The sequence below is a fragment of the Sturnira hondurensis genome, unplaced genomic scaffold, assembly GCF_014824575.4.
Source record: "Sturnira hondurensis isolate 20B ecotype Veracruz unplaced genomic scaffold, ASM1482457v3 Scaffold0011378, whole genome shotgun sequence".
In the NCBI taxonomy this organism is placed as follows: Eukaryota; Metazoa; Chordata; class Mammalia; order Chiroptera; family Phyllostomidae; genus Sturnira; species Sturnira hondurensis.
The window spans coordinates 5869883-5939884 of NW_028084009.1; the positions used below are offsets into that span (position 1 = coordinate 5869883).

General features: G+C 57.9%; 1 protein-coding gene across 1 annotated transcript; it reads right to left on the reverse strand.

Annotated features, from left to right (window-relative positions):
• Window positions 1-11384: 11384 nt before the first annotated feature.
• PMEPA1 (prostate transmembrane protein, androgen induced 1) lies at window positions 11385-57941 on the reverse strand. Its single transcript, XM_037059969.1, has 4 exons — window positions 57391-57941; window positions 17819-17973; window positions 13289-13342; window positions 11385-12879 (listed from the first exon to the last, which is right to left on the reverse strand). The coding sequence occupies exons 1-4, from the start codon at window positions 57497-57499 to the stop codon at window positions 12331-12333; spliced, it is 867 nt and encodes a 288-aa protein (XP_036915864.1). The 5' UTR covers window positions 57500-57941; the 3' UTR covers window positions 11385-12330.
• Window positions 57942-70002: the final 12061 nt, after the last annotated feature.

Here is a 70002-nt window from a genome sequence, read left to right on the forward strand (position 1 = left end):
GTCCAAGGCCCGAGCTCTTACTCAGCCCCTCCCCCCACATTTACTGGCTCTGCGACCTTGGCCAAGTTATTTAACTTCCCTGCTTATGCATCTGCTCGTGAAAACAGAGTCCTCAGTGGGCCCGTGGTGGCGAGGACCTAGGAGATGATCCAGCTGAGCGCGCAGAGCTTCCAGCGTCATCAACAGTCATGAGCACAATTGGGGACCCACGCGTTTCAGGGGGGATAAGCCCAGTCACTTTCACAAGTGACTCCCAAGCAGTTCAGGGCCACTGCTCTCTTTCAGGCAACAGAGGGGAAACTGAGGCCTACAGGAATGAATGGTTTTGTGTGAGGCGGGGAAGAGAATCCAGACCTCGGCCCAGGACGTCCTGGAGGCCCCAGCTGCAGGGAGCATTTCTGCAAAGGTGGGGGCGAAGAACAGCGATAGCAGCGAGGAAAGAGGGTCCTGGCGGCGGCAGCCTGTGAGCAGCTGCCTTTGCAGAGCGAGCAGGAAAAGTCCAGTCTGCACCTGGGCCCAGGAAACCGGAATCTCTGGGGCGGGGCCCAGCGTCCAACTCACCTACAAGGCGGGGCCCAGAGGTGATATCCTCTGCAGGGTGCGACGGTGGGGAGTTGGCCCATTCATTAAAACAAGGAAACCACAGCGGTGCGTGTGTTTCTCTTTTATGTGAAACCGAAGAAACATGTATCTCTATATGAACAGATGAATCGATTTTTAATGCGGGGTTGTCGCCCGTGTTAAGGAAGATTGTGGAAGGGGGTCCCGCTGAGCCAGGACTGGCCACCAGGTGGCGCCTGCTCACCAACCTGGGCACCGGCCCACCTCTGCCTGGTCCCCCTGATGGAGTGGGGACTGGCCTCTCCCCAGGAGAGGAGAGTCCATCTGTCCTGACCCCAGGTCCCCCGTGACCTCGCTGGCCTCTCCTCCTCAGGCTCCATGCATGGCTCCTTCTCAGAATGCCGCTTGCCGGCTGACCCAGATGCTTGGCCTGGTTCACTCGCAGGTGGGGCTGAGGGACTCAGGCTTCACCTGGAGGGTCAGCCCGACTTTTGGAAGGACCACGTGTGTTTCAGTGGTGAGGGCTGGCACCCTCCTGGCCATCCAGGCAGTGTTTGGATGGCCCCTTCCTGTCCCCGGGGTCCCATCCTGTAGCTACGTGTGGGCTCCCCCCCAGCTCTCTGGGAGGTGCCCAGGGGCCTGTGGCAGGAACACCTGCTGGGAAGCTGGAGGACCCTGAGAGGCGCCACCTTCTTTCCCCAGGCAGGCCCTGCTCTTCCCTAGCTGAGGGTCATGACCTCTGGGAGCTTCAGCCTCTTTAAGTACAAAACAGATAATAAAGAAGAAACTGCGTATCTGTACGCTCCTTAGGTGCTCACAAGTTAGAAAACGCGCCACAACTCATCTCTACAAGACAACCTTAGGCCCTAGGCGGAAGAAGAGAAGGCGAAAGGGAAAGAGAGAGAAAAAAGGATTCGATCTGGGTGGGTCCCACCTTCCCACGCCTGTAATTCTCAGAAGCCCCGAACCTGTGCGAACACCTCACTGTGCTGAGTGGGGTGCTCGCTTTTGAAGATCTGGGTTGTGTTTTAGTTCTCTTCTCAGTTTAATAAGATTTTCAAGGTCATTGTGACTTTAAGGATTGCTTTTCCCCCAAACGTCAATGGCTGAACCAATCCAGACACCTCTCTCTTCCTCCTCTAACAGTCTGTGTGCCACACCCTGGTGTTGACACCCGGCCCCGTTCTATCTTGTTTCTCTGCCACTTGTGGCCTCCATTCCGAGGTTGGCCCTGTGTTCTAGGATGGCTGCTTAAGTTCCAGCCATCACATCTGCATTCCTTCCAGCAGGAAGGAGGTCGAGGGAAGAAGGGCTCGTACCTCCCTTTTCAGAACATTACCAACTTGCTCACACATTCCACTGACCTTCCATTTGCCTCATGTCCGGGCAAAGGTGTGGGGGGAGGGGAAAATAGTCTTTGTTCTGAGCCGAAATGCATCCAGCTAAAACTGAGGGTTCTACTACATAAAATATGGGACAAGAGCTATTGGAGGACACTTGGCTGTTCCTTCTATCCCGAGGTTCTGTTGTTCCTCTGAGGAAGGAGCGAGGCTACTTCCTACATATGCCTTTAGGTCTGGCCACTCATAGGCCCATTTACTGATCAGGCCCAAGGCTGAGGTCAAGGTGGTTTCCATACACTCAGAGCCTGCTGCCCAGCATGGAAGGCAAAAGGGGAGAGGAAGGGAGGCAGGGATGCTGGCGCCCCCTTAAATTTCTTTTTGCTTCGAAAAGCACACTCTTTGTTTCATGGCTTGTGTTTTTCTGGAAACTATTAGAACTCTCCGCCCAAACCAGATGATAATGACATGTTACTGATCTAGAGTCTTTAAATTTCTCCCTCGCTCTCTTTTAAAAACAAGATATTTTTAATGCACATGGTGTTGGCAAAACCCAGTCTCCTTCCTCCCAGGCAGCCTGGTTGTCATTGTCACATTTGCTCTGTCACCCATGGGGGGGGTGAGAGGGGAAAGGTCAGTGGGGCACCCAATGGGGAGAATAACACACCTTTGGTCAAGGATGAAGGTCAGAGAACCAGAGGTGGCCAGAGGGACAGGGATTACACAAGGTCTCAGGAGCTACTGGAGGAGGGAAGGAAACAGACCAATCTGGGAGGCTGCTTCCCAGGCTCTGTCTGCTGCCCATCATGGCCAAGTTCATATGTCTGTTTCCACAAGAGCCACACAAGCCCGGGGCTCTGGTCTCCGTCCCCCACCTGTTAACTCTGTGCCTAGAGTGAGCCCCCATTTTTCCTGGGCCCCCGTTGTGAGTTTGTTGCGAAGGCTGAATGAGGTCATGCCCCCGAGGGTGCCAGCAGAGAGCCCTGGCACGTGGCCTGTGCCCCATGAACAGGAGCTGGTCAGAACGTCATTGCAGGATCTCCAGCTGTCCCTCTCTGAGGTGGCAGAGCAGTCCCACTTAGTCAGCCGCTCGTTCCCTCAGTAACTTCTTGGGCCTTCTTAATCCCAGGCCACATGCTGGGGTCCGCTCGGGGAAGGGGGAGCAGGAGAAAGGACCCCTCGTCGTTCCTGGATCCGCTTCCCACTCTGACTGCGGAGGAGGCCGCGTTGCCCAGTCTGGGATCCATGGGTGCTTCAGGCCCAGTCCTGGGTCCCCCCAATTCTCAGCCTGACTGGCCCGCAAAGGGGACCTGGGCAGCAGGTGGGACTGAGTTAGGCAGCTGGGCGGGTCCAGGGACTCGGCTTGCAACTTGAGATTATTCCCAGGGGCAAAGGAAGGGCCACTGCAGGATTTTCACCCAAGGGGAGGCGGGGATTGGAAAGGTGGCCTTGGGTGCCTGAGAACAGTGGCAAGGGAGAGGGGGCGTGGCCAGCACCCAGCTGTGCTCACACCCTTCCTCCCCCACCAACTCATTGCGGAAAGCCCTCCCCACCTCCGAACAGATGTATTGGAGTGAATGCACATCTCATTTTTATTGTTATAATCCAATGACTTTTAAAAATTATTTTGCTTCCAAAATTATTTGCCTTCAAGAAATTCATTCAATTAGAATTGGCCACACATTCTTCACCGAGTGTCCAGGAGTCTTGGGGATTCTCTCAAAGCGAGACTATTTCACCTGCAAATGTGTTTCAAGTATAATTAAGTGCCACGAAATTCTTATGATGACTAAATAGAACAATTAATGAACTTGACACGTTAGGCTTCATAGACCTTTAATTAAACCTATTGATTCCGATTATACGATTTTTTTCTCCCTGTGTTTCAGAGCTCAAATATTTTCAAAGGCATCGGCAAGGCTGAGGGGCTAGGACTTTGGGCCCAGGAAGTAAAATGAGTGAAAGGGGGAGACAGCACCCTAAGAGTCAGGGGTCCCTCCAGTTTAGCCTGTGGTGAGTGGGGGAGGAGGGTGAGGATTTGAATGTGGGTCAAATAACCGCAGCCCAGCCCTGGACCCCAGGCTTGGTGGTTTCCTCTGCCCATGCCTGTGAAGAACAGGCCAGAGGAGTCTAACTCCAAGAGTTAAAAAAAAAAAATCTGCTTTTCAAGTCGCCCACTCAATCAAGTTAGATGCTTTTAAAGACAAATGTAATTGTTTCGAGCTCAGTGAAAGCCTTTTAATAAGCCGAACATCATGATTTCGGCCCTCTCTCTTAGGCCTACCAGTCAAGGCAGGGAGAGGGCACAGAGGGAGGGAAGAGTGATGGGGGAGGGCCTGTTAGGCGGGGGGGGGGGGTCAGGGGAGGGAGCAAAGAGTCTCAAGGGACAGACATACACACGCACACGAGTGCATGCATGGGTGGATATTTATTTTAACATTTTACTTGCACACTTAAGCCTATCACTTGTTTCCACATCGCCTGATTGTGAGGCTTTTACAATATTTTGTTTTATTTTTAGAAACAGTTCTTTCTCTTCGGGACAACTGTACAGAGTGTTAGAGAAAACGCGACTCGGGCTTGGCAGACGCCCGCGTGTTCCGGCTCCCTCGCTGGCTCGCACGTCCTCCCTGCTCCGAACGTGCCGTCTACGCCTGCGACAGGAAGCCAGACACACGCGCTGAAGCCATTTCAACAAACATCAACTCAGAACCAGCTGGAAGCGCCGCTTCAGGCACGTCTGCCTTCCCCGCTCGGTGCCAAGGAGAAGGCAGGAGGGTCTGCGCAGGGCCAGAGGGTCGGCGCATTTACAGTTTTCTGTTTCAGTGTTAATGCATTGACTTGCCCAGTGTAATGGCATCTGCTGTTTTTAGCTGCCTAGCACCCGACCCCCTTCTTCTGGAAAAATCACCCCAGTTTTCCTTTGGGGAATCAACTCTCTCCCTCCTCAATCCCTTTGCATGGGAAGGAGCTGACCCCACCCCCAGGTCCAGGGCAGGACATGTGACCGAAATGTGGCCAATCAGAGTTCCCTCTTCTTGTGGCTGCAGTGATTGGTTCAGGGGTGGGAGCAGGACCTAAACCAGGCCAATGGGATTTAATTCTGGGACTTTTGGTGGAAGAACTGGGAAATAATTTGTTCTCGTTGGATTTAGAGCTGTCAGAAATGAGTCCGGTGAGAAGACGGGACCAGGAGAGGGTGATCAGTAAACAGGGGGGCAGGTTGGTGGTGGGGACAGACACCTTCCTAATGTCACGTGTGCACACGGGGATGGGGTGGCCCGTGATCTAGCCCAGCTCTGGCCTGTTGCTTTTCAGTTACAAAACCTAGTGAACAAGTTTAGCAGGATTGTAGGAGAAGATACTATTCTATACAAAGCAACTGCCTTCTTACAGACTAGCCATGAAAAAATCAGGGGTAAAATTTTGGGGAAAAAAATTCAATTTGCAAAAGAATCCAAAAGAATCAATTACTTAGAAATAAATTTAGCAAAACAATGTGTAAGACTTGTACACTGAAAACCACAGAACGTCACTAACTTAAGGAAGGTAAGTAATTCCTGCATAAATAAAATGGCCCCCTGCGCTCATGGATTGGAAGATTTAATACCGTTAAGAGGGTGATGGTCCCTAAATTGATCTACAGATTCAATGTAACACTTCCTGATTTCCCAGCTGGCTGTGTTGCAGAAGTTGAAAAGCCGACCCTCAAATTCATACGGGTCCCAGAATATCCAAAGCGATCTTGGAACACAGAATCGGAGGGTGGTTACTACAAAGTTACGGTAACACGGGCTGGGTAGAACTAGTATACAGGGAGAAACAGGTCGGTAAAATAGAATCAAGAGTCCAGAAATAAAGTCATAGAGTTACCGTAGATTGATTTTTGACAAGCGTGCCAAGATAATTTAGTAGCGGATAGAAGAGTCTTTCATCAAATGATGCAAAAATTAAAAAAAAAAAAACAAAACCCCAAACCTGAACATTCACATGCCAGAGAAAGGATTTGGACCCGTACCTCATGCTGAATACAAACATGAATTCAATATAGACGGAAGACCTGAAAAGAGTTAAACCCATAAACCTCTTAGAGGAAACAGGTGTCAATCTGCATAACCTTGGATTGGGCAACGGTTTTTGGATATGACATAAAAACCCAAGAAACCAACAAATAATACATAAATAAGCTGGAATTCCACTTTTGTGCTTCCGAGAATGCTGTTGGTCGAGAAAGCGGACGGACAGTGCCCACGGTGGGAGGGGCTTGCTGCACACTGTTCACGTAGTGGGGTCTGGTGTCCAGAATCCACAACGTTGCCACTGAACAATAAAAAGACAAATCGCCTGAATAAAAAATGGGCAAAAGGTTTGAATAGACATTTCCCTGAAGAAGAGATGCAAACACTCCATAGAGTATCATTAGGGAAATGCAAATCAAGACCACAAGGAGACATCATTGGCCTCAGGAGTCATCATTTTTTAAAAGGGAAATACCAGAGGGGGGTGAGGGGAAATGGGGCCCCTCACGCCGTGTTGGTAGAATGTAACGGGGTGCTGCAGCTGAGGACTGCAGTTTGGCAGGTCGACGGCCATGTGACCCAGCCAGTGCAACGCGATCCTCTCTGAGGTCCGCATCCAGGAGAAATGAGTGCACTGCTCCTACCAGATGTGGAAACCCCATGACGTCCACCAACTGAATGGAAAACAAGGGCCAGAATGGATCCGAGCGACGGAATGTGACTCAACGGGAAAGAACATACCGACGCCTGCTGCCGCGTGAACGAGCCTCGGAAAACATTACGCTACATAAAAGAAACCAGATACATCCCATAAGAAGAAGAGTGCATATTGCGTGGTTCCTTATACGAAATGTGTGAAGGGGCAAATCCATGGAAACAGAAAGCAGATCAGTGGGTGGTTGTCAGGGGCTGGGGCGAGGGGGCAGGGAGCCAGCAAATGAATGCGGGGTGGGGGGGTGGGCGGGGGCGAAGTTTCACCGGAGATGATGCACACGTTCTGGAGCGACACAGTGGGATGGCTGCACGACTTTGTGCCCGTACTAAGACCCACTGAATTATACACTTAAAAAGGGGGGCTTGCCCTGGCTGGTGTAGCTCAGTGGATTGAGCGCGGGCCTGCAAACCAGACGATCGCGGTTCGATTCCCAGTCAGGGCACATGCTTGGGTTGCAGGCCAGTTTCCGGCAGGGGCCAGTTCCCTGCAGGGGATGCAGGAGAAGCAACCATTCATTGATGTTTCCTTCCTCTCTCCTTCCCTTCCCCTCTAAAAAGATAAATAAATAAAATATTTTTTTTAAAAAAGGGGGCTTATGTTGTGTGAATTTTATCTTAACTTTTAAACATTAAAGAGGAGAAAGAGACTCGGGGAATTGCTGTTTTCTGTCCTATCTTGTGAACAACCGGGAAGCTGTCACGCTTACCCTCACAAGAAGAACAGGCGGGCAGGTGAAAGATCACCGACTTTTCTCCACCTACTAGCCACCTGAGGCCACAGGACGAACCCCTCCCCACCTCCCCCCAGCAAAACCCGCAGACAGTTGAACCCTGAGAGTCGCAGCTGAGCCGTGTACCTGGCGCTGGCCAAGAGTGGGTGTAGGGTACCTGCTTATGGGGTCGGCTCCACTCCAGGCTCACTCCTAACAGCCCACTCTTGCCCTCACCATGCATGCTGTGGTCCCAGGTGAGTTCTCTGAGGTCTGGAGTTGGGTCTGATGCACCGGTACCTCCAGTGGTCTCCTCCTCGCCCAAGCGGGCAGCCATCTCCTGTCAGTCACTTTGCATCATGTTTGTACCCCAACAGATGCTCGACACACACCAGCTGCGGTGAGTTCAGTCATTATTCCGGACGGATAGGGCTCTACTGCTTGGGCTGTACTTGAAGTGGGGAGGGTCTCCGTTTGGAGAAGGCTCTGTTCCCTCCTAACTACCTAGGGGAGGTGGGGCCATGTGTGTGCTCTGCCCAGGACCTGCAAGCTGACCCAGAAGCCCCCAGGTACATTCGATGACAGGAAAACCTTTCCTGGGAGCCCATTACTGACAAAAGTGGCTTGCATTTGCATACGGCAGGCACCCTTTTGGGACTTACAGGCATTACCTTATCGGAAACCAGGTGCAACCAGCTCACAGGTACCTCCATCAACCCATTCTGCAGCTGAGGCGGCTGAGGGCCAGCGGGGGAGTGACCACCAGTGAGAGGCACTCGGGCTCCGGGTTCAGCACTGTGCTGCCCACCCTGTTTTCGGCATTGAACGCTAATGAGCTCCTCTGGCTTCTGCCCGAGCCTTCCTAACCGCTGAGGGTTTTGTGCCCCAGAGGGAGGGCAAGAAGGGCCGATGTGTGCCAAGTGCTGCCCCCACGCTCCAGGAGGGGCTTACACACCTGCGGTCCAGCAGCTGTGGGACCGAGGCCGAGCTGGCCACACCCGCAGATTACACAGTCTGTTTAGGCTGATTTTAAAAAAACAAAACACATTTCAGACAATAAAGACATTAAAGAGAAATCAATAGGAGTTTCTGTTGTGCGCATTGTGGGTGCCTCACTCAGACCCCCTGGGACCCCTTTTTTGGGGGTCCTATGGTCCACTTCTGCTTGTCCTCTTCCCAACTCCCCCAACTGTGTCCCCTGGGAGACAGCTATGATCCGTCCCTTTGGGCAGGGGCACGTCTCCGAGTTTACTTCTAGAAAAATCTTGCCTAAGGAAGTCTCTTCTCGCAGACCTCATCGGGGCTCTCTGGTCAAGTCCTCGAGATCAAGGATTCCCCCAGGAGGAGGAAAAGTAGGCGGTGTTTTGGGAACCCTTATACCTCAAGTCCTATTCCTGCACAAGTGTGGGCAGTGGGCTCCCTGCCCCGAAACAGAGAGAGGAGGGGCCCCCGGCGATGCTGGGGTTGTTGCTGAGGGCGGTGGGGGCAGAAGGACCAAAGAAACCAAACAGCCTCCTTCCAAAGGATTGCAAAATTTATTAAGTATTGCAGCTTTCAGAATGTCGTCATTGCCACGGGTGACTGTTGATACACAACAAGCGATTTCGTCAGGCCTGGGGATTGGCATCCGAATACAGAGCAGTCTCACGCAGCAGCGGCGTGTGCCCTGCCCTCCACGTGCCAGAGGGCTTACAGTTTAACAGGACTCGGGAAACCGGGCGGCAAAGGCCACGCCAAGCACACCACCCGTGACAGCGTCGCCGTCGGCACAGCAGCCGCAGAGTCAGGCAGGCAAACGGCGGCGCAGCTGCCCTCTCTCTCCGCTCTGTACCACAGCAACGTCTGACGTGCGGATCCCGGGGAAACACAGTTCTTTCCTTATCGCGGGGATGATTTTGAGGCTCTGGAAGCTGTATGTTGCACGTAGAAAAAAAAGAAATCTCTGGACAGTACAATTCACAGTGGAGACAGACAAGGACCGGGAGCGGATTCAGTGCTCACTGGTCGGGGAAGTTATGTTCTGCTCTTTGCGCAAACAGGGCGTTTGGGGGGAACATGGGTGGCTCTTAGTGGACTCGCTAAGTCCGTCTGCGTGGACCTGGGCTTTGCGGGATGGGGATGGGAGTGGGAGGGCATGTGATGATTGACAGGCAGGAAAACAATGAGCATTAAGAAAGCTGGGCTCTGCCACCTTTTCAGAGCCCAACCTGGTCCCCCTCCAACCAGCCATTTCTGGAGACTCCCCAACTCTTCACTGGAAACAGGGGGCCTCCTGAAGTGTGTTTCAAGGCTTTTCAAAGATAATGGCATGAGAGCCAACACCTAAAGATTGTACCTTCCCCCTACCCCAGCCCCCCCCTCCCGGAAGCTCTGGGGTCCACAGAGAAACCAAGGGCTTATCCAGCAGTCACTGCCACAAACACACACACCACTGGTTTTCTTGAGATGCACCGCGCTTTAACAAGCCACTCCACCAGTTGGCTTTGCAATGGTCCTCTCCTAGCACGAGGCCCAGGGACACCGCAGCATGGTGGCCCAGACTGCAATGCTGGGGCGTGCTCTGCCCTCAAGCACCCCGAGGTCAGCCACCCACTCCAGCTTCCAACTCTGCAAACACAGCAGATGCGGCTGCTGCCCCCCACCCCCCAGCACCAAGGCTCAGAGTTGGGTTCAAGAGGACCTCGGGGTGCTTGGGACTGGCTTTGGCCGACGCCTTCACATCAGTGAGGTCCACTTCCAGGTTCTTGACCCAGGTGGGCATAAAGCATAGTACCTGACGAGGGAGGCTGGGGGCAGGGGGCCAGAGGGATGGGACACGAGAGAGTGACAGGACGCTCGAAAAGCAGCCGCAGCCCTTTGTGGTCCAGGAGCGGGACAGCCAGTCCCTGTCCAGCGTTGCCTGGCCAGGTGAGGAGAGTCAAGCGCCTCCTCAGTAAGGCACTAGGGGAGATGTTCCAAGGAAAAATACGTCTTTAAAAAGTGTTATCTGTAAACGCGTCCCCGTACCTTTCAGGACAAACTAGACAGATTTCTCTGCACCACCTTTCAAAAGAATCCCGTCTGAGGGAAGCAGATTTCAGGCCGAAGCCCCCCCTCCCCCGGAAGAGGTGGGCTTTATCATTAAAGGTAGAACCCCCACCCCCCGGGGATGGTCAGTGGGCACTCAGCTGGCCCTTCATTTGTTGGCCTCTAGGTTCCTGCGATGTGTATATACACAGAGTTCAAATGGTCAGAACTCCAAGACTGTTCTAGGGTTTTTGTTTCTCAAGTAATACAAAAGTTGCTTATAAACAATAGTTATTGCCTCTTACACTTTTCTCTTACGTTTGTGGGCTCGTTAGTATTCTGCCAGAGATGAAGACACCTCTGTGGGGTGGGGGTTTGGGGGGCTGCTCTTCCGGCTGGGGTGCCACCCACCCCATGGAATCTTAGCAACTCCTCGGGGGATGGAAGGATCTCCTGCTCCAGCCACTGTCCCCGGTAGACGCCAAGGGACCCCCCCTCCACTTCCTGTCATTCACCTCTACTCAAACGCACGTGTGCCCATGCACGCTTCTTCGCCTGCACACCACCAAGGGAGGGGCCTCCGCACACCCAAATCTACTCAGGGAAATCCTGGAAAACAAGAGTGTGTCTGAGAAAGACACTCAGGAACACGCACACAAACACGCACACCGAGCAGGACCGCCTCAAGAGGAGGGGATGGAGATGGGGGGCAGAGAATTCAGCTTCTCAAGCTTCACGCAGAGAAGGTTGGGCTGTCTTTCTCGTTTCAACCCTTCGGCCTGTCCTGGGAGTGGTTTTCATCTCTGGTCTTCTGTCCACTGGCCTGTCAGGTGTGAGTCGATACGGAGAAAGACAGGGACAGGGGCGCATTCCCGACACCTCGGGCCCTTCCTATGTGCTCGTGGACGGCATGTTCTGGAGCCGCCAGCGCATTCTGCACAAAGAAGCCGTCTGCACCCCTCTGGCGTGCCGTTGGGAACATGGCAACGGGAGCATCGTGGTTTTTAAACCAAAAAATAGGAGGAAAACTTAAATTCCTTCAGTAACAGTTTATTTTCATTTGGGGGAAAAGCCAAAGCCACCACCTGGAACTTGGTGCCTCGAATAACTTTCCTATTTCATGCGAGCCAAAGGCTGTTCTGACCCAGAGGGGGAAAACGTGTGTCCCCTTCGGGAGGGAATGTGTCACCAGGTGAAAAACCTGTCACTTGACAAAGCGTCTAAGGAAAGCGGCCTGTCTGGATGCCCCCGTCCAAATTCTGCGGGGAGCCCACCCTCTGCCTGACGTCGGGGTTCGACGTGTCTCCCTAAGAGTCTCGACAGACATGATAGAAGTTTCCATCAAACAAGCACGGACATATTTATATTAAAAAATAGTGCAAAAGCTCAACATTTATATAAATAACTCTAAACCCCTGCTTTGTCGTTGTTTTCTTTACAAGGTAATGCACACTTTCTGAGTTGGCACGTAAAAATGGCCATTTTCTCTTCTAGTTCAGAAAACAACTTCTTTTTTTTTTAATAGGACTCTTCTAATACAAAAATACTCCTGCCCTCGCACATACAGTTTCTCTTACTTTATATATATTTATATATATATAATATTGCAGATCTTTAAACAAAGGTTTTGTGCAAATGTCTTTAAAGTTAAGTCATCATAAACAGAAGGTAAGCGTTCACGCAGTTCAGTCAGGAACAGAAAAGACTAGGGTAGGATTTGTTTTCTCTTTTGCCTTCAAGACACAGCTCAACAAAGAAACATGGTGTTTTTTTTTTTTTTGTGAGGTTTTTTTTTTCAAGCTTTCTTAGCTTGTGCATTCAGACCAGACGGAACATGTAAATATTTATACACAGAGAGGTGGGGGAGGGGATGGTGATGCCCGCGGTTTCTGAGTGTCCTCCCCCCGCCTCTCTCTTTTTAGAAGTGCGGAGTGTTTCGCTTCTTTCCCCACCGCTGCCCTGGCCCGGCCGGGAGCCCCCCTAGAGGGGGTGTCCTTTCTGTTTGTCTTTCTCTTGGCTCCAGGCGGCCGTGCTCTCTGGGGGCGCAATGTGTGCGTGGTGGAGCCGGGTCCCCTCCAGCAAGGCGGGCGGCGCGCTGCTCTGCTGATGCTGGAAGGTGGCGGACCCGGGGTAGTGCCCAATGACCTCGCTGTAGGTGGGGGGCGGCCCCTCCATGCGCCCGCCACCGCCGTAGCACGTGGCGCTGATGCCCGAGTTACTGCTGGGGGGACAGGGCCCGCCCAACACGGCGCTGCCAAGCAGGTCGCTGTCGAAGATGGTTCTGTTCGGGGGCGCGCGCACGGACTCGCGGTTCAGCTCCAACTGCTGCTCAGGGTCCCGAAGCTGGAGGGTGCAGGGGCCCTGGTAGGGGGGCGGTTCCTCCCCATCTGACAGCGAGATGGTGGGCGGCAGGTCGATCTCGTGCTGCAGGTAGGGGTAGGTGGGCTGGAAGCGGTGGAAGCGGTCCCGCTGGGTGAAGGGGGGCACGGCCAGGCGGTCGGTGGGCCTCGGTGGGGCGTAGACCTGGGGCTGGAGGGGGCAGAGCGCAGTGAGTGTCCCCAGAAGCAGGGCTGGGGCAGGGACGGCTGCATGTGACTCTGCTCCCCAGCGGGGAGGGAGACAGGGAAGCAGGGAGAATAGGAAGGAGCTGAGCTCGGAGCCTGGCCTCCAGCTGAGCCCCAGGGGAGTCCTGGCGGGCCACACCATCACAGAGCAGAAAAAGGGGCGGCCTTTGGCCTACCCTGGCAGACTCTAGGCTGCCTCCTGGAGGCGGGGGAAGAGGGGGGTGGATCCCAGCCACCATAAACGTTTCTTGAGAGAAGCACTGAGGTGTGAGCCCAGAGGTGGGAAAGGAACCCGCTGGCCAGGGGGCCTCTGGATCCATGGAGGCAGACTTGGGGGCCAGGGGCAGGGACTTGGGGGCAGCGCTGGGGCTCACCTCTGGGATTCCGCTGCCTGACACGGTGCTCTCTGAGGGCCAGAGGCATCCTTCCTGTGTGGGGAGGAGAGAGACAGGTCAGCAGGGCAGACGGAGTTGAAAGGGTCCAGGGTCCCCCGGGCTCTGACCCTGAGATCCTCCACTTGGAATGAGGTCTCGCACGATCTCCTTCTCGCCATCCCCACCCACTCCCCTGGCCTGGGCACTGGGCTCCCCTCTGAGATGTGGTCACCTGGCCTCGTCGCTGATCTCTGGGCTCCCACTCTGTCCCTCAAACACCCCTCCACACTTTGCAAAACACACAGCTGATTCGCGGGCCCCTTCTCAGAGCCCTCCAGGGCGCCCCATGGGCCCAGAGTAAATCCAAAGTCAGCCACCAACGGGCTCCAGAGAAAGCCAGGCCCGACCTAGCTCCCCTGGCCTTGGCCGTCCCTTCCCTGCTGTGTCACCCTGGGCCAGGCCCTCACTTAGTTCCTGGACTGCAGGCATGGAATATGCAAACCACTTGGGCGTGTGGGTGGCCCTCAGTGAGCCTGTGAAGATGTCGAGGGCCCTCACCCCTCTCTCTCTCGCCAGTCTGACCACCGTCCGGCTCACGGAAGTGCAAAGTGCCCTTTAGGGCACCCCTTGCTCATTCATTCCAGGGTCCCCTGCGGGCCTTCTTTGACACCATCATCTCAAGGGCCCTCGCCCATGAAAAAACCTGTCATCTAGTTATTCAAAAGAATCACCTTGTCTGCCTGTTTATGTAGCTCCTGACCCGTCTTGGCTTCCCTATTGTGAGCCTCGGTTACAGGTGAAGAAATGGGAATTAACAAGCCAAGGGCCCCGTCTGGCTGCTCCACCGTCCAATGACTCAGTGAGTCCACAGACGTGGATTCTGTGCCAAGCTCCGGGCCAGGGGCAGGGCCCGCAGCTGCCACCTCCTGAGGCTTGTGCCCTCCGCCTTGACATTCTGGGCGGGGCCTATAGTTCCACGCACCTCCAGCCCAGAATCTAGGGGGCTGGCTTTGGACCCCAGCCTGCCCAGGGGCAGCCAGCTACATGGGGGAACAACCCAGTGTGAGTTCTCGCCATGCTCCTGGCTCCCCCACCCCTACTACCACCCACTGGCACCGTCTGCCCCGCTCAGGCCACCCTGACCTTGGCCTTGGATGTAGATAGAGCTCAGAGACAGTGAGCTCACCCACAGAGGGGCCAAGGGGTCAAGGAACAGCCTACTCTGCCCACACTGGGGACCCGAGATCCCATTGAGGTAGAAACCCTGCCTGAGGCTCCAGGGGCCTCTGTCAACCAAGGACACCAGACCCCTCCCTGTCTACTGGGATTCCCACGTCACGGGGAGAGACCTGAAGGTCAAAAAAGTGGGACCCCATGCCAGAATCTGCTTGTGTGGAGAAAAACCCCGGACACTGGGCGGGATGTCTTCTTTTAAAAATTAAAATCAGCTTTATTGAGGTTTACCTGACATATAACAAACTGCACACACTCAGAGTATACAGTGTGGTTAAGTTTTGTGCCAGGAACTCATCACCACAATCAAAATAACAAACACATCCATCATCCCATTAATTTCCGCGGGAGTTCCCAGTTGAGGATTCCCACCTGCAGTCTAGGGAGGAACTGCCCGGAGGGCTGCAATTCCCGACATGGCCACTAGGGGGTCCTGTGCTTCTCCAATCGGTCCCAGCAGGGACGAGCTGAAGCACACAGGCACTGGGGTCTAGCCATGTTCCAGGCGTGGGGATGCAGAGAGCAGACGTACACTGTTCCTGTTACTACGGTCCGCAGTGACCATTTTGTCACTAATACTAATAACGACGTGTCAACTGCTGCCCTGGTGTCTGGCTGTGATAGGCTCTCTTAAGCCCCATCTCCATTCTCCCAATAAACCACCGCCCCCCCTCCCAGGTGGATTCGGGAGGCCAGGGCAGGGGTGGCTCTCCCGCAGGAGAGCCAAGGTGGCTTGGATGAAATGGGACCCAGACAAGCCTCTGCCTCAAACCCTGCATCTGAGGTCCTGCGAGACTTGGCCCCTGCCACCTTCTCCCACCGCCCCCATCCCCACCCCCGCGCCCCAGCTCAAGGTTCTCCACTTGGATACAAAGTAGCACCAACCAAGGAGGTTAAGAAAACACCCATCAGGCCCTGGCCAGGGTGGCTCACTGGGTTGGAGCATCACCCCGTAAACTGAAAGGTGGAGGGTTTGATTCCAAGTCAGGGTACATGAGGGAGGCAACTGATTGATGTTTCTCTCCCTCCCTCCCTCCGTCCCTCTCTGGATATATAGCCTCAGGTGAGAAAGAAGAAAATAAATAATTAATTTAAAAAAGAAACCAATCAGTGCCTAGGGGGGGGCCTCACCATACACCCCAGAACCTGCCACCTCCACCCTGAGCACCTGGAGGTCACCTCCTCCAGGGAGACTTCCAGGAACCACCCACCAGGAACCAGCCACTGGGCCAGACACTCCTCCGGAGGCTCCTGCAGCATCTCCGCTCCTCCATCAGCCGGGCTGGGCCCTGCTCTGGGAAACTCACTGTCCGGCTGACTGCGCTGCACTAGGTTAGAACTCGCCTGCCCAGAAGCCAGGTCTTACGACACTTTGGTTCCCGGCTCAGCAAGTGGCCGTGACATCCTCCCTGGTGCAAATGCCAGACCCCCAGGGTTGCTCCTGACAGCTCCTTCTTGCCCCCTGGCCTCTCCCTGACACTTCAGGCTCCACCTGGTTCTGTTTCTTTCTAAGAGCTTTGTTGTACCGAGCTCCTCCATCCAGCCACAGCTTCCCCGTCTAGGCCAGCGGTCTGAAAACCGTTTCCTTAAAGGGCCAGAGAGTAAAACAGTGACTCCGTGGGAGAGACGGCAGGTTGCATCGTGACCAACGCTGCTGCTGAAGGTGAATGCAGCCACCACAGAGGAGACCACGACCACAGTAATGGCTTGGCTGCGTGCCAGTGAGGAAACACACACCCAGGGAGTCACCCTGATAAGGGCCCACGGCAGGACAGCCAGGCCAGGGGTGAGCCCAGCCCCTGGCCAACAGCGGCCAGGTTGGGGAGGTCTCAGGGCTCTGAGACTCCTCAGATGCACCATCTGGCAGGGGGTCCCCAGGGGAGCTGCCACACTTACAAGGCTCTGTGCTTACCCAGTCAGGCATCCCTGGGGGCCTGCGCAGGTGTCTGGGTGGCTTTCTTTTAGCCCCAAGTATCCTGGAACCAGGGCCTGAACTCTAGCCCCCATCTGGGCACAAAGTCCCAGGTGCTGTGCACCAAGCTCTCCAGCTCCCTGGAAGCAGGGTCATGGCCCGTGGGAGCCTCCGCTGAGCCTCCCCCACCCCCCCACTGACTTCACCCTCCCAGTGCCATACAATGGGCAGCGGGGGGTGGGGGGGGTGGGGGGGTGGCAGGAGACGAGCCAGCTCCACCCACTCTCCAGACGCTCCCAGGAGGCTCAGAGAGGAAGGGGGCCCACCCTGGAGCCCACGCTATCTTCCCCTTTGGGCAAAGTGCCCTCACTGGCCCCAGCACCAAGGGAGGGCAAAACGGGGGTGTGGGCTCTCCAAACTGTCACTTAAAAGCTGGGTGCCCTCAGGCAACTGTTCCCACCTCTCTGAGCCCGTTTCTCCTCTGTAAAACGGGGTCCCCACGCTGCCGCAGAGCGGGGCGGTGGGGATGAGCGCAGGTGCAGCAGACGTGTGCATTGCCGCTGGCCGCACTGTTGTGGGGGTAACAGCAGGGGCAACTGAACCCAAGGGGGGACCCCGGCCGTGGAAGCGCAGGTTCCTCCAGAGCAGCTATGTCCGTAGGACACGCGCCGGGTCTCAGGTGGGGTACCCAGTGCTCCCGCCGGAGCCACCACAGCGGCCACTCCAGGCCCCGGCAACCTGATGACATGCAGAGGCCACAGCCTGACGCCAGCGGAGATCCCGAACCTGCCGAGACAGGCCTGCCAGCTGACTTGGCTCAGCCCCAGGGACCGAGCACTGCCGTCAACCACGTGTCCCCAGGAACAGGGAGGCCACACCTGGCACTGCCTCCCGGCCTGTCACTGTCCTCCCACAGGTGGGATGTGCGCGGGCCCATGGCCCCGGGCTGCCCACCTGCCACCGTCTCCCCGACCCCAGCCCACCCGTGGGACCTGAGCTTCTGTCCCAGGCTTTTACACACTGGGTGGGGACTGACGCCCCACATCATGGGGTCAGGGACTGGTCTGAGAGGGCACAGAGCCAGGACTGGTGGAGCTGGGATTAAACTCGGTCCCAGGAAGGGCCTTCCCCCCCCCTGNCCCCCCCCCCCCCCCCCCCCCCCGTGACCTGCTGCCTCCAAGGCCTGAATCCCTGGCCCAGAGCATGTAGGGTGTTGTCTCAAGGGAAAGACCCCCGCCCCCACGCCGAGTCTGGGTCACCTCTGCAGGACTAGGCACCTCTCCCACGACCCGGTCCCGTCGGGCCTCTGTCTGGACCTAGCGCGGCATCCCCCCAGGTCCTGGGAACACCCAGGGAGCGTCCCAAGGTAAGGGCGGGGCACTCACTGAGGACAGGGCGTCTTCTCTCCTCCGCCCCTGGCTGTGCCGGCCGATGAAGGAGCGTGCGGACAGCTTGTAGTGGCTCAGCAGGCACGTGATCACCACCACCATCACCATCACCACCACCACGATGATGGTGATCTCAACGAACTCCAGCTCCGCTGCAAGGCCAAGGGCACGCGTGAGACCTCGGGGAGCTGGGACCCGGGGCTCAGGGGTCTCCCAGCCCATATACACCTGACCCCCCGCTTCGTGCCCCAACACACACGCAGCTATCACAGGCACAGTCACACCACACACACGCCCCCTCTGGTGCGGAGGCTCAGAAAAGTCCCAGTCCCGGGGACTGCTGGTGCTGGGATTCTCATTCCTCGTTTCTGGTTTGGTTGGGTTTTTCTCTTCAAAAGTGGAAAAACTCTCAAGAGAAAGAGGATTTTGATCCTGCTGGAGCAGGGGACGTTTCTGCTGACTTGGCCCGCCACCCACACCCCCACCCCCGCCCTGCAGCTGGTGCCAGCCCCTCCCAGCCCAAAGACGGCCGACAGCCCGAGGGGCAGAGCTCCCTCCCCAGCAAGCAGGGGAATGAGCCTCCCAGATGCAGACGGGGAAGGGGGCAGGGGGACACCCCGGTGCTACTGGGGGTGAGCTACTAGCTGAGGGCCCCCAGGGCTCAGGCTCGAGGTCAAACCCTTCAACTCAGGTTCCCCCGGAGAAAAATGGAGCCGGAGGGTGGAGGACCAGCTGCAGGGCTGGCCTCTCCCACCTCTGGCCTCAGTTTCCCCAGGGCTTCCAGCAGGAAAGCAGCGCCTCCTGGGCGACCACCGTTCTGGCGGTACAGCCATGGAAGCTTCTCCACACAGGACCCACGTGCTCTGGGGGCCCTGATCCTTCCGTCCGTCCCTCCCTGGCTCTCCAGGACACCTCCCTTCTCACGACACATTATACGTCTGCTCCACGGTGCCAAGTTTACTTGGCACCATTAGTAGGTCAGGCAAGTCTGCCCCTCAGGGGACATGTGGCAATATCTGGGGACATGAGTGGCTGTCCCAACAAGGGGCACTCCTGGCATCTCGTGGGCAGGGGCCTCCTATGTACACAGGATGTCCCAGCACGAAGAATGGTCTGGTCAACAGTGGCACAGCTGAGTGTCCCTGGAGTGGGCTGAGCGTATGTCTGGGGTACACTTGTCATCCCATCTCAGAGGGCAAGTGACCGACTCAGGGATGGAGCCCAAGGGCCCGAAGCTCATGGCCTCTCCCACCTGGCCATCTGCTGGTCCCAGGAACTTGTTCTGGACCCTGGGCCTTGGGTCTGGCCCACGGGTGGGACCGTGTCTCCATTTTGCTCTGGAGAGTCTGGGAGGGAAGAGGAACTGGCCGGGGACTCTGGTGACACACTGAGCTCCGAGAAGGTGGGGCCCCGCCCGGCAGGAACCTGGCGAGTCTCCACGGCCCACAAGACTCCGTCACTTTACTGCTGGGAGGGCGGCCTGGGTTAGGCAAAGCCCAGGCCTCTGGCCTCACCCCAGTAATGCTGGCCACACCTCCTGCCTCCCCAGGCAGACTGGTCCAGGGCCTGGCAGCCTGGAGTGATGCCACAGGGTCCAGGTCCTGCTCGTGAGGACCCGGGATAAAGCCACCCAGTCAGGAGGCGCACAGGCCTGCTTTGTGCAAAGCCCACGGCCTCCCACCACAGAGGGGACGGCAACTCCCCTCCCCCCGCCCGGCGCACTCTTCACCCCAGCCAGACCCGGTGGTGGGCACCCCGAGGCCCCTCCCCTGCTGCCTCTGTGGCCCTGCCGGTGCTGGACCTGGGGGGGAGGGAGGGCTGTGGGGCGCCTCTGTCCCTGTCCCAGTGGCCTGCAGGGCGCATGCCAGGCCGTGCTCTTTTCTTGGTGCCGTCTGAGTCCAGATGGTGGCTATGGCTGAAGCCGTGAGGCTGTGGGGGCCGTCAGGGGCCACGGAAGGGGTGCCAGCCAACCGAGTGGCTGTGAAGGAACCTCCCACAGCTCCACGGACCAGCTGACGGGGGCCCAGAGGGCAGGAGGGTCTGGTTTCTGGGGTCCAGTGTCCAGAGCGAGGGAATCACCCCCAGAAATGAGCACAGGGCTCCTGGTAGCGCTGCTGTGCCCACCCGGGTCCCCGGTCCACACTCTGCTCCACGCAGGTCCTGCTGGTTGAAAGCCCAGCGGGCCAACAGGGCGGCGCCGCAGGCAGGCTGACCCAAAGGGCCACGCCTCCCCGCCTCTCTGGGACCTAGAGGCTGGCTGTGAAGCTGCCTGACTCTTAACGCCGGCAACACGTTCGACAGTTTTAAAGCACTGGGTGGGAGGCTTCGGGACTTCTGGCCAAGAGAGAAGTCCCAGGTCACTCAGCTGCTGATGGCAGAGGTGGACCCTGCCTCAGTTTCCCCAATCTAACAGGCCTCCCCTGCACCCGGACATGAAGCCAAGTGCCCTGTATTGTACAAGCAGAGGTGGTTCCTGCCACCAGCCCCTTCCCCCAGCCTTAGTCCCCAGATCGCCGATGGCCACCGGACTCACAACCAAAGCACTGGCCCGGCTTTGCATTCTCTTCACCAGAGCCATGATGTAGATGCCATCACCCGCCCCCCAATTTGCAGACCAGCAAACTGAGGCTTGGGAAGCAGCTGCCTTAGGTCACACCCAGAAAAGCAGGGCCGGGCCCACGAGCCTCCCCGAAGCAGCTACAATGGGAAAGGGCCCTGCCTCCCCCAGTATGAGTTGGTTTCTCTCCCCTACACCCCCAGCACCTCTGAGGACTTCTGGGCCCCTTGCACCTGCCAGCAAGGAGGTGCGTGGCCCCGGGCATCCGCACCTCTGTGAGCGCCCGGCACAACCCGTAAAGAGCTTGGGACAGGACAGGAAGCAGCGGGCGCTCCATTGTCACTGTTGTCACAGTTCCCGATGTCCCTGTGGGGACGAATGACACCCCTCATCCTGCCTGATGCCCTGGACATGCTGGGCATGCCCTGCTGCCTCTGCCCCTGGGCTGGGGGCTTGGGGCACGGTCATCCAAAAGGGTCACCGGGGTGGCAGCTGAATCTGAGGCCACCAGGGACTTACGGCCACAGGTCTCTGGGGACGCAGCTACGGGAACGGAGCCTTTGGGGAAGAAAATCCCTTTTCCCTCATTTTGTTCTGGGGTCAAGTTTGCTTGCCGTGGGGAGGGCTTAGGAGACCAGCTCTGTCACTGTCCTTGGTAATCGTCCCCCTCGGGGTGGGTGACAGATGCAGCAGGCTCTGGGAGACGAAGCTCATCTTCCACGTGCAAAGCAAGTCATTCTAATGTAACTTAGCATCCTCTTCCTCTGTGAATAATTTCAAGCAAACAGGTGGCTCCCCCTCATCAGAGCGGCCTACCTCTTGCTGACACAGCCACGGTCACTTGGAGACGTGCACGCACACACCCCTGATCCCCCGTGCACTGGGCACAGCCTGAATCGTACAAACACCAAATCCAAACTGTCATTCCGTGACGCAGACACGAGTGTAACCTCTCAGACCCTTTACAGATGAGGAAACTTAAGGCTGAGAGAGGCGAGGGGATTGGCTGAAGGCCACGGAGCCCAGGGGGTGCCGCCCCACACCCTGCGGTCCTTTGTGCCACGGCTCCAGAAGGTCCGAAACAGCATGGGCCCCAGCAAAGGGCTGATGTTCAGGGGACTGGTCACCAGGTGGGAGCATCACCCACACAGCCCCCCCCGCACTGTGAAACCAGTACCCTAGGCCAGTGGTTCTCATCTCTCTGGCCGACGCAGAGGAAAATCACTGGACAGAGAGAAAGGAACCTCAGGCCAGACCCTCGGGGGAGCTGCGAGCACCACCCACGGCGCAAACTCACTCCCAGCTGGACGCTCCCCTGCCACCACCTGTGGCCAAGCACCTCTTCAGGGCAGGAGGTCCCCTGCTGGTTCCCACGCCCACCCTGGGGTGCAGCATGGGCCCCCACATGGCCAGGAGCCAAGTCAGAGAGTGGTCCCGAGCCCACGGGAAGCCAGGATTCGCTCTCAGAATACGGTCTTGAAAATTAAAATTGTGGCTGAAAAAGGAACCAATTACTTCGAGAGTTACGAAACGCCCCACCAGATTTGTGATACGGGAAGGGCACACAGGATTACATTCGCGACACGGGGATCCGACCGCATTAAATACGACCTGGCAGGCTTCCACGGGGCGTGAGGCCTGCGGTTTCCACCGTCAACCACAGCGCAGGTGCTGCTGATGCCGCTGCCACCGGAGCCCCGGCTCTCGGTCAGGATCAGGTCAGCGATGGGAGGGATGGGGTTCTTCTGAGCCCAGGATCATGCCACCCCCAACCCCACCCTTGGAGACAGAGCCGCCACCCGAACCAAGTTCAGGAGCCGCAGCTGCGAATGCAGAGGCGCAGAGGCAGCCGATGGAGAGTTTGCAAATGTGCCCAAAGCCCCGGCCCGGGGGCAGCGGGGACCTGGGTCAAAGTTCACCTAGCTCCTGCCAGCCCACAAGAGGTTTCTAGACCAGACGACCCCACCCCCCTCATCCCGCTGTGTCTGCTCCCGGCTGCGGGGCAGCCAGCAATGCCTCCCGGTTAACAAGCAGCCGGCACAGGCTGCCCTGTCTGGCCTCCCGGCCGCACACCGAGGAATTGGGAATCGGCACTGTCTGAAATTTATGAAAATCTGATCTCGTTAGGCCTGCGTGGATGCACCCCAGCAGGGCGGGCCTCATTGTCATTCCGCGGAGCCCCCGCCTGGCTGGGGTTCCAGCTACTGCGTTTACTCCCCCTCCTCCCTCCCCCCTCCCACTGCATTTGAATGAGAACCCAGCTCCCCCACCCCCGCCCCCAGAGTTTCAAATCAAATGGACCCACACAACTTCCTGATCGCTCCCGGTGCCATCTCATCACCCGCCCGGGCGCGCTCATTTCTTTGGGTAAGATCGGTTATGGGTTAAAAAACATGGGGGTCTTCCCCTGGGGGTGCGGAGGTGGGTGGCAAGCCGGGGCCAGTTTCCTCCGCTTTTGAAAGCAGATTGTGCTGCGTATTGAGTGTTCACTCTGCACCAAACATGCAGCTGAGTGCCCAGCGCCCGTCCGGTAACATGTAACCCTGAGGTGCCATCTGGTGTCGTCTGGTGTCCAGGAGGAAACACGTCACGCGCCGCCTTGACTGTGCCTGGTGCCAGAGCCTGAGGCCCCCTGCATGGCAGCTCACAGCAGAACTGAGGGTGCAGGTTAGGGACCTGAGGTTTGCCTCCAGCGCTCCTGAGGCTGACCCCGGCTCTGCCACTTACAGTGGCCTCAGGCCAACCATCAGTGTTGGGGGGTGGGGGAAAGAAACGGAGGGTGACTCCGTCCCCGCTTCACACCGCTGTGGAGAGAAACACGCGAACGAGTTCCTCTGGAGCCCGCATTTCCCGGAAGGGTCCCTGGACGTCTGATTCCACGTTCGCTGGAGAAGGCCGAGCAGCGTGGGTGCCCCTGCCGGGGCTGGGGCGAATGGACAGTACGAAACAGGACTCTGTACCTCTGCAGAGCGAAATAACCCCTCGAACCTTGCAAGTGTGAACCTTTTCCCTCCCATGTTTTCTGTGAAAGGACCAAGCTTGGCCCAACCCCAGGGCCTTTGCATGTGCCCTGAGAACCTCCTGGAATGATCTTTCCTCATATCCAAGTGCTTGCTACCTCCTTACCTTCCAGGCTCTGCTCCAAGGTCATTTCCCCAGGACATGTCCCTGAGCACCCTGTCTGAAACAGTGCTCTGTCCCCAACCCAGGCCCCACGTCCCATGCCTGCTCGGTTTTTCTCTGTGGCATGACATCCAGAAGGCTGTTTGTGACCTGCCTAACCGTTTATTTCCTGCCGCCTAGAACACCCATTGTCACCTGAAGCGACTCTTTGCTTAGTCTCAGTGTCCCCAGTATGGAGGACAGTGCCTGGCCCGGAGTAGGGACACAGTCAATGTGTTGGAGAAATGGTCACCGGGAGGCCCCCAGCAGGACGGCCCCTCCACAGGACAGGCACGCTGCACACACCTGTGATTACACTCAGTCAGAGGGAAGAAGACGGAAGCGGCATCCAAAACAGACAGCGGTTCCCACTGGGAACTTCCCAGGAGGTCCCCTGCGTCTGGGACTGGTGTCTGACAGCACTTCCAGGGTGGGATGTCATGGCCCTGGTCCTGAGGCCAAGGGTGGTGGAGCCCAGAGGTCATGTGGCCTCTGACCAGCCCTGGGAGTGCCCTCGTGGGGCAAGGAGGATGCCTGACCAGCCCACCAGGTGTCCCTGGCTCCAGGTGCCAGATGGTCCCCTGGGCCGGCCCTCCCCTCACCTGGGAGGGGGAAGCCCACATGACCAGATGCACAGCTGGGCCTGTGATACAGTGACCTGCTGTCTCCTCAACACTGGACGGGACTGACGGCCACTCCAGGGAGGCAGGTGTCCTCTTGGCTGGTCTCCACGTGTGACAACAGAAGATGGTCGAGGCTCACACCGGTTCCTCTGCCCAAAGGCCGTGTCCAGACTTTCCTTCCCTCTCTGGTCTCTCTCTCTCTCTCTCTCTCTCTCTCTCTCTCACACACACACACACACACACACACACACACACACACGTAATGTACTTCTCTGCTGGGCTTAGCCCGCCCCTTTCTGGGCTCCTGAGCACACACGGCCTCAGTTTCCTCCCACTGAATTCTGACTCACCTCCCCCTCTGTTGTGGGCGCCTGGGGAAGGGCACGCAGGACACGCTCTCTACTCCCCCAGCCAGAGCCTACAGAGAAGGCCCCATGCTAGGCTGTCCCAGCACAGGTGGAAGCATCCAGAAGCCCAGGGGACCATACACAGTCAAGGCACACGTATTAGACAACACAGGACTGAGCCGAAAGGATTTTTCAGATAAATCACGAACTCCACCCATTCTGTGGCGTGCGCCTCTCCTTCCTGCGGGAAGGCACCTTGCCTCCGCTGGTGCAGGGCCACCCAGCCCTGACTTCTGAGGTCCAAGCTCTGGGGCTTCACCCCCACATGCCCCGGGGTCCCGTTTGGGAGGTGGCTTTGGAGGGGGTGGCGGCGGCAGTGGCCAAGAGTCTGAAAGTGTGAGCAGGGACCAGACGGTGGGCTGAGGACTCGAGGGGGAGCAAAGGGCCTGTGCCATCATCTCAGGGCCTCGTGATGAAGCACTCCCTCAATAAGGAAAGACAAAGTGCTGCCTTTTATCTTTCCTGCTATTATCCAAATGGAAAGAGCTAATGGGGTTTTTATTCCACTGTCACCGGCTTCGAACGTCTTTAAACACCCACTGTCAGCGAGGGATCAATCACCGTGTTCGAGAGCTATTGGCAGAATGGAGTGAACTCGGCGGAGGGGGGGGGGAGGGGGGCGCGGGGCAGCGAGGCCGGCCGGTCAGCGGCCTGTCGGAGGGGCAATGGGAAGGTATTTAAAATGTATCCCGTCCATTTGGTTAACTCAGAAGAGTAGGAGACCCTCGGGGAGGGGCGTCGCCTGCCGGTGGTGGTGCAGATGGCCACAACCACCTTCTTGGGGGAACATTTTGGCTGTGCCTGTCAAAATTAAAAATGCACGCTACCTCTCAACCCAGCGGTTTTAACTTTTACGATTGGTATCTAACAGGAAATTCGCAGAAAGGCTGGAAGGCAGAGATACATAAAGATAGTGCAGCTGGGCTTAAAAAAATTCTTTTAAGTGAACAACCAGAGACCACCTACATCCCACTCCACAAACTCTAGTCTGTCCCATCATGGATGATAATGGGGCCACTAAAAAGATACCCAAGTCAGGGCTTCTCACCCTGGACCCTTCCCTCCTGGGGAGCCATCCTGGGCATCGTAGGCTGTTCGGCAACACCCCCGGTCTCTCCCTTCCACACGTCGAGAGTGCCATCACCCCGCACGTCGCCCCACATCCCCTGGGGGTCAGAGTCGCGCTGGCTGAGAGGCACTGGCGTCAGCGATTACTGCTGGGCCAAAATAGTGAGCCTGGAACAGTATTGGTGCTGCAAGCCCGTTTTTTGAGCGAACATGAGGATAAATACCAAACTGTTGATGAGGGCCACTTCTGGAAGAGGGCAGCTACACTTCCTACTTTCTGTATTTCTGTGCTGCTCACATTCTGCAGTCACTTTAATTTAAACTTGATCTTCATTAGCATGCCCAAAAGACTCAAGCCTCTGTGTGTGTGTGTGTGAGTGTGTGTGTGTGTGTGTGAGTGTGTGTGTGTGTGTGAGGTCCTGTGTGTGGCTGACAATGTGGGGCACGCTTGCTCCCGCCGCTTGGGAGGCCCCGTGTGCTCCTTGCAAACCAGCAGATGTTTCTTTCTCTCAATCACCGAATTTCAAGGGCCTGGTGTTTCCCAACACGAGCGGGGACGGCAGCGCCAGGAGACGAGAGGTGAGCCGGTGGCTCCCTTTCCAGGCCTCTCAGACACAAAGCGAGCTCTGAATTGGGCGGCACAATGCGGCCGCTACTTAGCCGCTTCTCAATGGCGCCTCAATCGACCGGCCACGTGCTGGAGTGGCCCTGAGGCCAACGGGGCAGCCGCTGTCTGGAGGGCTCCCCCGCTGACCCAGGGTGCCTTTCCTTCCCTTTCAGGACCCGGAGGGCCCCAGCTCTTTGGGTCTGAGCCAGGGGAGGTGGACTGATGGCCAAGGTCAGCTGTCAGGAAGGGTGGGAGGAGGCAGGGAGGGCCAGACAGGCTCCCCAGGCCCCAGGAACGGACCTGAATTCTGTAAGCGCAGGGCAGGGCTGTGGTCCAGTGGTTAGCAGCGCCCTGGAGCTGGCCTGGCGGGATCCAACCCCGGCTCTGCCAGTGGCCAGACCTGTGACACGAGGAAGTTTTTTTCACTCTCTGTGCCTCAGTTTCCTCATCTGGAGAAGCAGGGGTGCGAACCTACCTGTCTAGCTCGTCTCCCACCTTTATTCAAACCCCATGGCCAAACTCTCGGATTTGAGGTGAGAATCTGAGGAAAACGGAGTCTGGGTGCCGAGGTCACTGGAAACCCCACAGAGCTGGCCATTCCCGCCCGTCCGCCCAGGTCCTCCGTCTGGTCAGAAGGAAAGGGGACCTGTGTTATGGACTGAATGCTGTGTCACCCCAAATTCACTGGTGGAAGCCTAAACCCCCGGTGTGGCCGTATTTGAAGGTGGGGGGATTCTGAGGGAGTAATTGGGTTAAATGCAGCTGGGACAGGGAGGCCCTGATCCCTCAGGGTGACTGTCCCCAGAAGAAGAGACAGCAGCACACACACATCGAGGAAAAGCCACGTGACTGTCTGCCAGCCAGCAAGAGAGGTCTCGCCAGAAACTCAGTGTGCCAGGCCCTCGAACTTTAACTTCCAGCCTCCAGAAGAGTAAGAAAATGACTCTCTGTGGTTGCAGCCCCGAGCCTGCTTTGAGGACAGGCAGTCGGTTGGGGGCACCTATCCTGGGGACTCGTCAGTCCCACCATTGTTCAAGCAGAACACCACGGCTGCGCACCTACTCTGTGCCGGGCGCCGGGGGAGCGGAGCTCTTCCAGTCCTCCGGGGACTTGTCCTCTGTGAGATGACAAGAGTCGCCTCTGCCTCTGCCTGGGCCTGTTTCTGGGCAGACGATCGGTGACCTGGCCTCTGCCAGCGCCCTTCTGACAGGCCAGCATCTGCCACATCCCCTCCCGGGTCAGAGGTCTCACTCCTGTCACCGACCCTTCCCCGCACCTCTCCAGGGGGTCCTGGTCCTACTGTCCCCCTACTTGAGGGACACAGAATCTGGGGCTGGGAGAGGGAGACATAGGCCTGTGCTCACATAGGTCACGTGGCCGGGCCAGGGACGCCTAACCTCCGTTGTCCCGTGACAGAGCAGACAAGAACTCCATACAGGGCCCAACCACAACCCGCCCCTCCTGGTGGGGCCTTGCTCCAGACCTTGTCACCTCTTAGAGCAGCAGGTGGCAAAGGCCTGAGTACCCCAGACGCCAGACGGGGCCAGAGGGTCACCTAACGGTGACACAGTCCTCAGGGTCCCCGGGAACAGCCCTGGCCCAGATGGGGCATCCTTGCTGCCAGTTTGTCAACACCTTCGTGAGGAAGGTTCCAGGGAGCAACACTGGACACGTGGACATCGGGCCCCTGCACGGATCACCTGGCCGGGCCGGCCCCTCTGACTGCCTCTGCGTGTCTTCTCTCCCGTCCATCTGCGGACGTGTCTCCTGCTGTCTCGGGGGGCTTGTCATTCTGGTGTCTCTGCGTGTGTGTCACCGCCTGGAGTCCAAACTGTCTAGGGTCCTCCTGACGCCCTGTTCGAGTTTCTTCCTCTTTCCTTTTCAGGTGACAGGTGAAAAACGAGTACCAGAGGGCAGTGACAAGCCGTCAGACACGCCAGTGCCTCTCCTGGTTGCACCCCAGGGGCCCCACCCCACGGCGAGGCTAGTCCAGCCCTGTCACTTCCTTTTGACACAGCATTTTCCAGAAACGGAAAATGCCGGACGCTGGAAAGGCCCAGGTTCTGACCAGCGCTTCTTGGAGAGAAGCAGAAGCTCCCAGAGGCGCCTCTTCCAAGCTCCCAGAAGCAGACATGGCAAAGCTGCAGGAGCCGAGTGTGGCCCGGCTCTGAATTCGAATCCTGAAAGTGTAACTTTGGCCCCCTGCCTCAGTTTCTCCACCATAAAGCAGCATCGACTAACAGGGCAGCCTCCCAGGACTGCCGAGCAGTTGCACACACACTCTCCCCAAATGGGCTGGGACCCAGCAAGGGCGTAACGAGCAATAGCCACCCTCGGGTTCAAGGCAGGAGGCCCCACCTGACTGGGCAAGGCATGGGGGTCACAGTTACAACAGCACGCCTTATTAACAAGCTGGGGTGGCTGGTCCTGAGCAGGTAAAGCTGATCTACATGGTAACAGCTGGTGTGGGCAGAGGGAGAGGAGAGAAACAGCAAGAAAAATCGAGAAGCCAGGAAAATCCATCTGGAGACGGGTGAACACGGGAAAACAAGGTCTGGGTGTAGACGTTCAAGGGGGTAGGGGTGGGGGTGCTTTCTCCCGCTAGGGCAGGCCGGAGCCAGGGGACAGCGGCTGGCCCCCGACTGTACTCCCAAGGGTGCTGGCCACCCACACCGGTGCCCCTGGGGTGTCCTCAGTCTGAGGCTGGCACAGACTTAGGACCTGTCAGCCTTCAAGGGCAGAAGCTGCGCCCACTGGGCCCTCCCTCACCTTCCTGTTCCTTCCCTTGCGTCCTGACTCCCTTCCCCATCTACTCCGCAGGTAGCAGCTACAGCAATTTTTTAAAAAAACATCAACTGAGTCACTGACTCATGTTCTGATTAAAACTCTCCAAGGCCCACTGAACCCCATTTCCATACCTACCGCTTCCTCCCCTTGCTCACCACTCTCCAGCCACACTGGCCTTTTTCCTGTTCCTACCCCAGGACCTTTGCACATGCAGATTTGTCCTGGGATCTTTGCATGGCCCACCTCAGGGTGACCCCCCGGTCACCCCATCCCCATTGCGCTCACCGCTCACCTCACGCTACATCTCCTGATGGCCCATCCTGGCCACACGGGCAGTGCAGTGTTCAGGGAAGGAGCCTGGACCGTCCAGCTCTGCCCCATTCTGGTGTTCTACACCTCTTTCTATGCCTGCTTTCTTTGTTTGCACCATGGAGGAAATGTTAGCCCCACCTCAGTGGCCTGATGGAAGATTTTAAACTACCTAGAAAGCCCCTGGCATGTAGCAAACCACAGCGTCTGTGTTTGCTATTATCTTCTCGCCCTGTCTGGTGTGGCCCAGGGGACTGAGCACCGGTCTGTGTAACCGAAGGGTCGCTGGTTCGATTCCCAGTTGGGGCACATACCTGGGTTGCCGACCAGGTCCCCAGTACAGGTTGTGCGAGAGGCAACCACACATTAATGTTTCTCACCCTCTCTTTCTCCCCATCTTCCCCTCTGTCTAAAAATAAATAAAATCTTTAAAAAAGAGAGAAACTATCCTCTTTACTAATTTACTTTACTATCCTCTCTGTTTATTATTGATTTCACCTCTCCAGCAAGAAGGCTCCATGCAAGGGCCCTTCTTTACCTTGTTCTCACTGTAACCCGGGTGGTTAACACTGCACCTGGCGCAATATGCTGCCCCCAGTTAATATTTGAAGGAGGAAGGGACCCAAGTCCCAGGTCCACGCGCCATCTCTACCCGGAGGACAGAGGACGAACAGGTGTTGATGAAAAGGGAAGGGTCTTCCATAAAACCAGACAGGCGACAACCATATGCCCCCAGGACCTAGCAGCTGCACACCTGGGCTTGGTCCCAGAGGAGGGAGGCGCCCGTCCGCACGTGACCCTGTGCGTGAATGCTCACAGCAGCCCCCGAGGGAGGTGGCCTGAGGCTCTTCGACAGGTGAGCAGGTGAACTGTGGCGTATGCTCAGCACAGGATCCTGCTCACCTGCAAAGGGGAAACCCGGACGAGGTCGACGGTTTGTCGCGAATGTCCATTCCTGTCTACTCCTAGACGTTACCCCTGGGGCAGGCTGGGTGATGGGCACCAAGGCTCTCCTGGTCTCATTTCTTAGAATTGCATGCAGTTCCACAGTGACCCCCAAATGAAGTTTTTGTTTCTAAGGTGAAGAGCCCGGAGGGCCCCATGCCCTGGGGCCCTTGCATCACGCTGGCAGAGGGCACTGTGGGCAGCCTCCAGTGATCTGCGGGGCCTGGCACTGGGAGGGAGGGTGGCTGGCTGGCTGGCTGCAGGGGGAGGGTCAGAGCCGAGACAGAAGCCGCTCCCTCCGCCAGCCTCCGCCCGTCTCCCGCTCACAGCAGCCGCCATCTGGCCCCCGCAGCCAGCCAAATGAAACCCTCTCTCGCTGTCATCTTCCAACGTGCAGGACTGGCTCCCAGGTTGGAAGATTCAATTCTAAACATGCCACTTAAAATTTAGAAACGAAGAGAGATATTAAGTGACCTCGAAGCGTTGGCCCCTATTGGCTTCCCCTAAGCAAAAAGCAAAGAACCTTCAACTTCTTTCCCAAGGGGAGGGAGGGCGGTTTGGTTCCCTCAATAGAAAGTATCATTATGTTCCCGTGCAATCAACTGTCCCCACACGATGTATCCAAGTGTCCTTATACCCCCAGCACAATGGCATATCCCCAGTACAATGTATCAGTGCGACCAGGCCTCATTGTAAAGTATCAGTGCATTGCCAGTGATAAAGGAACTCCGCATTCTCCTCTCAGCGGCCACCCCCACACAGCAGAGTCAGGAGCTCCACGGACAGACAGACGTCTGGAGACCCCTGAGCATTCTTCTCTCACAGACCGCTCACTGGCTTCTCTGGACACTTGGCCTGAGGTGGATTTGATTTGTGTCAAGTATCGGTCCCTCTGCCTCTGGGGGTCCATGCCCACCCCTGTGCTGGCGCAGGAGAAGCAAGCGTTGGCCCCCACGGGGCTCAGGTCTGCTGGGGCAGGGGGCTGGGGTCGGAGGACACTGAGCTAGAGAATAAGTAAGCACCAGGGTCTCTGGGCGCTAGAAAGATGATGCAAGAGGGTGCCGAGCGGAGCGCAGGGTGGGAGGGCTCCTTAGGTGGGCTGTCGGGGACGGCATGTCCGAGAGAACTCAAAGCCGAGACCTGAAAGATGGGGGAAGCTGGGGAGGGACGCCCCTCGCCAAATGAATGAATGGCCAGTGCAAAGGCCCTGAGGTAGGCATGAGGGTGTGGTGGGGAGTCAGCTGCTTCCAGCTGGGCAAGTGGGTGAACGGCCCCCGAGGCCCCTGCCAGTGTGTAAGCCAGCAGAGGCTAATTAGAGAAGGTGAGCTGCACGACCACCCAGCATCACCGTCCAGCGTGGTTTGTAAACAAGGCCACGTGTCAGAAGTGCTGTGGAAGCTCCTCAAAGGCCGCACAGGCAGCCCCACGCTCCCTGAGTCCAACAGGGCAGGTCAACACCCTTCCGGGCTGGGTCTGGGGACCTGCAGGGTTTGGTGTGGTTTGCAAGTGGCCTGCTGCAGATACAATGGTCCATGTCGGGCTTTCGCTCCCAGAGGAACCTCTGGTTCAGGTAAATTCTCACGCTGTGGTCCCCGATGTAGAAGCAAAGGCTGGAGCCTGATGTTCAAACTCACACGGTGGAAGGGAGAGGCAGGGGTGGACGCCAGGCACCCCAGTGGCTCAGAGATCCTTGGGGCGACTCCTGAGTGAGTCTGGGAAAACGGCAAGCCTATTGGGTGTTGGGTCTCTCGGGGAGGCAGCAGCTGGGAGACCCCCTTGACATGGCTCAGATGCAAAAAAGATGGGACCAGAGAGAAGGTGATTGCTCAGAGTCACAGAGCCACCTGGGCGAAGCTGGACAGCTGGTGCCAACCTCCAGTTCCCTGGGGACTGGCCACTCGCACTGGTGTACCCAGTCAGGGTCACCTGGAGGGTGAGGACTGTAGTTTTGCTGTCTCTGGGAGGTGGGTCTGGCCCGTGGGCCCAGCCCCACAGCTGCGGGTGCCCTGGCTGGATGGGGGAGTGGCGGAGTGACTGCCCACCAGCCACCCAGCGGGGGCAGAGTTTCAGCCACCAGGGGCTGTGCTAAGGGCCTGAAGTGTTTTCTCCCATGTCCCCGTGGGGAGTCCTGTCACCATGTCCATGGGACAGATGAAGAGGCTGCCAGCTGCTTACACGCACTTCTCCCTGTCAGGGCAGACCTGGGGGATAAAGTGGTGCTTCTCACGGGGGGCGATCCTACCCACCAGGGGACGTCTGCAGAGGTGGTTGTCCCCGCAGCGACGGGACACAAGGTCTGCTGTCTGCCCCTCCCTGGAGTCCAGCCCAGCCCCTTGCATTCACCTCCTTCCGTCCCCTGCTCCTTCAGAACTTAACGACCTGTCAGGCAAACAGGTGATGACCAATTTCACAGATGCCGGGGCCCACCCCAACCCTTCATAAACTGCATCTGTGCACACACACAGCTGCCTGGGGCTGGAGGCTCGGGGACAGTGACTCCGCAGCTGGGCCCCCCTCGAAGGCAGGAAGGAGTCCTCCTCCGCCATTACATCATCACGCGACCTTGGGGAAGCTGTTTCTCTCTGAGCCTCAGCCTTCTCATCCACAAAATGGGGCAACGGCTCCCAAGTTCCTTCACCAACCAAAGCACCAACTCCCCACTGACTTGGGGCCCGTGTCGTGGGTCTTCCTGAGTGTCAGGGGTGCCAGCTGCTTGCCCAGAGGGGTCTCCCTGAGTTCACCCTCCCATGGCCCCTCCTGGCTGAGGGGTTACCATGATGGGAAAACAGGGGTCTTTAGCCAGCACCCCACACGTTCAGAAGACAAGAAGACCCACAGAGAGGCTCCAACTGGGACCCCAACCCCCCCAACTCACGCGACGTTTAAATTCGCTGCAACAGCACCCATTGCCCAGACCAGCCCCCTGCTGCAGAAAGTAACTCCTCCAGGCCGAACGGAAGTCCATTGATGAGCTATAAATATTTCTTCTAACGGCCGCCCGGGAGCTGGGCGCTCTGCCTCGGCGGCCCCCCTGGGGAACAGGGCGGCTCACCCGATTTGTTTCGAGTTATGAAAATAGACGTCGTCTCCTGGCCACATCTGTTTTGTCTGACAAACGAGCAGCAATCTGCCTCCTAAGTAAAGCAGCACACCCAGGCCATCTTGAAACTCTGGCTCCTCCAACTTTGCAGCAAAGAAAAGAAAGAAGGCCTGGCCTCCCAAGCGGGGGCTTGGAAGAGGAGACGGTTTTCCATCTCATCAGGAGGGCAGCCCATGCTCGCTCAGGGCTCACCTCTCCCTGTGCAAACCAAAGCCCCTGGGCCAGAGGGAGTGGAGGAGCCCCACGGCTCTGGAAAAAGAAAAAGACCAGGAGACAGGCAATCAATTATTTTTTTTACAGAGTCCTCCCAAAATTCAAGCCAAGAATGCACTTTTTCAGGTGCTGAGAAAGGCCGGTTTTCGGAGGGAAAATCAGTCCTGTGCCCCACGCGCTTGGTGTCGGGGTTCATGCCACCATTTTTTTAATTACTCCAAGACAGACCCAATTACAGTGCAGACACACCCGCCAGTCTGAGGTTCCACTAGCGAACAGCCCGTCCTCCTGAAGGACCATTCTCGCCGGGGACCTCGGTGGACGGCGCTGAGCCAGTGTGCGCCTCCAACTCAAACCTGGTGCTGCTGATTTGGTCTTCCCCCTCTTTTTAAAATAAGACCCCTGAACCTCAAAATAATACACTTAGGTTTTTCTCCTTAAAGATGGGCATTACAGGAATGGAACAGCAGGGAGAAACCTCAATGACTGTGTAACTCAAACCATTACGGACTCAGTCACCCGACTTCGCCCTTCGAGGGCGAGGGAATTACAGGTTTTCAGGCCTAAACCACGGGAAGGCTCAGAGCCCTACCGTCTCCAGCTCTCGGCCGCAGCTCCATGGCCAGACGCCCATGAGACGCCCGCACAGCGCCGGTCTCAGCCCGTGCCCCGCACCGCGGGGCGGTGCTGTGGGACAGACAGCTCTGCCTGTGGAGTTGAACTGCTTTTGCGGGGAGAAATCGAAGGATCGTGCCAAGAAACCCGGAGTGTTTTGAGACGTGTTTCCTCTACCTCCTATCTTGTGCAGATGCACTGTCTGGCCCACCCCCACCCCCCAGGAAAGCAGGCCGACACGCCGGATTTGCTTGGTCTGGCAGAAATGAGATGAAGCGTGGGGCTCCCAGGAGACATCTGGTGGGCCGCCTGCCCCCAACCCCCCTCCACCTTTTGTGTCTACTACGTAAAACCCGGAGGGCAGACTTCGGGGCGGAAGGTGCAAATTTATGGTTTTGCAGCAGGCTCAACAGTAGCGACCGTAGTTTTGGGGGTGGGAGGGGTGGAGGGAAGGTCTGGCTGTGGGGACGGGCAGGACACAAGCCACCTACCCATCGTGCAGCTCTCACTGCAGCAGGGACCTCTGACCACCCAGCTGGGCTGCCGTACAAGAGAAGGGGTGCTGGGGGGACCCTCCCCCACCCATTGCAGGGTCCAGAGGAGCCCCAAGGGGTCCCTTTCTCGGTCACCAACAGGACAATGGCCATTTGCAGGCTCAGTAACTGTGGGACGGCACTGGGCGGATGGGGGGGGTGGCACCTCTTAGCCCTCACTGCTGGCCCATTGCCTTGCTGGCAACACGTCACCTCGTCACTGTGGCAACAAGGTTAACTGATGCCTTTATCTGGAATAACTCAAACCTCAGACCCATTCAGGTGGCCCCAATATTTTCATCTTTAAAAAGCCAACCTCCGGTATTTTATTGGTCTCTGTGTGCCACCAAACAGGAAATTGTGAGAGCGTGATAGGACGTGAGGGAAGTTTGGGGAGGGGTGAGAGGGTCTCGGCTTGGCCCTCGCGGAGGAGAAAAACCTGGAATGTCACTTTCTCTCTCTCTCTCTCTTTTTTTTTGGTGGCATAAAATTAGCGCAGTCAAGTCGAGGTGTGATAAACACAAAGGCTGCTGCCAGGAGGTGAAGCGACGTAATTTAAGGGAGGGAAGAATCAGAGGCGCAGTTTTGGGAAGGGGGTGGGCGGTCAAGCGTTTGGAGGGGCGGTCCCTGCCGCCTCCCCACTTCCAGTCCCCGTCCCCGGAGGGGAAAGCCAGTCCCTGAGAACCCACATCTGCAGGGTGTCTAGACAGTCATAAAGGGGACAATCAGAGAGAGAAAAAAGCTGCAAGCCGCAGTCACCCTTGTCTCGTCCTCGCTGGGCACCGGGCAGCAACAACCCGCACCCAGGATGAAACCGGGAAGGCCCGTGCAGGCCGGGGGCGGCCAGGGCGGTCTGGGCCGAACGTAGTTTAAGAGAGAGTGTTTTGAAATCCTACTTTAAATACGCCGGTAAATGAATCCAACCTTGTCAGATCTTTCTCCCTCGCGCAGACCAAATATCCCGCTGGCGTGCTGTCTAGACAGAGATAACAAAGGACTTTTTACAGCGCCCAGAGACATGCTGACAAAGTAGCCATTTAAAGATGCGGTGCCTCTCTCCCCGTCCAGAACGATTTGTCAGACGGACTTAAATGAAAATGCTAAGTTATCGGTCTGGTTTGGGGTCTGCCGGGGGATGGGGCGCGGAGGGGGGGGGTGCGCCTTGTCAGGGGGCTGGCTGCTCTGGAGAAACAGAACACAGATCACCTCTGATTGGGCGGCACTCCAAGTTGCTCTTAAAATAGGACTGTGCGTGGCTGACGGCAGATAATTCTCGCTCGGCTCCTTCTAAGAGGTCGGCTGTTAAAATGTGTCTAACACCCAGTGGGGACGGCTTCTGTGTGGCCCGGTTTGATTTTAAAACGTGCAAAAAGGGTTAAATTAAGATGCCTGGATAAGGACTTGTCTCCACCTGCCTGGGGGGAAAAATACATGGGAGAGGAGGAATTTGGTGTCACCTCCAGCCACGCATTTGGGCAGGAGGGGCTTGCCCCTGCTTTTACAAAGGGTCCCTGCAGAATGGGCTGTTCTCCCTTCCCAGGAAAAGAGGGCAGTGTGGGGGGTGGGCTGGCTTCAGGGGTGCATCCCTGGGACATGCTCGCTGTGACCCCACTTAAGCCCAGGTCAAATGGAAGAAGAAGCACATCCAGGAGCTCGCTGGCCACCCCTCGGCCAGGTCACAAGTTGGAGCCACAGACAGGGGTGGCAGGTCCCCTTGAAAGGGGGTCTCTGGTTTCTTCATTTCGGAGCTGCCAGCTGCTGGAGCAGGGCCTGGAGCCCACTGGGAGCCCAACAAAAGGTCTTTTTTTCCACCAGCCTTCACGGCCTTCTCTGTCTCGTGCTGGCTGTGCCGTCCCCTCCTCCCCAGGCCGGCCTGTGGGATGCAGCTCCAGGTCCCGAGACACACCCGCCCTCCGTCCCTCCCCAGCCTGCCGTCAGCGCAGACTCTGGAGCCAGACGGGCGAGCATCAAACTCCAGCTCCGCCCCTTCCCAGCGGCCCAAGCCAAGCCACCGCTCGGAGCCTCAGTTTCCCCAACTGTGATGGCGGGGCCCGGCCTCTCGCCCTGAAGAGCTGCCGTGAGGGTTCGCTGCCCAGGTGGGTCTGTTGCTGGCGTGGCACCCTGCAGGCCTCCGCCCACCCCCCACTCGAGCTGGGCTGCTGTCGCCTATGAAGTGGGTGGCGGTGATGGCTCCCCGGTGCAAAGCTGGGCTGGGGGCCGGACGGGCACAAAGGTCTGTGAACAGAGGTGGCAGGATTATCACCCACACCGACAGAGGCCATCCACACCGGTCCCCGGGGAGGTCGCCCTGGGGACTCGAACTGTCAGAGCCTGTGTCAGAGAGAGCCTGAGCCACTCCGGTAAGGGGGAGGCCGAGGGCCTGGCGTCGGAGGACCCCAGCCTCAAGCGCCGCCTTCCTGCCACGGCCCATGGCTCCATTGCCTGTGGGCAGAGCCTGTGGCTTCACCCAGGCATGCGGAGATCACAGGTGTTCTGGGTCAAGGGGTTCAGTGGAGTGATGGGAGGTGGGGGGTCCCAGTGGTCCCCTGCAGTGGAGCGGGGCCAAAGCCCTGGAACGACAGGGGCCAGCAGGGTCAGCGCTGCTGTGGACAGCTGACCCCCAGCCCAGAAGGGATGTGACTTGCCCAGGTGGCCCAGTCATGGGGGGAAAGAACCCACGTGTGATCGCCTCCCACACACACCTGCTCCCGCCCTCCGCTGGTGGGCACAGCACCGTCACTAATTGCTGACCGAGCTCTTTCTCACTGTTGGGCTGGGGCCTCCTCCTCGGCCCAGCCCCTGGAGACGTTTTGGTCCATCAAACAAATAAAACTTTTTGGGGCCAACTCTTCCCCAAAGTCGCGAAAGGAAGTGACCTGGAAGGTGTCTCGGACCGGAGGAAACAGGAGTGCCCTGAAGGACGCCAGCAGGAAACATCCCAAACATCCACAGCGAGGTCCAGCCTCCCCACGCCTCTGCCCTTCTGCGTCCTGGTCTGCTTTCCCAAACTCACCCCAGACCCCCAGGGCCTCCCAGGGCGCCCCGAGGGGTGTGAGCAGCTCTCTCCACCCCAGTTCTCTGTCCACTTCCTCTCCTCGGGCTCCTGGTGGCCTCTCTCCCTGGGTCCTGTGTCTGTCTTCCTCTGTCAGCTGTGAGCACGGTGAAGCCAGGCTGGTTGGTCCAGGTCCCATTGCGACCTCCGTCTTCATAACCCTAAACCCACCTTTCCTTCCACATGGTCTAGCCACCGTTGCTGGGGCCCGGATGTTGGCAGGCCTCCCCTCACTGCTCTCCCTGCCCCAGCCCCCTCTCCAGCAGCACCGCCTAGGCTCTGTGACTCTTCCCCTGCTCTATAACCTCACGGGGCTCCCCAGCACCCCAGCACCCACTCCAAAAGCCTGCAAGCCCAACAGCTCTGCCGCTAACAGCCCCTGTTGCCCTTCAGCTGCAGCCACCAGGAAGCCGTGACGGCCCCAAAGGCCCTGTGCACGGCCTCAGCAGAACCCTCCAGCCTGACTTGCACTGTTTCTCCTTCTCCAAGGCCAGGACGACAGGCGCCACAAACCACCCCGACTCAGGGGGCTCCCCCCTGCACAGAGGAGCTGGGAGGGGCCTTCTTGTGGAAACAGGCCATTCAGCGAGGGCAGGTGTCTGGCTGCATCACACAGCAGCAAGTCCCGGACGGAGGCAAGCCCTGCCCAGGCTGTCCCCTGCCCCTCCTCCTGACAGGCAGCCGGGCCACCTGCTCCAGCTTCCGCCAGCATGCACCGAACTCACCAGGGAGGGGGCAGGTGTGTGCTCGCTTCTTCCCTGTCCCCAAACCAAACCTTCCCACGGATATTCACATCAAAAGACGGGCAGCATTCACCACCAGGCAGGGAAGGTGGGTTCTCTCAGGAAATCTCTACCCTGGATCTCCCTGCGGGGACTTTCTGGGGCCACTCCTGCCCCCATTTCCCAGGTGAGGAGCCCAAGGCTCCTGGAGGTCACAGGCTCTGCAGGTCAAGAACTGGACCCGGAGCCAGAGCAGAGCATCACGGTGCACAGTCTGCATCTCTCCTTGGCCAGTGCCACCTCCCAGGCAGTGACACCAATGGCCAGGGGACAAGGTGGCTTTGGGGCCCACTGCGGGGACGTTTCTGCCTGCCCCGGCCTTTCAGAAGCACCCAGACGGGGCTCACATCCCTGAGCAGGGAGGTAGGAGGCGTGGCAGGCTGCACCTCCTCGCCCAGGGTTTCCCGGGCTCTGCCCGGCTGGCCGCACTGGCCCAGACCCACGGGCACGGTCGGCGGGCTTTATTTAGACGCTGCCGGCCGAGCAGCTCCGGGCGCACAGGCCCGAGTGGGCGTCAACCCGATTGGGTTTCACGGCGCATTTCTGTCGGGAGCTGCCCCCGTCATTACAAACCAGGGCGTGTTTGGCTGGTAAGGCTGGTCACTGGCAGGGCAGGCGGAGACAGAGGCCGCTGCCTCCTTTGAAACTGCTGTCCCTTCATCCACCCCCACCCCTTTCTTCTCTCAGGGGAAGATTTCTTCCTGCCTGGGCCCAAATCCCACTCACTGGGGCCGCTCCCCAACCCCTGACCCTCCAGAACAAAAGGGAGTACCAGCGTCTAGACCGCCAGTCTGAATGTGAGAAGGGGCTTTGTGTGCCCGACGAGGGGTGCCTGGCCTCCTGGGCGGAAAGGTCGGGGAGCAGGGGCGGCGGCGGGGAGGAGCTCACTGGGCCCACCTCCCTGGGGCCCCGCACCGCCTGTCCCTCCCAGGACAGGGACATGGCCGGAGCCCAGCACCTGGAATCCAGCCTGGGCCACTGCCAGGCTGGGCACGCTGTCCCCAAGGAGACTCAGGAAACCCTGAGCTGTCACTACAGGAACGGATTCCCGGGAAGCCCTCGGAAAGTTCCTGAACCCAGGCGGCAGCTGTGACGGTCAGCTGTTTCATTACGGTGATCGGTTTAGAAGCCTCGTGTATATTCCGGGTGGACGAGCGTGGAGGGTCCCCAGTGGGGACCCCTGGGTCTTCCTGGGTCTGGAAGTCCTTGCTGTAAGTGGGGGACCCGTTCCTGGGCTCCTGACTATGGCTGCTGGCTGTGTGACCCCAGGCCCCTACTCACCCTCTCTGGGTCTCAGGGACCCGTCTGTGAAGAGACACTCAAATCAGACCTGTGGTTGTTCAGACTTGTTTCCCCAGCGGGAGCCTTCAGCGCTGAACGAAAGTCCCACCCAGGAGCTCAGTCCATCGGGTGGAGAGAGGCAGCCCTATGAGGGCTGATTCGGCCCCGAGCGCGTCGTGTGGGCTGGGGCCAGCGCGGGGGGCCTGCACCCGTCTCCCTGACCTCCGATGCTACCAGCCCTTTATCAGCCTTCGCTGCAAACGCCTGCAGACAGGCCTGCAGGGAACTGATCAGCTCAATTACGTAACCGATCTGACGGGACTACTGGCATTTTCGACTTTTGTCTTTGCCATTCATCAAATTCTTTGAACTTTGGTTAAATAAGGAGCATATATCACTCTTTACAATCAGAAGAGTCAAACCGTTTTCACTGCGACCCAGGAGACAAAAATGCTAATGATCTCTTCAGGGATGTGCTTGAAAGGGACACCCGCTCGCCCTGCCGAGCACTTGGCTGGGACCCAGTCCCCCGGAACAGAGGGGCCAAGGCTTCCAGGACGCAGCCCCAGGGCCATTGCCATCGCTCACAGGACCTAGGGCCTGAGGCGCTCCAATCTGTTTCTCCTCCAACAAAGCTGTAAAAATGCAGGTCCCTGTCCCAGCCCAGGTTCCCGATCGGCACCCCAGAGGGAGAGCCGAGAAGTCTCTCTCTCTCTGAAGTTCCACAGCGGCGTCCAGAACCACTGCGCCTGACAAGTTCGGAGGCGGCCATCGCGCAGGACCCAGGCTCCAGTTTATGAGTGGATCGAACAGGGATCAAGGGGTCCTGCCCGCCTCTCCCTGTCCGGGTCTGGCTTTTTCGTACTGCCTATTTCCAGAACATGAGCCCCAGCGCAGAGTGGGCGCTTCATAAATGTGTTGAGTGAATCATGAACGAGGAGTGGAATACAGAGGGAACTGCCCTTCAATGAGGTTCCCTCCCCACCCTCCAGCCCCCTACCAGTATGGGACAAGGGGACCCACTCCCTAGCTCTTCTTCCTCCTCAGTACATCCACGGGGTGGCTGGGGGGGGCGGAACTTCAGCAGAGGGTGGAGCTGGGGGCTCTGGGAGGGCCATGGGGGTGGTCAGGAGGCTGCCCAGCGGGGAGCAGGCTGAGGCCCCCAAGGGGATGAGAGCCTCCTATTCCTGGTCCTTCTGGGGGACTTGTTCCCAAAAGGAACCATTACTCTGCAGTGGGAAACTAGGTAGCCTGGGGGAGACAGTTGGAGCCTGTACTCACAGCACCCCTAGAACAAGGAAGAAACGGCTGGGCTGGGGCTGCTCCCGGTGGCGGGGGGGGGGAGCCCCGGCCCAGGTCTCCAGGTGGAGTCTGTCCACACACGCACACAGACTCCCCTCTCGTGCCACAGCCTCTGTTCCACCCCACCCCCACCCCATCTGGGGACTGGGAGCGGCTGGTGCCCCAGACCCCCCAGGGAAACCCAGGCAAGGCCCAGCCCGGCCTTTCCCACTGGAGCCGGGCCCCAGCCACTCCCACACCCCCGACTCCCAGGGAGGTCTCAGGGTCCCCCTTGCTGCATCTCCCTTGGTGCTGACCACTGACCGTGTGTCTAGAGCAGTACAGGTCGCACCCCCGAGCACTGACAAGGCGGCTGGCACTGGGCTGGGCTCAGGTGCTCCTTCGATCCATACAATGAGCCTGTGAAGCAGCTGACGATCCCCGTCTTGCAGGTGGGGAGACAGGCTCAGAGTGGGGAGCAGCCCCAAGGACACTCTCCTAAGTGGTGGGGGCTGAATTCAGGCCCCACGGCTGTCCTCTTTGAGGGCCCCGGCCCTCAGCGCCCACTCACTCCCTACATGCTGGGGCTGGCCTCGCAGAGGGTTTAATGGGCTGGAATGGACTTCAGACTAGGTGGCCCCATGCGGTCACAGTGGGGCAGGGGCAGACAAGGGGCTGCTAAGGCCAGAGGTAGGAACCCCAGGACAGCCAGAAGAGGGGCATGGAGCACCTCACCTCCCAGTCCCAGGTGCCCAGTGTCCCTGGGCCCGGTCCTCCTCCGCAAACCCTATCCTCTGCTCAGGCCCTAGAGAGACGCCCAGCCGATCTCTGCCTGGCCCACAGCCGGCAGGGGACGGCACGGCTGCTCTTGGCTCCAGGAGGAACTCCTTGAGGGCTGAGGCTGCCAGATGGAGAAGAGGCAAAGCCGCCTCCTCCACGCCACTGGCCTGCTGGCTCGGCACCCGCTGGCAAGGTGGCCTGCAGAAGCTGGAGTCAGACTGGGGGTGGGGTCCCTCAGTCCACCTGCCCTCACCTGGACACTCTCAGGGGAACAGCGCTTCTCCCAGTGATTGACAGTTGACTGGCAAGGTTGCTCAGATTCATAATGGGCCCTAACTGTCCCCTGGCCAATAAACCAGTGAGTGCGGCGGCCACCTGCTGGGGTTCGACTCCAGGCTCTGCCGCGAGGGCCGAAAGGCCAAGGCATGGGCCTTCTGAACCTCAGTGTGCACATCTGTACAATGGAACAGATGGCCCTAAGTACCACTGGGGGTGCTGGGAAACGTATTCAGGGACACAGCGGGGTTGCACCGGCGCTGCCCGAGAGCGTGACACCTCGGGACCACTCTCCTGCCTTTCCTGCCTCATCACAGTCCGCTGTGGACTCGCCCGAGGTTTCAGGGAGGTGGTCAAACCCAAATCTGACCAGAACGGACCGGGCTGAATCTGGGCACAGAGAAACAACACGAAGCCCAGACAGTCCCCAAAGCAGCGGAACCACGGCCGCCACCCGCTCGGCCAGGATCCTTCCCCTTCCTATTGAGCTGCAATCAACATTCCTAGACAGGTAGTCAGGGCCGAGGGCAGAGGGCAGGGTGCAGCCAGTGCTCCAGCTCGCCCTGCAAGGCGGGCGGCACCACCTTGCCCTTTCCTCTCGGTCTGGTAGGACCAGACCCAGGCCTCCAAGTGCTCACCTGGGCCACACCTCCGAGTGCTCACCTGGGCCACACCAGACTCACAGCAGGCTGGGTCCATCGAGGGAGCTCTGCCCCCTCTCAAGGAGTTCAATTCCAGTCTCACTGTGGGGTCTTCAACAACTCCCTCACCCCCCGTCACAGGCAGACTGTTTTGAAAACAGCACTGCAGAAATAAGCACAACTCTGCCAAAGCCCGATCCTGGCAGGTGGCCGCTCTCCCCCCAGAACCTCTGCCACCGGGGCATTTCCCAGCAGTGTCACCAGTGACCGTGGGGGTGACGCTGGGAGCCCACGCATCCCGGCGAGGGCCAGGGTCCGGACACACCTTTACTCACTCGCTTCTTACCACGTCTCCCCTCCCCAGAGCCAAAAGCTACGTTAGGAAGCTGGCTAATAAATCACAGATCCATTCTGCGAAATATCAAACAATGCCAGGCACTTAAGGCAATGAAGGAGAGGGGGAATACTTTCCCAATCACAAATAAAGAACGTAGAGATCTCGGTTAAAACCCAGAGTGCAGATGGCACGCCGCTGGGACCCGGCACACTGCAGACGCTCCCGGGCACCCCGAGGGGGGGCTGTGAGAGTCCCGAGGGGCAGAGGGCTGCCCCTCCACTCTCACCACCAGCCATCCTGAGAACGAAGCTGGACCCCGTTCTGAGCTGAGGGACTGGGGGGAGTATGGGAGATTCCCGTCCATTCGTAACTCCCGGTCTCTGGACTTTCCCACTGGGTTCCAGAGGCTGACGTGACCCCATGACCTTGATCTCATTAGAATCCAGTTGACCCTGACCTTGAAATGGCTGCGCGACCTCAGAAGGCCAAAGGGTGAAGTGCTTCCATTCTGCAGGAGGGGCCAGGCGTCTGTAATTGCTCAGGAAAGCCCCCGAGGACACCTTAAACGCCGCTCTGGACCAGCCTTCCCGATTTTTTGCCATTTCCAAACACCCATTAAACGAATTACAATTTCTCAATCTGTTCATTTTACATTCTCAACAATTATTCCATGGACTCACTTTTTCTACTGAACTATGACTTATACAGTACCATTCAGGAAATCAATGAGGTGCTTGTTCCTTTTTTCCCTAATGCACACCCCGCTTATGCACCAACCTAAGCACGTAACTGTTCAATGTGAAATGCCCGTCTGCACGCCCTCCAGAATTTTCTCACGGGTGACCAGTTTACTTTGGGTCTGCCGATGTCTCCACACCTACCAGGTCGGGTAGTTACGACACAGGCAGCAGCTTCAAGGGATTCCAGACCCAGTTCGGCCAATTACCACTCTGTGCACTTGGGCAAGCGACTTCTGTCCTCTGAGCCTCAGCTTGCCCATCTGAGAAACGGGTCTGGTGGAGCAGCCCCCGCCAGGACCTCGGGAACACACATGGCAAGTGCTCAGTAAATGACAGTGGTGGTGTGTTGCCCTGTAACAGCGCAAAGATGTCACAACACTCACGAACACCCCGTTTTACCGGCTGAGAAGGGCAGACTGGGGACCGCAAAGCGGGTAAGTGAAGGAGCCAGGATGGTGGACTGCCGTCCTGGCTCCGAAGTCACTCGGCGGTCACCGTTTTGTTCTTCAGAGAATGCTAGGACAGGCCTGCAGCCCAGCGGTCCCGCACTCTCCACCCAGGCATGCCCAGCCCCCAGGACACTCGACTCCGTTCCGAGGTCCAAGCCGACCGCCAGCTGGCAGGAACTGGGCCTGGAGCTCACCGCCTGTGAGTAACCGCCTCCCCCAGACGTGATTCATACCTGTCTGGAGTCACCCACATCCTCATTCCCTGGAAAGGAATGCAGGGCAGGTGAGGTGACCCGGCGGGCCGGCATGCGCGGCCGGCGGGGCGGGGCCAGGTGGTGGCAGGCTGTAGCCTGGTGAGTCTCTGAGGGCTCTGCCTCCACCCTGAGACCACCCCCCACCCCCGTGCACTGGGGTTGGACAGATGTCTGGTCTCCAGGACCTGCGATGAGGCCCAGATTCAGGTTACAAACCCTTCCCCACGGAGGCAGCTGGAACTGCCCCATTGGATAGTCACCCCTCTGGGCCAGTCCATCTCGGTCGCACGCACTCCCTGGGCCCTTGTGAAAACTCAGTCAGAAAGGAATAACCGCTGGTCCACGTGGCATGGGTGGGCCCCAGAGCCAGGGGCCTGCAGGCGAGAGCCATGCGATGGGAGGGAACACCGGGTGTGATTCCAGGGATGTGAGCTCTTCCCCAGGCAACCGTGAGCTGGTGAGCGAGCGTGCCCGGCTCAGGGCGCAGGTGCAGACGGGGGAGGGGCGGGGCCCCCTGGGTCTGGACAGTTGTCCCCCACACATGCCACAACCCGTCCCAGGCTGCGCTTCTGTCTGTCATTCTGCCTCAATAAGCCACCCACGCAGAGGGCACGCAGGGGCCCAAGAGGACGTGTAACAGGGTAAAGGAAGAGAAAGGACAGCTGACAGGGTCTCTGCAATGTCTTCTATCTTCTCCCAAGAGCCCTGGGTTCAATTGCACCCATTCTCCAGAGAAGAAAACTGAGAAGAGAGGAGGGAAAGGAGATGGCAAGGCAGACAGACAAGCGTGGGCTTGTCAGGGACCAGCAAACCTTTTGTCTGGGACATGATGCCTTTGGCTGTGGACCCACCAGCCCTGTTCCTACCTCTGAGGTTGTCCCCTCCACCCTTTGTGCCGAGAAACCCCTGCAAAGACATGACAAGCCTTCCTCGGGGAGACAAGGGGCCTCTCAAGGTCACCAAGGACCCCAAAGCCTGAGGTTCGGGGTAGCTGCAACTAGAGGCCAGGTTTAGGACTGTGTCTCACCAGCCACGGGGATGCTGGGACGCCAAGGCCAGTCCTGGTCCTGGTGGAATCGTGTGCCCACCCAGTTTGCCCCTGCTGCTCACTGAACTACAGACAGAAAGCTCCGCCCCGCCCTGCCCGTCACAGTCCCGGTTATCCCCGGACTCGGCACTGCTGACGGGGTGGCACTGCTGGTGGGGTCGCTCCGCTGTTGCAGCACCTGGCCCGGAAGACGCAGAGGCGGAACAGGCCTGCCCCACGCTGGAAGACTCGGACAAGGACGGCGCTAGGGGCCCGACTCAAAGAGAGAGGCACACACGGCTATAAACCGGCCTGGCTTCCCCCTTACGCCCTCTAGACCTCGGTTTGTCCATGTGTGGGCTGGGGGCTCCAACACCAGCAAACCCTAAAATCGCCCAGGAGTTGTAAGAAGCCCACTGCCCCACTCCCAGGAACCGGCCCGGGGGGTGGTCTGAGTGTCAGGGTTCACGGTCAGCCAGGGCTGGGGGGCCCTCCAGCCCGCATACTCTTTGGGCTCTCCCCTTCCCTCCCACGAAGCACCTCAGGGGAGCCCAGCCCCTGCCCAACCCTCCACAGGTCACGGTGACCCCTTTCTCCCTCAGCTGCAACTTGATGCCGGACAAATTCTTGCTCTCTGCAGCCTTAAGCCCCAGGAAGACGGCCAGGGGACCCTTCCAAGAAGGGGAATGTGTGGAGGAGGGGACTAAAGGGGACACAGGCCCAGCTGGAAAAGCCAGAGGGCAAAGGAGCAGAGAGGCCTGACATTGGCCACACCCTCCCACGGGGGACAGGTGGTTCTGAAGCTCAGGGCCTGGTGGGCAAAAGCGCAGGCTCTGGAGCCTGGGGCCCCAATTCAGATCTGGCTCTGCCCCTGGCTGGGTGATCACCGCAGCCGCACGCACTAGCCTGAGCTCTGCTGCCTCACGTGCACCCAGGGTCGCCACGAGGACGAACGCGGCGGGCAGGTGGTGCTCAGTGGGCATCTGAGATCATCGGGAGGAACAGCTGGGGTTCGAGAGGCCCCGCCATCACCAGCAAACACCAAGGAGACGATCAGAAGACAAAGGTGCTGGGCGCTGGGTGCTCATGCCTCCCAGCCTCCTTCCCCTCAAACCGCACCCTCACTCACCCCAGGCTATTCTGGGAAAGGGTCCAGAGCTCGTTCTCGCTACAGTGTAAAGGAATGAAATGCTACAACATGCGTAGGTAGGGCTCAAGACGTCTGGGGAAAGAAGCTGCAAGGCAAAATGGAGGCTCCCGTGGCAACTGAGTGTGGCCCTGATAGAAAAAGAAAGACAAGGGAAGTACTGCTGGGAGGCTGAGTACAGTGCGTGGGGTCTTACTCCAGATCTCGCCATGAACAAGCCCGGGAGTCTAAGGCAGACCCTGGCCTGACAGCCGAAGGCCAGGCTGAGTCCCTCCAAGGGGCTGACACATCCTTAGAAGGTACACAAGGAACTGTCCCTGACTTGTTTGGCAGCGAAGAGCGGTGGACAGGGCGTCCTTGTGGCCGCAAGCAGGAGGAGTTTCTCTCCTTCCAGGAGTCCTGTGGCCCCCACCACCCGCCCCACCGGCCAGTTCTGTGCACAGAGTCCAGATCACCTCCCGAGGCTCACCGCCATGGGTGACGGCACCGCTCGGGCCCACCCGGGGCCCCGGTGCGGAGCGGACACAGAGCTCCACCCCAGAGGGCATCACAGCCCAGCAGACCGGGTGCGGCGATGGACCAGCCACACCTCAGACCGGGCTGCGGGCCGTGCCTTCATTCCTGGTCCACACCTTCAACGTCACAAAGCAGCTTGATAAATACCGGCTGGATGCTCCCCCAACAGAAAGGCCACAGCGGCGAGGACCCTGGTTTGGGGGGGCCGTGGCAGGAAACTTCGGACGGAGAACCCACCGGAGGAGGCCGCAGGGAGGCGTGGCTGCAGGGAAGACGGGTCTCCGACTTGGGCAGCTCTCCGACGGACTGCGCATCTGCGGGCGGGGCCTAGATGCGCAGGGGGTTGGGAGCTGGCCTCCTAATGACACCTCTGGGCCTTGTAGCAAGCGCTGCTAATTACCCTCTCGATGGGAGGACGGTGACACTTTTATTTAGAGCCCAAAGTAACGAGTAAAATTAGGTAAACCCAGAAGCTCCCGGTGTAAGTTCACGCCCTTCACAGCTGAGGCAAAGACTCATCAACCGCAAACCTCTGACAACTGTCACTGCTCGGAAGATGACAGGGGCACTGGGGAGTGGCCCCTGACCCCCGAAGCAGAGACACGGCAACTGCTCCCAGGCGGACCCAAGTTGCAGACTTTTTAACAGGCAGCATTTCCTGCCTTGGCGGCTTCCAGCTCGAAACCCCACTCGGGGTTGGATGGGGCGCCCACCCCCCTGAACCTGACAGCCAGCTCAGAGACTGGGATCCATAAACACGGGCACGATACCGCCAAGATTAGAGTGTGTGGAGCTTGGTCTATCGGAACGATCGACAGCGGCCGATGGAGTGGTGTTTAAAGGGCCGGTGGCTGTTATTTAATCAGTTATGTTCACTAATGTAATTGACACCTTCTCCATCATCTCAGTGCACCCTCCTCTTTCTCCCATTAAGGAGCTTAGAAAACACACACACACACACACACACTTTCCTCTGATGGTCATGACCCCACAGGCTGCGAAGCTCAGCCCAGGATGAATCACGCCTGGCTCACCACGACGGCATCCTGAAACCACTGAGAGGTAGCGGAGCGGCCCAGACGCCAATAAATGAATCATGCCTCCTGCAAGCCCGAACCTCTGGCTTCTACAGACACCCATTACAAAGTAGAAAGGGAAGAACAAAGAAATTACTCAGGGTGCTTGTGCAAAGTTGATTCATCAGTTTACAGAATTATTACCAGCTACATTGTTTTTAGGAAGGCGGTTAGGGCTGCGACCGGCTACCGCACATCAGCCAGATGACTTGGGAATGTGCCAGTTGGAGTGGGGGACAGCCACCAAGTTCCTGCAGGGCTCCCAGGGCAGCTCTCCATTCTCTCTGAATGGACCCTCCACCCCACCCCCCCTTCACTTCCTCCTTCCCTCTGGAGAGCTAAGATCTCAACAAGCAATGTACAGGGAGCAAGACACACATTCGTATTTATCCAGTCTTCATGAAAGTCGTGGTGTTAACTTTTACTTTTTTATTCCTTCCGTGTAAGGGCCGCAGTAGAACACAGAGATTCTCCTCTCTCTGATGAGGCTGTGGAAACACGCCATCTAAAGAACGGAACTCTGCGGCTACATCTCAGCTGACACTGCCTGGAGTCCTAGCATCAGACCCAAGCTATCTTACCTGCTTTAACATCAACCGGCGAAGAAGGGGCGTTTGCGGTGGCTGCATGCAAATCACGAGCCTCCCTCGTGGAAGCGTGGTGCTGAGATTAACTGCCCACAGGGCTGGGGCCGACCCTGTTGGCCAGGCACCCGGGCCTCATCGGACCAGGGTCAGCCAAGTCTGAATGAAAGTGTCCCCGTCAGGACGGCCAACCCTGGTGGGCACGCCAGCCCAGGAAAGAATAAAACTGAACTTACACCCGGCTTACACTCTGAGGCAGTGGCCCCACTTACCACCAACTACCTGGACGATCACGGGCACAGCCAGGCAGGGGGGTGGGGTGCGCCGCCGTCTCAGGGAGTCCACTGGAGGGGATCAGCGATGAGCAAGCAGCCCAGACCGCCAGGGCTGAAAAACCTCTTTCGGGAAAGGGTAGTTGGCCTCACCTAAACTTTGCTAGAAAACTGACTCAGCTCCTTACTTATCTTGCTTCTGAGGACGGAGCCTGGGGACCTTAGTGTCAGCTGCCTCGGGGAGCCCGGGGCAGAGCTTCAAGCTCAGTCCCAGTCACATCAGCTGGGACTCCAGTTGACGGACTCCAGAGAAGCCTCCAGCCTCGGGGAGTAGAATGCACATCTTTACAAGTATCCCATGAATTAGATAAGATATACATTTATATTTTATATACATGTAGACATGTGGTTTCATGTGAAAAAGCACATATTCCTATATTCTTAATCCCTGACCCCCACAACTCATCCATGATCAGATTTGCCCCTTTCGACTCCCCGCCTCCCAAGCCAGGGATGGAAACATGAGCTCCTGGACACTTTAAGGACCAACAGAGAGAGACTCCACCACCCTCAAAGCCTGCGTGACCCCCACATCAGGAACCGATGACTCCCTGTCAGAGAAGACCAGGGGTGACAGCTGCCACAGACAGACCCACCTTGTGCTGGCGTCTGCAGAACTTCACGGCACACTCCCTACAGCCACAGGGGGAAACGGAGAAACACCATCACCGCCCCGCCACCCCGTCACGTCCACTCTGTCCGAAAGGTTCGATCAGTCCTAACCAGGATCCCAAGGCTGCCCCTCCCCTATTACCACCGATGTCCACATTAGGGACGAGGACGGGGGACGATTCCGCCAAGTTTAAAAGGCAAGGTGGTGTTTCCAGCCTGCGCAACTGTTCAGAGATGAGGCCGTACCCTCCATGGGGGAGCCCAGCACTGAGCCCCGGAGCCCCGGGGGGAATTTCTAGGAGTGGCTTGTAGGTGCAGAAGAAAATTTTACCCAGCGTTCGGGTCCCGGAGCCACTGGGGGTTTCGTACTTGTTACCGAATCCTTAACACTCTTTCCTGCCAGCACAGCCATTTCCCAAACCTGCTGAAATGATAATAAATGACTGTAGTTAAAACATAGGTAAAGGAAGCCCTGGCCGGGTGGCTCAGTGGGTTGGAGCATTGTCGCAAGCCCCCAAAAGGTTGCAGGCTCAATCCCCGGTTGGGGCACCCACAAGAGGCAACCGATCGAAGTTTCTCTCTCTCTCCTCCTCTCTCTCTAAAATCAATAAACATGTCCTCAGGTGAGGGCTGGGTGGGGGCCAACACATGTGCAGGGAGAGAACACCGGAGCCTCCCTCCCCGGGGTCCGGACCCGCCAGCAAGCCGGCCACAGGCTCCGATGCCAGGCCAAGCAACACGGTCCTTCTCCCTCCCACCCCCACTCCAAAGGGAAACAAACACACGTTAGAATTCGCGGGGCACCGCGGGGATGCCATCCCCACCTGCTGCCTCTGAAGGTGAGTCACCCTGGCTGCCTGACTCCTTTCAATACGTGGCACCTCACCATCACAGGGGAGCAAATGCCAGCTCCACCCGTGGGTGCCGACGGGTAGAAGAGTAACCGAAAAACGCCCCAAGCCTGGGGCGAGTGTGCGGAAAAGAATCACCCTGGAAATTCTCCCTCTGGGGCAAGGACAGGCACCAGCGATGCATTTTGGTCACTTCGATGCTCTTACCAGCACTAAAGCGACCCTGAGAAACCTGGATGTCTCCCGGAACAGGGGGGCTGGAGGGGTCCCCTCTGCACTGGAGTTCTACACCAGTCCCTTGGGGTGGCTTCAATGTGCCCAGAGGTGAAGGCACAGCCTCCTGCCCCAGACAGCGGCCCCTCCCTGGAGCATTTGAAATAACACAGCAGGAGGGGCCCTCTATGGCAGGGCCAGCTTACATAGGGGCGGGGGAGGCTTGGGAGGGATCCGCTCCCCTGAAAAAGGAGGGTTTTCAGAGTCTTGGCTGCCTCCTCTCCTGTCTGGAATCTTCTATGAGCCCGTCCACCGGGCCTGCCCACTTCCTTCTCTGCTCAAATGCAGACGAGGCGCCTACTGGGCCGCAGGGATCTTATGTGAATCCCCCGAGGCTGGGGGACCAGAGGAAACAGGTATGGCACACTAATCACACAATTTTCAATGCTGCTCCGACAGAAGAGACTCACGGGGCGCTCTGGGAGCCCCAACAGGGGGAGCAGGCTGGGGGCCTGGGTGGCCTCTCATGACATCATGATTTCTGAGTGTCCTCAGCAGCACCACTGCTCTCAGAGAGCAGGGTTTGCCTGATGTCCCCTGGGGTTGCAGAGCGCCTGGAACAGCACTGGAACAGCCAGTGTGGGGCCCCCCCGGGGGCTTGCTCGAGTTCCTCCCAGAAGGCCTATGGCCTAAGGACAAATTCTAAAACACGACGGCAAGGTCAAGTCCAACCAAGAGACATGCTGGGACTCTGGGAGTCAGCGTAGCATCCTGGGGAAGAAGGCAGGGCATCAGTTCCCAGCTCTGCAACCTGAGGCACGTGCCTTACCCTCTCTGATCCTATCTTTTGCATGGGCAAACCGGTGCTAGCAGTGGCTCTCCCGCAGAGTTGTTTTGAAGACTGAGAAAAATGTGTCACTAGTACCTGGCATATAATAAGCTCTCTGTATCCAACTAGGAAAGGGAGGGGAAGCAAAAACCTATCAGTCACCCTGGAAACAGAGGAGAGGAGCCAATCTGTGGCTCTCGGAAAGCCCGGGGTACCCCAAACTGTTCCAGGCCCACCTTGGGGCGCTGTAGCCGCCCCCCTCCTGTTGGCAGGCCGTTCAGGAACTTTCTCCAGCTTGGTGACAGACACTTCTTGCCAGAGCCTGACAAGGCCCCGGTGAGACCCTGAGGTGTCAGGGTTTGCTCTGTGTTGCCGTGACTTCACAGAGGAGTGAGGCCCGCCTCTGGGTGGAGGAGTGCAGGGCACCCTGAGCTCCAAACACTCCCGACACCCCAGCACACGGGGCTACTGTTGCCCCACTTCACCGATGGGCCAGGGATGCAAAAGGCGACACAGCCACTGCATTTTGGAACTGGGCTGTCCTCGACCCTTCTGGCCCTCGGCCACACTTTTACCCCGCTGCTGCGCACAGGGGATAGAGGTCTGTGGGCGGCTTTTGTGGGGCGCGCATAGGGAGGAAAAAAGGGAATCGCCAGTACTTAAAATCTCGGGTTCACATCAGAATCTAGCGGTCCGGGGCCAAGGAATGAAAGATCCGGGCCCACAGGGCCCACGTGGCAATGGTGGGCCAAGTGGCAGTGGCCCCCCAGGGTGCACCCCGTGCTCTGCAGCTCACCGCAGGGCAAACTGGGCTAGCCCCCCAGCCCCCTGCCCCTGGCTCGGGGCCCCAGGCACAGTGGGGGCCCCTCACAGCTCCTCAGGCACACTCAGAGGAGCGGGCACACACGGAGGAGCAGGCACAGCGGCACCTGCTAAAAAGCACACCACGGGCCGTCTGCTTTGATCTCCTTCCCCCAGCACATGCACCGTGCAAGAGCCCAAGGCCACCCCCAGCCTCCCGAGTTCAATGTGCCGGACTTCCTTCCCTCTGGGCAGGATCCCAGAGGCCAGGCTGCCGGCAAACGTGGCCTCTGAGTGATGACACCTGATGCGAAGAGCCACCCAGACCCTCTGGTGGGGGCCCTGCCACCAGGACCCTCCTCCGGAACCTTGTCTCAGGTGGGCACGACTGACCACACCGTACCGTCTAACAGCCCCAGGGAGGGGGCAGGCATCTGGGCGCGCCTGGGCTGCGGCTCTGAGGCTCTTGGGAGCTGTGCTGAAGCCAAGCAGCCACCTTGGGACCCTCCCAACGGCCGCCTCTCACCTCACTCCACTCCCCGCTTCCTCTCCAAGGGAGAGTGCATACAGTGGTGCAATGTGTGTGCACTTTCTTCCCATTTCTCGTTTTGTTTTTTAACGTGCTCAGGAGAAGTGGTAACCATTCCCCACCCAAAGGGAAGCTGGCGGGAAAGGCAGAGAGGTAGCAGCGGAGCGTGCATGCACACGCATGTGCACATGTGTATGGGTGTGCATGTGTGCAACAAGCACATGCAGGAGCAATTATACATCCTGTCTTGATAAACATTAAGCTCGCCCTGACCCTGGGCCACGCTGGCCGCTGTAGCTGGCTCCACCCAGACCCTCTGCCTGACCTGAGGTTCAGTCAAAACTCAAGCCCTAATTGCACCCCAACCAAAGACACAGTCCTAAAATGTGGGTTGAAAAATCCGAGCTGAGGGGGGCCCACAGAGGGGCACAACGGGACCTTGACACCCATAGTTTAACCAGAATCCTGAAATACCAACTTCTCACGGTTGCCAGAGTCTCTCCTCCAAATAAATGCAAATCCATGATGGAAACCAAGAACTTCAGCCAAGGGCAGCCCCCTCCTGTCCCCCACACAGCAGGCCCTCCCTGGAAGCTCAGTGAGGAATGGCGGGTGCCAAGCTGGACAGCAAACTTGGTCTTTCTAGGGGCAGATTTCTGAAGAGAACTGAGGCCCTGCCCCCAACACCCTACCCACCGCCCCCTTCCCTGCCCGCCACAGCCCTGCAGAAACCAGGATGAAAGCATTGGTCCTCAGCCTGAGGGAGTGGGGGGTGCCCTGCAGGGGGTGTTGGCCAAAGTCTGCAGATGGCTTGTGTTGTCTCAACTTGGTGGGGGGGATAGATGCTACTCTTGCAGGAGTCTGGTGGGGAGGGGTCAGGGACAGGAGGATGAGCGTGAACCCTGAGTAGCAGGTGTCAGGCCAACCATCAGAAGGCTGGGCATGCCCAGTTTCTGAAAGCTGTTCGTCTGCAGCCAGCTGGAGCAGACGAGTCAGAGCGTCAGTGAACGACCCTGGCGGCGTTACACACCAAACTGCCGCCGCAGCAACTTCCTGCAGGGGAGCAGGGTGGGTCTGGGTCTGGGGCAGGGGCTCCTTCTGGGCTTTGGAGAAAGGTTGTCACAAGAGAAGAGCCGGCAGCTGTGCGGCAGACACTTCGGTCTGTCCAGAGAGCAATTTAGCTGCTGCCTGCCCCCCAGGAGCAGAAGCTGACGGAGAAAGACAGGGTCATTTTTAAGAGACACACTGAACTAAAAGCAGGTCAACAAGAATGCCAGGGGAAAATGCGTGCCAGGGGAAATCGTTTCCTCAAAAGGAGCTGGAGCAAACTGCCCCCCGCCCCGTCCCCCTGCTGGCTGCTGCCTCGGGTGGGTTGTCACTGGGGGGCCCTGTTTTTAATCTCAAGGCCCCAGCTTTTTAAAGAATGGTGCAACTTCCCACGGGGTGTGTTTTGGGGACAGTGAATTGCCCTCAGACATCACCCCTTGGCTCTCAGAAAAGATGGGGGCCTCTGGAGCGTTTTGGTAAAGTCAAGTCAAACCTTTCTGGGTGTCTGGCTTCCCCAGAGCCCTCCTACCCACCCCCAACCCCACCTGCCACCACCTCCTGGGCGAGAAAGGGATGATACCCATTTCCTCAAGTTCCCCAAGTTCAAGGTGGACCTACTCTGGTGCCCAAGTTCAGATTCAAGGCAGTGTGTGTGCTCCATGAGGAAGAACCCTGGGAGCAGGTCAAGCGTGGGTCAGGGACCTGGGGCAAAGCTTTCCATCGCCACCCTGCCTACTCTATAAAATGACGGTGTGAACCCTGCATGGGTCCCTGCCAGGTCTGAAATGGGGGCAACTGAAGACCACACCAGCACTGCGGGAGCGAGGACCCCTCCGGCCCAGAGGCCTCCAGCCACAGTTGGGAGCGCAGAGGCCCCCACCTCGAAAGGTGATACAATTTCTGCCTCAGGATCTCATGTTTCAGGTGAGGGAACGGAGGCCCAAGCAGCAGCTACAAGGAAGGACCTAAGAGGGCAGCGTCCCCTCCTGGGGGCATGGCCATGGGGCACGGCCACCGACCACTGCCTGGCAGCCCAAGTTTAAATCCATCTGCAGCTGTGCAGTCCTGTGAACACCCAGGGGCCACTCTTCAGTTTCTTTCCTGTCTCCCTCTTCCTTTCCCTCTTTCCTCCCTATCTTTTTGCGTAAAATCCAGGCCCCCGAGGCTTCCTCAAGCAGACCAGACCCTTCAGTGAAATCTGATTAGCACTTGCAACAAACTGTTACATTATACCTGGGTTTTAAAGCTGCTTCCTCCTGCCCTGGGCTTTCTTCCAGTAAGTAAGAGGCCCCCAGGGTGACTAATGGGCCACCCCTGGGGGGCCAGCTGGGCAGGCCAGGGTTCTAGGCGCTACCCTCAAGGGTCCCTGCAGGCAACGGGTTTGTCAACGCCTCAGTGTCAACTGAAATATGAGCCAAAGAAGAGACAGAAATAAGAATGAATGTTTTTAAAAGTCCTGAGCCCAAAGGAAGGACAAGAACAGAAAGTCTGACAGTGCCCAGCCCTCAAGGTGACAAGTTCAACACAATGTGGACCCCCTGAGTTGGGAGGTCTCCTCCGAAGCTTTGCAGAAGGAGGGGCCAAGACCGAGGCTCGGAGGGGCCTTAAGGAGCAATCCATTTAGCGGCGGCGAGACTCTGTCCAAACATGTGCAAACATATTTTAATAATATCCTCGTGCATTTCATTAGCCTCCTGAGTTCACAAAGGGCCTTTGGGAGGCAATCTGGTTTAAATGCAACTCAATTCCGCAAACGCTGGCTCTGGGCAGGTTCTCCTGGCACCTCACTGCCCTGGTGTAGGGCAACTGGGTGCAGGGTGGGGGTGGGGGGGGACAACTCTTAATTCCCGGACTGGAGGGAGTGGGGCGAGGTGAATGGAAGGGCCTACCACCCAGGTCCGCCAGCCTGGCCCAACAGGGCCGGCCATGGGTTATTTTTACCCCTCAAGCCTCACTGTACAGGCTCAAGGGCCGAAAACTGTGGCAGCCGCCTGCGGAAACTGGCTTATGAGTCACCTAGTGACTGCCCTGGCTCAGTGGCAGCTGCCTCTTGGCTCCTTGTCCCAGCTGGAAGGCTGGGCCTTGCAGGAAAGGGCTGTGTGTGTGCCCCTGGCCTGGGGTTCTTAGGGGCCAGGATGGGGAAACTGAAGTTCAGAGAGGCAAGGGGTCCTCAAAAGGGAGGCTGGTGGAGGGGTGTCAGCTAGAAGGCAGACCCCTGGGGGTGACAGTCAATTCCCCATCCCACCACACCTCCACCTAGGTGGGCTGCTGGGGGGAAATACAGAGGGAGTTAGATTGCGCTTCACGCAGCCCCCTCCCTACCCTCCGCCCACCTCCCCGGTGAGGGCCAGGCAGTCCGGAACACAGACATCCCCAAACTTGGACTCATGTGTGACCACTGTCCCAGTGAGACCGAGCCAAGCTGTCCAGACAGAGGATATTTATAGGTGCGTCGGGGACACAGACACTCACACAATGACACGCATACTCGGGATCCACGTTGGGCCAGACCCACCGGCGCTGAGCCCTGGGTTCGGACACCTGAACACAAACGGTCCCCAGACCCACAAGAGAGGAGCCGCAGAAGCAAGGAGACTCGCCAGCACGTCCTTCCGGGACGGACGGCGACCCAGACCCAGACACGCACACACAGCCGCGCTGAGACCCACAGACACGGACACCCACACTCCACAAACGCACGGAGACCCACTCACATAGACCAAGGCGCACAGCGCCACGCACACTCCAGACACACAGCCAGAGACCAGACACCTCGCGGGCCAGACAGTGTCTCACACGCCCGCCACCCCCCTCCCAGCCAAAGTTGATATAGAGCCGACCTAATTGGTCCATCGCGACTGCCCCTTCGGGAAATAAAATGGAAACTTCACGCAGCCGCCCGCCCCAGTCTTCTATCGCCCGGCGCCCCGCGGCCCTCCACCCCTCGGCCCGGGGTCCGAGACCCTGAGGGCGGGGCGCGGGCAGCGGGGGCCGTTCCAGGCTCGCAGCGCCGCGGGACAAAGCCGGGCTGGCCGCCAGCTGCCGCGAGCCGGGAGGGCGCGTCCGGGGCGCGGCGGGCGCAGCCGGGGCGCAGGGCTCACGGCCCGAGGGGGCGCGCACAGCCCGGTCCCCCGCCCGCAGCTGCGCCTCGACTCAAGGTCTGAGCCCGATGGGGCCTCCGGGGAGGGGGGCGCGGGGTCACTCACTGATCTCCATGCTCTGGAACAAAGAGCGTTTGCAGTTGCACGTGCAGGAGACATTGGGCTGCCCGGCGGCGGCGGTGGCGGTGCTGTTGACCCCCATCAAGCGGTGCATGGACGGCGTGGCGGCGCAGCGCGGGGCGCAGAGGGCACGGGGGCGGCCGGGGGGGGCTCCGGCCGGCGCCCGGTGCTCGGGCCCCGCATGCAGAAGGCGCGCGGCGGGGAAGGCGCGCCCCGGCTCGCCGGGCTCGGGACGCCGCCAAGTTTCCGGGGCGCCGCGGGACTCAGTGAGCGGGGCCGCACTTCCCGGCGCCCCCCGGCCGCCCCTCCGCAGCCCCGGGGGCGTCGGCAGTGCCCGCGGGTGGCGTCCGGAAAATGGGCTGGCAGCCGGGGCGCGCGGTGCCGCCGGGGCTGAGCCTCTGCTGCTGGCTTCCCCCAGCCGAGCGCCTCCTCCTTCGCCGCCGCCGCCTCCTCCTCATTCAAGTCCAAGGAGATCGGGTTTCTCTCCGAGACCGCGGTCGGAGGCAGGCAGACGGTCTGACGTCAGCGCTAGACGGGGCTGCCGGTTCCCACCGCGCGGGGGCCGGGGAGAGGGCGCGCGCTGCGCCAATCCCCGGCGAGGTTCCCCCGTACCCCCTCCCCGGGCCGCGGGGCGGGGTGACGGGGAAGGGGGCGGGCTCTTAAAGGGCCAGAAGGTGGCGGCCCCATAGACTAGGGACCCGCGCAACGGAGGGGCTTTGGGTCCCCTTCCTAAGAAAGTCAGTTTGGGACTCCTGCCCTGCATACCCTAGTCCGGGGGAAGCAGAACTGGGTTCCAGTCGCACTCGCGGGAGTGCGTTCCCCATCCCCCTACATCCCCTCCCCCGGCCGGGTCCTTGACCTAGACTTTGGGGGAAGCTTGTCCCCTCAAAGGAGCATGAGGTTCCTGCCGCTTGGGGAAGGGGAAGTTAGAGAAGGGAGGGGGTTGTCCCCCAGATCACCCATTACCCGACTGCGCAGGAAACTCCCCGCCTCCACGTGTGCTGCCCCGCGAGGCCCCCAGCCCACTTCGCCCTGGAGCACTTCAACCCTACCCCAGTGAGGTTGACTAGGGAAACTTGAGGACACGTGGGCGCTCCCCACCCCCCGCCGCCCCGCCCGCTGACAGCTCCGATAAATGCCTGGGGGCTCGTCGCGTAAACAGTCCCGGAGCTTCCACACAGTGGCAGATCCCAAGCTCAACCCAGGTCACCTGCAGGTTTCCCCTCCCCCCACCGCCTCCACATCCATATCCAGTTCTTTAAATATTCACGTGTCCCCGCAATGCCTAGAGTTTTGGTAAAGAGCAGAGACTGTTTCTGTATTCAGGGGCAAAGGGAATCTAAAAGTTATTATTTCCTTTTCGTACCCTGGAGCCAGCCAGAGTCTTGCTGAATTTGGAAAAAGCCAGCCCAGGAAGTGAGTTCTCTCCCTGAATGGGGCACAATAACGCTTCTAGTTCTGTTTGCAGGCGGGCAGGCAGGAAACTGTTTTTCTGGAGGGGTGATAGGCTGGTAGAAGATTAATGGGGAAGCCCACCGATGTCCAGTACACAGGCAAGTTCAGGGCCCTGACCCTTTGTTTGGGTGAGAAGCTTCAACAGAGCTAGGCCTCAGCCCCAGGGCCCAGGCAGGGAGAGCCCTCCGGGCCTACTTCCAAGGGCACCCCAACTGTGAGCTGGGCAGTCTCAGCCCCCACCTTGTGAAGGGGTCAATTTCACCAGCAGGTCCACAGAGGGGGGAGGGGACAGGTCTTGCTACAATTTGGCCTCTGCAGCTTGGAGGAAAAGCTGAAGGGGGGAGGTCCCCAGGGTTCTCTGAGGAACCCTGACAATGTTGGATGGGCCCCGGGGGTGACTATGGGTCCCACTCATTTCCTAGACCAAAGGAGACCACCATCACCCCCACTGCCCCCCCTCCACAGCCATTCCTTCATTCATTCAATCAACAAACTTTCCCCAAGCTCCAGCCTTGAAGGTGGGAACTCAGTCATGCCAGGCAACACCCTTGCCCTCCTCTAAGTCTCTCGCAGACGTCTAGCCTGTCTGGCAGCGAAGAAACACACGCTGATTGTCTTGGACATGAGGCAGCATTTGTACAATCCAGGTTACACAGCCGGCAGGTGAAAATAACCAGTTAATTCAGTGGGACAGGGAAAAAAAATTCCCACGCCGAGCCCTGGATGGCCTGTCTGGGACAAGAGCACTGGCCGTGTTTATTGAGTGCCTGCCATGAGACACCACTGTTCTGGTGGTGGCCCAAGGGACTGGTTAGTGGTCTCTGCCCTGGTTCCTGAGCTGGTTCTGCAGGGGGGCCTGATGCCGGCTGTTAGGCACGGTGGTCACAACTGTCTCTCCAAAGCTGTACACCAGGCCCCGCCCTAGTGTGGGGATGCGACCACCGAGTGGTGTTGGGGACAGAGCCCAGGGTTAGGCCTGCAGAGGACAAGGAGTCAGTGGCCCCGAGGGGAGAGCCCAGTCTGAGGGGGTGGGGCCGCTGGGGCTAGACTGCCGATGCCAGGCTGCCCTGAGCCCATGGGAGGGAGGGAAGTTTCCTTCATTCAGTCAGTAAACATTACGCCCCCTATTCAGGGCCAGACTCTGTGCTGGGCACTGGGCACCCTGTCCTGTGACATCGTGGGGGCTACAGTCCCACATGCAAACCCGTAGCTACACCAGGTCAGATAGGGCAGTGATGAGCTGGAGGCCTGGTGGGCGGGGAAACCCACCCCAAGGAGGGGGCCTTTTTTTTCACCCATATTTACTGAGCATCTACCCAGAGCCAGGTACAGTTCCCTGCCCTCCTGGGGCTCATGTTCCTGCAGGTCTGTAAACTTTTAAGTCCAGGCGATGGCTTCGGAGAGAGACAAGAGCTGGAAAGGTTACAAAGAGAACTGGGCCGGGCTCAGCTGGCTCCCAAGGGGTCCACAGGGCCCATCTGGGGAGGCCCGAGAGCTGGGAGGGAGTCTCACACCAGCGGCCGTGGGTGCCCAGGCCAAAGGCCTTGGTCGAAGAGGGGCCAAGGGATCCTCATGGTCCCAGGAAGTCTGGGATTTGGGACACACTGCCCGACCCAGTTGGTTACAGGTCATGGGACTGTGAAAAGCGTGTATATCCCCAGGCGACTGCTGGGGACACGCCTTCCCGGGCCTCCAGATGGCACCTGTGCTGTCTGCCCTGAGTGTGGGTTGGATCTGCCGCAGGGGGACCTTTAGAGGGAGAAGTCCAGTCTAAGCTGGTCAAGAGGCCCAGCAGGGCTGGGCTCAGGGGCCAGGCCCCTCCACAGGGATGTGACCAGTGTGGGCCCCGCGCCCCCCAGTCGCCTTACTGCTCTGTTATCACCATCTTGACATTGTTCACTAATAAGGTGGAACAAGGGGACTCACTGGTCCTGTAGTCAGTCATCCTCGGGTGCTCGTACCCTCGCTGGCAGCCAGTCGGGAACCTGGGGAAGCCAGCGGGCACGGAGTCTGGCTGTGGCCGGGGGTGGAGGGCCGGGCCCTGACGCCGCCTGTGGGCACTGTGCAAAGTGCCGGCTGAGCCAACAAAGGGCCTGCTTTGACCGCGGGCAGTGGGAAGAAGCAGACGGCGGCCTCCTCGTGTCCAGCCATGCCAGGTTGGGCTCCCCTCACCTCCTGCCACCCCAGGCCTGAGGACAGAGCTGCCCTTCTGGAAGTGTCTCCGGCAGCCCCAGAGGGTTAACGCCCTCCCGACTGACTTAGCACCTTGGGGAGCCCCTGCCTGCCAAGTCATTCTTTTCCCTTGTGCTGGCTGTGGGTTGGTCGGCCTGTCAGCATCCTCAGGTTTGGATCTTTAGACTTTTTTTTTGGAGGGGGGGGTCTTGCTTGGCTTTTAAACAGGAACAAGAGCTAGTAATCTTCACTGGATGCTGCCTGGGAGCTGGTCCCTGCCCCAGTGCCTGCATATTTGTCCGCTTCATCATCCAACACGTGTGCACTGGGTCCTACAGCCAGCCAGCCACCACAGCTTGGTGGGTCCCCGCAACAGCCCTGTGGGGGTCCCAGCTACTATTATTTCCACTTGACAGATGGGAATACTGAGGCTCAGGGATCCAGGAGTGAGGCAGAGTGGGACGTGACCACTGGTGCTTGGGCCCGGAGCCCAGCCTCAGCAAAAGGCATTTCTGCCCCCACCACCTCTGCTAGGGTCTATCTACCCTGGCCTTCCTGCTGGTGTGGGCAACACCAGCCCCTGGGCACCCTGAGGCTCCCGGCTGGCTGGGGAGGAAGCAGGCTCAGGAAGGGGAAGGCGGAGACTAAACCCAGACAGGACGCTCTGGGCACCTGCTACCAGCACCCCATGTGAGTGACCTTAGGGGGTCACTTAGCCTGGAAGACCCTGAGTCTCCTCCCCCTAAATGGGGGGTGGAGACGGAATTTCAGAGGGGGGATGTGTGTGCATGTGTCCAGGCCTCAAACACCTGTGTCTGGGTGTTCACTACCTCTCTGCCCTTGGCTGGCACCCCCAGGGCGGCAGGGCAGCCTGACTTGTCCTAGCGTGCCCCAGTGGGCGCCCCGATCGGGGTGTGTTGTACAGTGGGTGCTCGCAGACCTCTGGGGAGCAAATGAGCCATACCCACTCGCATAAACATGCAAGTCTCACCTGGAGCTACCCTGGTTACCTGCTCATCGTTCTGTCTTCCTTGCTCACTCCCTCCACTCCCATACATCTCCGTTTGTCCCGTCCCTTGGATACCCACCTAATGATAAGCTTCTAACCAAGTCTGGAAAGTCAGGCACCTGGGCCGGCACCTTCCAAGAACAAGTATTTGCCTGGTACCAGAGCACAGCCCGATGGACTCTTAACCATGAAGTTGATGGTGGGGGGTGGGGCTGAGGGTGTGTCATCTGTGTGTTGTGGGTGCCTGGGTGTGCACACAGGTGTGGTATGTGTGTGTGGGGTGTGCACGTACTCATGCTGGGGGGGTATGGTGCATTGTGTGTTTTGTTGGTTGTGTCCTGTATGTTTAGGTGTCGATACAGGAAATTAGCTCTTGGTCAAAGGTCACATGGTTGAGGTCCCTAGCCGCAAGCCAAAGAAGCTCTGCTACAGAGGTCCCAGATTCCCCTCCCCCCACCCTCCCACCAGGGGCCGTCTCCTCCCCCCTCCAGTTTCTCATTTCCAGCAGGAAACTGGTTTCCACAAAGAAGACAGGGCTTTGGCACCGAGGCAGAGAGATGAGGGCAGACAGGAGGGAACACTTCTGACAGAGGGGTAGACCGAGCCCCACTCAGGGACATGGCTTGGCCAAGGTCAGGTGGTTGGTCCGTGCTCATACAGGGCTTGGAAACCCATGTCCTGAGCCAGCTTCAGAGGTGATGAAATGTTGCTGCTGTTTTGAAAGGGCCATGGGCTGCCTTGTCTTGTTCCTTGCTGTGCCCACAGCCGCCAGCATCAGCCGGCTCAGTGCATACCCAGGGAATGAACCCAACACCATTTTGCAATGTGCATAAGGCCCTAAAAGTATGAGCATTCTGACCCTCTAGTTTTCTTCCTAGGACATATTTTCAGGAAATAATCAGAGAACTGAGAATTAAGTATTAAGAATATTGATCTTGCCTTCATTTTTGAAAGCCAAAAGGCAACAAAATTAGGGGAAGAGGGGATAGGTTAAACGAAGAAGATCAAAGATAATTCAACTGTTAAAAACAATGTTTTTAAAGACTGATGGTAGAGAGAAAAGTTCCTTATAAAGTTTAAAATAGGCCGCAGAACTGATCCCAATTATGTACAAATTAAATTATATAAAAAAAACAATGATATATGTCAAACGTTAACAGGAGTTGGTTTTGTGTAATAGATTAAACAGAGTGTACATTGCTGTGATATTTTTTGCTGTATTTTCTGCAGTGAACGTTAATTTAAACGTTTTTTAAAGGTTACTTAAAAGCGTTTCTGAAGCGACAACCGCCCGCATCTTCCCTGTGGTTCCTTTAACTTCAGTCAAGACACAGAAGAGGCGGGGGTGCCAGACACTTCTGACGTCACGAGCAGCCCGAAATGACACAGCTGAGGAACCAATCCCAAGTTCGGATTCCGGAGGCCGCCATCCTATTGGACACAAGTGCGGGCGGTCTCGCCCAATGGCGGAAGAGGGGCCGGAGCCTGGAGGCAGCGTGGGTTTTAAATCCACGTGGTGGCGGGAAGGCGGGGCCGCGGTGGCAGCGCCTTCTGGGGCTGTTGTCGACTCCCGGGAAAGGCGTGCGTGGGAGCTGGGCTCCCCGCCTTCTGCCATCCCGGGCCTGTTTGTATCGACAGAGACCTTATAGGATCTTGTGAGGATCCAGTGGCTTTCGTCCATTCGCCAGACCTTTACTGAGCAGCTACTTTGTGCCGGGCAGGATCTGGTGGGATAAGGCAGAACCCCTAAAAGACACGCTGTGAATCCCACGCTCTATCCTGGTAACTGCGTGCAAGTGGCCTAACTTTACCTTCCCCACACCTCTGCTCCATCATGATTCTTCTGGTCTCTGCTACACGAGATCCTCAGGGGAGATGATGGAGGAGGTATGCTCCGTGTTATTCATGCTCCGTATATGTGGTCGTTAACTGATTATCTCAAAGACCAAAACTCAGCACGGCACTATCCACAAACTGACATGCTGTATCTAACTTAATATTAAAAAATGAACAGGTCTTCTCTAATTCATAATTCACACGCTCACGCACACACATACAAAACAAGTTAGGCACTATCGCTCCCATTTTATAGGTGTGGAAACTGAGGCAGAGGGAGGCCAGGGAACTTTTCTAAGGTCCTGTGGCTAGGAGGTGGTGGCAAACCAGGTCTGTCTGTTTCCAGAGCCCTTGGTCTTAACCACTAATGTACTTTTCCGTTTATTCACCCAGTTCCCAGCGTTTCTTTGATAAGAAAATTCTCATAAATCAGGCCTGTGCCACTGGGAAGCAAGAGAGAAGGGAGGGAGTAGGAGTCAGAGGGGTGAGGCATAGCTAAGGGAGTTGGGGTCCTCCCACCCACCTCAATGCCCAGCCCTCCTTGGTGGCAGAGGTGAGAGAGCAGCCAATAGATTGGCTGCCACTGGGGCGCTCCAGGCCCTGTGCTGGGCTACTGGGGGTGCACTGGGGGCGTGATAGGCATGTTCCTGCTGTCAAAACCAGCAACCACTAACTGGTGACCTCCGGGCACCTACAGAGGTGTTCCCACAGCCATCAGCTGGAAGTTCTTTTCTCCATCTGCTTCATCTGTTTCACTCTTACCCCTGGGAGATCCATCCTCGTCGCTGTCATACTGGTTTTTTCCTGTTGCTCGGCAGCATAGGTGGCCACCTCGATGGATCACTCTCCTGTTGATTATCTGGTTGCTTTTGGTTGTTTTCTGCTGGTGATTGGCTCGGAGATGGCTGCCAGGAGGGCTCACGTGCTCGCTGCACACCTGTGCACTCATTTCTTCTGCCCACCTATTCTGGTGGGGCTGGCAGCCAGGCCTCCTCTGTGCCAACAGCTCTGTGAAGTGGGGAGCGTCTTCCCTCTTGCTGAAAAGAGAAGGCTCGGTGAGGACAAATCACATGCTTAAAGCTCCCCGGTTACCACGGGGTTTGGATTTGAACTCAGTCCTGTCTGGCCTCGGAGTCCATTCTATCAGCCCCTGCACCCTCCTGTGACAGGAGGAAGCGAGAGCTAAGCCCTTGTCTGTCGTAGAGCCAGGGGTGTCTGATTTTTAAAAGCAGCAGCAACGTCCTGTGGCTTCTTTCTTGCAAATCTTTTATTTTTGGCCTGAGAGAGCTAATGCGTGGCCAGCGTATCCAAGGAAACCAGGATGCTTGGAGCAAGCTGTACCAAATCTCCATGCTGAAACCATCAGATGGCTAATTTGGGCCTCTCTAGTTATTTATTTACTTTTAGCCCCTCTGTATCATGTTACACATTCCTGACAAATGCCAGCATCAGTTAGATGCTTTCAGGGTGTGGGATGACGGGCCCGTCCTTTCGGGGCAGCGGGTGCCCTCTGTCCCTATTTGCGAGCTTCCCAGGTGAGGCATGACGCCCCAGGTCTCCCCTCTCATCCCGTGGTGGCACACCCAGAATTTCAAACCCTAGCATAGCTCTGGGTCAGGATTTCTCAACTATTTATATTTGGGGCCATATAACTCTCTGTCCTGGGGGCTGTCCTCATGTTTAGCAGCATCCCTTGTCCCTGCATTGTGACCAGATGCTGGTCACAATGTCCCCCAGCTGTGACAACCCACACTGTCTTCAGACGTCACCTGCTTGGAGCAGGATTGCCTGATGGAATATGGGACACCCGGTTACATTTGTGCGTCCGATTAATGATGAATCATTTTAAGTAGAATTATGTCCCCAATAGATGCAAAAATATGTGTCATACGATATTTGAGACATACTTATAGTAAAAAAAGGATGCACTGTTTATTGAAATTCAAACCTAACTGTGAGTGTTGTATTTTTATCAGCTAACTCTGCCAACCTGAACTAGGGGGCAAAACCACTCCAGGGTGGGAACCACTGCTCTCTGGCTCATGTTCTTTACCCTTGACCATCGTGCCTCGGTTTTCTCACGCGTGAAATGGGTGTAGTGTTAGCACCACACTCAGCACCTTTACCGGGGTGTTGTTGACAATGCATTGTGCATATGTAAAGTGGGCAATTTGGTCGGTTTTGACTTGTGCACGCACCTCTGAAACCATTACCATGGTCAAGAAACTGAACGTGCCCGTCTCTCCAAGGCTCCCCATGTCCCCCGGTAACTGTCCTCTCTGGCCTCTCCCTCACAGCAACCGCTGATCTGTGCTGTCACCATAGATGACTTTACATTTTCTCGAGTTTTATATAACTGGAATCATCCAGTATGCGCTTTTTTTGGTCTGGCTTTTTTCACTCCATACGATTATTTTGAGATTTATGCCTGTCGTGTGTGTAGTTTGTGTTTCTGGGTGGCATTGCTTGGGATGGATACACCCCGTTCACCTGTTGCTAAATCTGCCTCCTGTTCGCAGTGCGGTAAGTTACTGAAACAGGACACACACGGAAAAGCACACTGATCACGCGTGACCGGACGAGTGAATTTCCACAAGGTGAACACACACCCCCGTGTTACTAGCACCCAGATTGAGAAATGGGGCATGACCAGCAGAAGCCGCTGTGCCCCTTCTGGTCAGTGCCGCCCCTTCCAGGGTAGCCCCCACCCCGTTTTCTAAGACGCAGAGGAAGCTGCTGGTTCTGGAACTTTGCGTGGGTGCTACAATGCGTTCTTTGTTCGCAGCTGGCTTCCGGCTCCACATTCCCCCTGTGCTCCTGCATGTGGGCAGCGCTCCCCTTGTGCGGCCCAGTAGGGTTCTGCTGTGTGGCCATCCCTCAGCTTGTTTATCCAGTCTCCGGGAGAGGGGCATTCGGGCTCTTTCCAGTGTGTGGCCGTGATGAAAAATGCTGCTTCGGACATTTTTGCACAAGTGCCTTCCTTTCCTCCCTCCTCCTCCTTCTCTACCTCCTCCTTCTTCTGCTGTTTCTCTCTCTGTCTGCCTCCTGTCTCCTGCTAGGCCGCAATCCCCTCAAGGAGTAAGGCTGTCTCTTACTCACCTTTGTAACTCGGTGCCACCAGAACCGCAGTCACAGGGCTGCGGCCTAGCAAAGTGGGTGAGTGGCCTTATTTGCACCACGCGGGAGAGTGCTGGGGGCGGAGGGCCGAGGGCTCCAGCCCGCACCATCTGTGCTGGGAGCTCTGGAGGAGGGCCTGGGTGTGTTGGGTCTCAAACACAGGCGGTTCGATTGCGGGACGAAGACTTGGTGATGGGATGAACACCTGGGTGATGGGAGAGGGATTCGGCCCTTGTCTTTCCCACGCTGGCCTGGCCGCGCTGTTTGTGCCCAGGGGGTCCCCTGGGCCTCTCTAGCAGAAGGTAAGGATTTGCTCAGTGCTCAGCTCAGCATCTTTTCCATGAGGCCTAGCAGTGGATTCACCAGACAAAACACAGGACACCCAGTTAAAACAATGAAGAATTGAAGCGCGCCCCAAATGCAGCCGGATTCCGAACCTGACTGGGCATCCTGTACGCTTATTTGCTAAACCTGCGGCCTCTCCAGCAGAGCGGAGGTGGGTGAATGAATGAATGAGCTTGCCTTAGTTACCTGTTGCTGCATAACAAACTACCCTAAACTGAGCAGCTTAAACAGTCGGCGTTTATTATGTCACCGTGTCTGTGGGTCGGGAGTCCGGCCTCGGCTTCAGGATCCCAGCTGGCTCACAGATGCTTCGGTCTCACCTGAGATCGAGCTGTGGGCCTGGAAGAGAATCAGCAACAGGGTCCCTCAGGCTATTGGTAGAATTGATTTCCTCGGGGCTCTCCAGGGGCTCATGGCTGTTTCCTTCTGCAGAGACGGCAGTGGAAAGAGCAAGTGTCTGAAGGGGTCTGCTGAGAAGACGGGGTCGTACAACACAGGGCCAGCCCAGGAGTGACGCCTGGGCCTCTTCTCTGTCACCAGGGGAATGGCGGGGCGAATAACGGTGCCTCTATATTCCAGAATAGGTGCAGCAGTAACAGCGAAGACTGTCATTTCTCTCTGGACTTAGACAGATACCTGGGGTTGAGCCTTACATACAGAAACCAAATTGCTCATTTTTCAAAATGAAAAACAGCTAAATAATTTAAAATAAAAAAAATACGTTTACTGATTTTTTGGAGAGAGAGGACGGGAGAAAGAGAAGCATCGATGCACGAGAGAAACCTGGTGGGTCACTTCCCATACACACCCGAACGGGGGATCGAACCCAAGACCTTTTGGTCCCACTGGGTGATGCTCCAACCAACTAAGCTACACCAGCCAGAACGCTAAGTCCTTCTCCACATCTCCACCCGCCCCCAATTATAAAGGCAATTTGTGCTCACGGCAAAACGACGATAACAACCACAACAAGCCAAGACACTTATAAGTGGAAAGAACCCAGAATCTCACCTCCCAGAAACACTGCTTTTACCATTTTGAGCCTTTTCCTTCCGGTCTCATTTCTGGGCACATCTGTGCACATGGGGCAGGGATACACATATATGTTGAAACGTGTATTGAAGCAAAGACAGAATCCATAGTGGGGGCTGTTCGGTCGCTTGCTCTTCCCGCTCAGCCATCACCGCTGTCACGCTGGCGAAGAAGGATCTATCCTCTCCTTTCATGGCAGCGGAGCCCACGGGAGTGGAGGCGACCCCTGTGGGTGGACCTGCAGGTTGTTCCAGGCTTTCAGAGAACACCCCCACACAACTGCCCCCTGAAAGGTGCTCCCGAGACGTGGTGGCTCCTGACGACTAGGACCCGGGTTCCAGACTCAAGGGCAGGAAGGCGAATCTAGGCTCTCCCCTCACCAACCGTTGTATCTGGGGCATGGCCGGAAATGGTACCTCAGTTTCCTCATCTCGAAGATGGGGGTAACAGCTGGCCAGACCTCCGGGAGCTGCTGGGAGGAGTCAGTGGGGTGGTAAGCGCGGAGGGCTGCTGGCGGCTGGAGATCCACTTTGGCTTTGCTGTAGGGGACCTGGGGACCTGCTGAGCACCGAGGACTGTGACAACGCAGTGACGGCCGACACTGTGTTCGCCCGGCCTGGGCTCCATTCTTCCCTTCCCGACTGTTGAAGGCTCACAGAAGCCCGGGGGCTGGGCATTGCCACCCGATTGACAGCTGAGCGGGTCTCACACTCCGAAGCAGCGTGGCTCCAGGGCCTCAAGCATGGACCACATTGCGGGAGGAGGGTGCCGAAGGGAGGGGAGGATCAGTGTGGTCACAGGAGCCCGGGTTCAAAACCTGGCTCCGTTCTCGTAGGGACTAAGTAGCTGAACGAGTGTTCATACAGGGAGCAGTGGGGGGAGGGAGGAGACAGGCAATAAACAAGCCACCACGTGACATCAAATAATTGCTAATCATGGTATGGCTGGGGAGGGTGAAAAGGGTGGACAGAGAGTAGAAGTGAGGAGGGGACCTATTTTGGATTTGCAGGCCCGGGAGGACCCTACCCCCATGCCTGCCCCCAGTGATCAGACCTCTGGGCTGAGGCCAGAAAGGCAGATGGAAGGAAGCTCCTCCCTGTGGGGAGGAGCCGGGGCCCAGGGAGCGTTGAGGCACCAGCCAGGCCTGCGGTGGGGGAGTCCTCAGTGAGTCTGAAAAGCTGGAAGGGGCCTGTCTGGATCTGAGGAAGGAGGATGCTGTCAGCATTGCTGTCTTGTTGCAGGGGAAACTGAGGCACGGGGAGATAGGTAGCTTGCCCAAGTTCTCAGGGCTGGGCTTCCCACCCAGAAGGCCCTATGCCCAAGTTCATGAGCAACATGGGCTGCATTTTCTGGGTGCTCCCGATACTCCAGGGAGACTGGCATCCCGATTTCTCTGTGAAACATCCTGGTGTTTGTATTTCTATAACCAGTGGACCATACATGGAAGTGAACTACATGGAGAGAGGAACACAGGTGTGGGCCATGACTCGATGTGTTCTGCTGTCCCCTCTCTGAACCTCTGTCCCCTGGTCCAGCAGTGCAGGTGACCCCAGTCCCCACTGTGTAGGCTTGTTATGGCCACTTTCAAGCTGCAAGGGCTGAGTGAAGTAGTTGCAACAGAGACCAGATGG

Bases quoted from the DNA above. Each gene is read 5' to 3' on its own strand.
- PMEPA1 (XM_037059969.1), bottom strand. From the start codon at position 57,499: ATGCACCGCTTGATGGGGGTCAACAGCACCGCCACCGCCGCCGCCGGG. The intron at 13,343-17,818 runs GTGAGTGCCCCG...CTCCCCACACAG, and splicing joins GAGAAGACGCCCTGTCCTCA to GAAGGATGCCTCTGGCCCTC. The intron at 12,880-13,288 runs GTGAGCCCCAGC...TGCCCCCTCCAG, and splicing joins CAGGCAGCGGAATCCCAGAG to CCCCAGGTCTACGCCCCACC.